The 72,089-nt window shown below is 39.0% G+C and overlaps 1 protein-coding gene and 1 long non-coding RNA gene across 2 annotated transcripts; one reads left to right on the top strand and one right to left on the bottom strand.

The window, feature by feature from the left end:
* Nucleotides 1-17,918: 17,918 nt before the first annotated feature.
* On the bottom strand, nucleotides 17,919-22,968 carry LOC309804547. The gene is made up of 3 exons (XR_014294136.1): nucleotides 22,676-22,968; nucleotides 19,468-19,559; nucleotides 17,919-18,139 (listed from the first exon to the last, which is right to left on the bottom strand). It is a non-coding gene; the product is annotated as an uncharacterized lncRNA (long non-coding RNA).
* A 385-nt stretch (nucleotides 22,969-23,353) lies between these two features.
* LOC309806934 (UDP-N-acetylglucosamine--peptide N-acetylglucosaminyltransferase 110 kDa subunit-like) lies at nucleotides 23,354-51,234 on the top strand (the record flags this gene model as incomplete). Its single annotated transcript, XM_082626021.1, has 5 exons — nucleotides 23,354-23,421; nucleotides 33,040-33,115; nucleotides 47,986-48,505; nucleotides 50,345-50,527; nucleotides 51,227-51,234. The coding sequence occupies exons 3-5, from the start codon at nucleotides 47,995-47,997 to the stop codon at nucleotides 51,232-51,234; spliced, it is 702 nt and encodes a 233-aa protein (XP_082482147.1). The 5' UTR covers nucleotides 23,354-23,421; nucleotides 33,040-33,115; nucleotides 47,986-47,994.
* Nucleotides 51,235-72,089: the final 20,855 nt, after the last annotated feature.

Raw genomic sequence — 72,089 nt, 5'->3', positions numbered from 1 at the left:
ATCTGTAAAATATGGGTAATAATAATCAAATCTAATCCAGTATCTGTAATAATGAGGTAATGCAGAGTGAACAGCCCAGAGATATATAATATTGATGTATCACTTTTCACTACCTCTCATTAAATGATTTATTTATACATATGTATACACACACACACAACACAGAGAGTGAGATAAGCCACCAACTGCTGCTACTTATGGTCTACTTCCTTAAGATTATACCATTGATCCTACTTCATCTATTAATTTTCAAAGAAGGAATTATATGTAACATTTACTAGCACTTAGCTACAAAAGAAATACAAATATGAGGAGCTTATAGAACAAGTTTTTATGTTAGTACCTATAAAATACCTGTCATATAATAGATGCTCAATAGAAATATGCTGAATGAATGAATGAGAGCTAATCATTGACATGGAGTCAGAACTTATTGTCTAATATCAGTTGTGTAACTATTAGTTCTGTAACATTTGTAAATTAATGAAGGGAACTGAAAGTCAAAACAGTTTTTGCAGATTATAGCATGAGAATTTTTATTTGTTGACTCTGCATTTATCATGAATAATACTGTGATAGCTAATTTTTATATGTCAACTTCAAAGGGGGTACCCAGATATTTAGTCAAATATTATCGTTTGTGCCTGAAAGGGTGTTTTTCCATGAGGTTAACATTTGAAATAGTAGACTAAGTAAAGCAGATTGCTTTCCTTAAAGTCGATGAGCCTCATCCAATCATTTGAAGGCCTGAATAAAATTAAAATGCTGACCTTCCTCTGAGTAAGCAGGAACTCCTCTTGCCTGACTGCCTTGGAGCAGGGACATTGTTTTTTCCTGCCTTCAACTTGAATTTCCTGGGTCTTGAGCCTCCTGGCCTTTGGACTGGACCTACACCATGGACTCTCCTGGTCTCAAGTACGACAACTGCAGATTTTGAGACTTGTCAGCCTCCATAATCACGTGAGCTAATTCCTTATTTTATATAATATACAAATATATCTTCTATTGGTTCTGTTTTTCTGGAGAATCCTAACATAATACCAACACTGACCACAAACATTTCAAAGAAACCTTCATCTTATAGTCCTATATTGATATTTTAAAAGACATTATCTTAGCACAGACCAAGTTATAAACTATAAAATTTGATTATCAATTTTTTTTTAATTTCGGGGGCTTCCCTGGTGGCACAGTGCTTAAGAAACCACCTGCCAATGCAGGGAACATCCGTTCGAGCCCTGGTCTAGGAAGATCCCACATGACACGGAGCAACTAAGCCCATGTGCCACAACTACTGAGCCGGCATGCCACAACTACTGAAGCCCAAGCACCTAGAGCCCGTGCTCCGTAACAAGAGAGGCCATCGCAATGAGACGCCCAGGCACTGCAACAAAGAGTAGCCCCCACTCGTTGCAACTAGAGAAAGCCCACATCCAACAAAGACCCAATGCAGCCAAAAATTAAAAAATAAAATAAATACATTTAAAAACTAAAATTTTAAATTTTTCTAAAAACATGATCTGCTCGGAAGTTTTTTCATTGTGTTTGTATTTAGCTTTACATTCCTCATTAAAGAAAAACTGGATGCAATGTTTTTGTTTAGATATATGTATATTTCCTTCATGGAAATTTGAGGTTCCAGTTCATGCTAGTTTACTGATTTCCCTTAAAAAAGTTAGATTTTAAACCTTAGGTTTCTCTTAGTTATAACATGTATTTTAACATTATCTTCTAACCTAGGGAGTAATGATGAGGGATAAAAAATCTGAGAAACACCATTATCACCCCTTAGTACACACAGAACCATTCAATAGTATTATTTTAATATTTGAAGAGTAAAGTTGTCCAGATAAATTATTAAATAATCTTGGGACATAAGGAGAAAATGTTCTACAAAATCAAGATTTCTTCTATTTAAATAGATTCTTCCAGTGAAGTCTACAATGGACTCTTCCAAGGACATTTTTGAAAGATTGCAATTATATTAAGACTAAACACTGGTGTTAAGCAAACATAGAATACAATTTTATCTCACTGAGAAACTGATCATGTAGTTCTTTTCCATCTCTAATGTATGATCCTATCATTAACATCAACTTATCAAATAGACATTGTTATTATTCTATTTCTTTACAGACTCAACAATTAAATGCCTCTAAAATTGCTTAGATAAGTGTACAAAGTGACAGTTGATATTTGATCTTTTGCTTCCTTCATAAACAATGATTATAGCACAGCATGAGCTTTCAAAGAGAAATAAAGGGACCCCCCCAAAAAAGTACATTAGTCAAAGTCATGGTAAAAAAACTTCAAGTGAAAACAGCTATTTTATCCAAAAACTTTAAAACCATTGAGAGCACTTAAAACAGTCCATCACTCTTTCTTGTACCTTGAGAACAGAGACCATGTCTGATTCTTCTGTGTATCTCCAGAGTCAAACACTGACACATATTTGGAATACTGTATAGAAATGGCTGTTGAATTAATTAATTATAAATACCTAGATTGGTCTTATGTCTTCCACTATAACATCCTTAACTTCTAAGAAAATATTGACTTTTTAATATCATATACATGTGATATGTATCTTATACGTATTTACTGGAGACAAGAAAGGGAGAAAAACAGTAGTTTTTTGTTTGGTTTGGTTTTGGTCTGCTTCTCCACTAGAATACAAACCTCATGGGAACAGACTTTGTCTCTCTTTGTTCCTAATATATGCCCAAATCCCATACCAGTGCCTGGGCCATATTAAGTAATCAATAAATATTTACTGAATGAATGAATGAAAGATAATTTGAGATCAATGGTACTTCCTACCACTGTGGCTCATTCCATACAACATCATTGAGGGGTTAAAAAAAATGCTTGCTGAGTGGCAGTGAAAGGACAAATGAGGCTGGAGGGGATAAATACATCCACACAGTTAAGCTCTTTCTCTAAGAATACACCTAAGCCTTTTGTTTTCTGACAAAGAAAAGAGAAGTCTGCACTTACCCGAGAGGAAGGAAATTGGTAAATCACGTGAAAGGGACTCCGAGACAGGTACTGCAGGCCCCGCGGCTTCGCCTTCACCTTGGCCTTCACACACACCACGCTGCCCACGCCGCCCTCGCAGGTGCGCCACAGCTACCACGCCGACTGCGAGGCCGCCGTCAACAGCCATTTCACCCTGGAGCTCCAGGCCTCTTTCGTGTGCCTGGCCGCGGCCTTTTACCTCGACCGCGACGACGTGGCCTGGAAGCACTTCAGCCGGTTCTTCCTGCACCACTGTGGGCCCAGGGCCTGAAGCGCCTGCAGAACCAGCGCCGGGGGGCCGCCTCAACTTCCAAGACATCAGGAAGCCAGTCAGTGACGAGTGGAAGAGCGGCCTCAAGGCCATGAAGTGCGCCTGGTTCCTGGAGAAGCTAGTGACCCGGAGCCTGCTCCACTGCACCAGCTGGCCACCAACAAGTGCGACCCCCACCTGCTCCACTTCCTGGCAACTCACTATGTCAGCCAGTAGGTGGCGCTCATCAGACAGCTGGAGGGTCGTGTCACCACCCTGAGCATGATGGGGGCCCCAGACGTCGAGCTGGCAGGGTAACTCTTTGAGAAGCTCACCCTGGGCGACAGCGACAAGAAGAACTGAGCCTGGACTGGACTTCCCCAGAGCCACGGGGTGACCAGAGCCCTGGTCACCATGCCTGCCATGCAGACGGCAAGAGTGCCCTTGCAGAAGAAGTTCACTTAAGTTTTGGTTTTGGTTTTTTTTTGGCAACAAGGGCAGGACTCTCTTTTCCTGGACTTTATCACTTAAGTTTTTTTCTTCCAGTTTTTCCATTTCTTCCAATAAAGTTATTGGTTCATAAGTAAATAAAGGTCTCTGGTTGATTCATGTGGGCAAATCTCTCATTTTTTAAGTTTTAAAACAGGTATCCAGGAGTTTCTGAACACAGCCATACCCCAACCATATGCAGCTCAGGATCTCCACAGTGGGAGGGAGAAGGTGTTCCATGGGGCCCTGGAAAACACAAAATCAGTCTTCCCCTTATAAATAATGTAAGTATATGGGGGTAGACTGGGGTGGGGTGGGGTGAGGTAGGGGTACCTGGTGAATGTGGGTGCATGTGCATAGTGAAAGTATAGAACCATAGCCTGAAAATCATGATTGCAGTTGCCTCTGGGGAACAAGTGAAGGGAATGGGATTGGGCAGGGATTAAAATAAAGAGTGTCTTCAGTTTCACCTGAAATGTTTATGTGCATTAATTATGCAAATACTAATGGTTAAGTATGAGTAGCAAGATGGGGGGTGGAGGGATTTGGAAGTCTGAATGGTGGAGTATCTCTTTGACAAGTTCACTCTGGGCAACAGTGATAATGGAAAAATGAGTGTTAGGCTGTCTTGCTCAGAAACACGGAGGTGACCTCCCATGGTCACCAATGCCTGGCATGCATGTTGTAATAACAAAACATCCACTTATATATGTTTTCTTTCTTTGTATCATATGTATATATGCATGCTTGTGTGTGTGTGTATACATATATATAATGTATAAACATATATATATATATATATATATATATATATATATATATATATATATATATATATTTTAACTCCAACAAGCAGCAGAGCTCATTTTGAAGTTCATTAGGAAGACGCCCTTTGTTGAAAAGCAGTTCGGTGATCACATTACTGGAAATGATATAGCTGCTTCCTAGACCTTTCCTGAGCCTGGCTGTATTTCTGCCCTTGGGTTTCACATATCCAACTTTGATTTAGTTTTTGTTATTTGCTACCAAGAGAACCTAAGCTAATATGTCTTATTATCAACACACTTTTACCAGCCTCCACGGTATTTACACTAGAGTAAATAGCTCTTCTAGGGTAGTAAATGACATTTTTCCCTTTATCCCTACTACAGAGTCCACTGAAAGGAAAAAGGATCAAGGGTGGAAGGGATCAAATAAGAACAATTTCCCGAATGGAAATACAGAATACTGAAGCCTGCTACCATATGCATCTCTTCTCACCTAAAAGTGTTTTCCTCATAATTTACAGAATTTTAATTCCTTAGATCAACCTTCCCAAGACTGTGTTCAGTATCAGCCAGTGCCTCAGAAACACTCACAAGTGTTCAGTGGAAAACTTGTATTAATCGAATTAGCAGGATTTTTTGTTTTGTTTTTTCAGTTTTTGTTTATTCTAGGAATTTTATGTCTGATGTAAAAAATATACATTTTGAATGTATAACGTGGGGATAAAATATTCAGTGTTTCCCAAACATTCTGATCATGGGATTCTTTTTCTACCAAATCTCACAGAACAGTATTCCAAAGAAAATAGCTTTGGAATCAATGTTAAAAGGTCCCACTGTGGGCTTCTCTGGTGGCGCAGCGGTTAAGAATCCATCTGCCAATGCAGGGGACATGGGTTTGATCCTTGGTCTGGGAAGATCCCACATGCCGCGGAGCAACTAAGCCCATGTGCCACACTACTGAGCCTGTGCTCTTGAGCCCGCAAGCCACAACTACTGAAGCCTGTGCACCTAGAGCCCATGCTCCGCAACAAGAGAAGCCAGCGAAATGAAAAGCCCATGCACCACAATGAAGAATAGCCCCCACTTGCCGCAACTAGAGAAAGCCCGCGTGCAGCAACAAAGTCCCAACGCAGCCAAAAAATAAAATAATATAAAAATAAAGTAAAAAAAAAAAATAGGGCCCTTCGTGTGTTGTTCCAGAAGCACATACCTGGTAGCTAAACCTCATTCACTTTCACTTAGAGGTCATTATGAGGAACGGGAACCTTTGCTGTGAAGGTTTCAGCACAGTAAGCTTTAGACAGTAAGTGTAATGTAATGCAGGGCCCTCACCATGACAGTGGGTAGATATCACACACATCCATTTTGTTTCCTGATAGGTAACTCCCAACACTGTATTTTTCCATCTGTTCTAATTTACATTTCTAAATGAATGGTCTCTGGGAATGATAACATTGATGTTTCTCCAGCACTTATAGCAAAGTCAAGAGAAAGTTTAAGGCTGCTAAGTAGTTTACATTCTTCACCTCCGTCTACCTATGTATTCATCTCACCAGCAGCAGAATTCTTCATTTATTTTCCAGACTAGATGGCTGCATTTTGGTCAGTAATACACCTTTTGGTCAAAAACAGTCTGTGCCTGCATCTTTTTGAAAATAAGATGACTGTTCCTCTCACCAAAGCATGCTGAAATTTCTCAGAATTCAGACATTTAACTATAAGAAAAGAAATAAGGCATACATACTACAAAACATTGTATTAATAAAGTCCAAGATTGTTAAATAAATATATAATAAGTAATGTGTTTAATGTGTAGCATGTTTTTCCTCCAGTAGAGATGATCAACATTATTCACATCATTATTTGATTTTTGAATGAGCACCTTATGGCAATGCATTCCTCTTTAGGTTCAATGCAGGACTTATCAAGTTTCTCTCCAGCCCTAAAATACATGCTGCAATTCTATAAATTGAAACTGCATTATTCCCAAACAATATAGTGGGCATGAGACGATATCAAAAATCTTGTATATTTTTAAAATTTAAATGTGTTCCCACAACAACCCTTAGGTATCAATTCTCATGACACCTCCACTGAATTTGATAAGGTGTCTATTTTATTCCCAGGCAGATTCAGCGTAATACAAAACTATTATTTTCTCAATATGAGAAATATTCTATCACATTAATACATGATTATATAAGGCTGGAAAATAAGAAGGTGATTAAAGTAAGCTTCTCAACAAGAATACTATTTCAGTCTGGCCCATCTTATTAATCACAACTTTCATTTGTCTACTGTTTGGCTGATTAATTCGATTCAACAGGCATTTACTCTTTTTTTTTTAAATAAAGGCCAATATTCTCGACTGTTTATTCTATTTTATTTTATTTTATTTATTTATTGGCTGCGTTGGGTCTTCATTGTTGCGCATGGCTTTCTCTAGTGGTGGCGAGCGGGGGCTACTCTTCGTTGCACTGTGCAGGCTTCTCATTGTGGTGGCTTCTCGTTGCAGAACAGGGGCTCTATGCATGTGGGCTTCAGTAGTTGCAGCACATGGGCCCTAGAGGGCATGGGCTTCATTAGTTGCAGCATGTGGGCTCAGTAGTTGAGGTGCACAGGCTCTAAGGTGTGTGAGCTTCAGTAATTGTGACTCACGGGCTCTAGAGCGCAGGCTCAGTAGTGTGGCGCCCAGGCTTAGCAGCTTCGCGGCATGTGGGATCTTTCCAGACCAGGGCTCAAACCCGTGTCCCTGCACTGGCAGGTGGATTCTTAACCACAGCACCACCAGGGAAGTCCCAAGCATTTATTCTTAATAAATGAGTTTGTGCTGGGGAATCAAAGTTAAATAAGACATGTACTTGGTCCAGTTAAACTAAATATATTAGCACTTTGCCAATTTTCTAAGAGGAAAATACAAGTCCAATATGAGGTTATTTTAATAAACAATTAAATCAATAGTATAGCTAGGGAGTGTTTTCATTTATTACTCTCCATTTTATCTTTATAAAGAGGTATGCTACCCAGTCGTTCAACAAACTCACAAATGGGAATGCAGCAATTTTTAATAAGTATGAGAAATAATGTAGGCCAGCTATTCTTCCTCTCTGAATGGTGGACTCTAAATGAGTCTAAAGCATCATCAAAAAAAGTAAAATAAATCAAAAACAAATGAAGCATCATCATAATGACCATCATCTGGGTAAATTATGCTGTCGAAATAACATGTTAAGGAACTTCCTCTTCCTAATAATAAGGAATGTTACCTGATGGAGAGAGAGAATTTGGGGAAGAGCAATAATACAACATGATCAACAGATTAAATTTTAGCAAACAAGGACACTCATTTGTTTACATATTTTACACTGCTGTTGCCTACAGACAGAGGAGGCACCTGAAGGTATATTTTACTAGTGTGGGTCACATAGGAGTCTTCTAAGGAACTGGTTTAAAAACATCATTCCAAAACTTGTAAAAAAAAAAAAAAGTTATTTCCACTGTAGATTTGAACCTGTAAGTAATCTATAGGTAAATGTAATCTAAAAAATATTAGGGCAGCCTTAATGGCAGTTCTTTATATAAGAAAGAAACACATACTTGCTGAAAGCTTTTACAGCATCACTAGCTTGCATCCAATAATAAAAACAGCCTACACTTTTTATTTTTACATCTTTATTGGAGTATAATTGCTTTACAATTTGGTGTTAGTTTCTGCTTTATAACAAAGTGAATCAGTTATACATATACATATGTTCCCATATCTCTTCCCTCTTGTGTCTCCCTCCCTCCCACCCTCCCTATCCCAACCCTCTAGGTGGTCCCAAAGCACCAAGCTGATCTCCCTGTGCTATGCGGCTGCTTCCCACTAGCTATCTATTTTACGTTTGGTAATGTATATATGTCCATGCCACTCTCTCACCTTGTCACAGCTTACCCTTCCCCCCTCCCCATATCCTCAAGTCCATTCTCTAGTAGGTCTGTGTCTTTATTCCTGTCTTACCCCTAGGTTCTTCATGACATTTTTTTTCTTAGATTCCATATATATGTGTTAGCATACAGTATTTGTCTTTCTCTTTCTGACTTACTTCACTCTGCATGACAGACTCTAGGTCCATCCGCCTCACTACAAATAATTCAATTTCGTTTCTTTTTATGGCTGAGTAATATTCCATTGTATATATGTGTCACATCTTCTTTATCCATTCATCCGATGATGGAAACTTAGGTTGTTTCCATCTCCTGGCTATTGTAAATAGAGCTGCAATGAACATTTAGGTACATGACTCTTTTTGAATTTATGGTTTTTGAATTATGGTTTATGGTATATGCCCAATAGTGGGATTGCTGGGTCATATGGTAGTTCTATTTGTAGTTTTTTAAGGAACCTCCATACTGTTCTCCATAGTGGCTGTACCAATTCACATTCCCACCAGCAGTGCAAGAGTGTTCCCTTTTCTCCACACCCTCTCCAGCATTTATTGTTTCTAGATTTTTTGATGATGGCCATTCTGACTGCTGTGAGATGGTATCTCATTGTAGTTTTGATTTGCATTTCTCTAATGATTAATGATGTTGAGCATTCTTTCATGTGTTTGTTGGCAGTCTGTATATCTTCTGTGGAGAAATGTCTATTTAGGTCTTCTGCTCATTTTTGGATTGGGTTGTTTGTTTTTTTGGTATTGAGCTCCATGAGCTGCTTATAAATTTTGGAGATTAATCCTCTGTCAGTTGCTTCATTTGCAAATATTTTCTCCCATTCTGAGGGTTGTCTTTTGGTCTTATTTATGGTTTCCTTTGCTGTGCAAAAGCTTTGAAGTTTCATTAGGTCCCATTTGTTTATCTTTGTTTTTATTTCCATTTCTCTAGGAGGTGGGTCAAAAAGGATCTTGCTGTGATTTATGTCATAGAGTGTTCTGCCTATGTTGTCCTCTAAGAGTTTGATAGTTTCTGGCCTTACATTTAGGTCTTTAATCCATTTTGAGCTTATTTTTCTGTATGGTGTTAGGGAGTGATCTAATCTCATACTTTTACATGCATGTACCTGTCCAGTTTTCCCAGCACCACTTATTGAAGAGACTGTCCTTTCTCCACTGTACATTCCTGCCCCCTTTATCAAAGATAAGGTGACCATATGTGTGTTGGTTTATCTCTGGGCTTCCTATTCTGTTCCATTGACCTATCTTTCTGTTTTTGTGTCAGTACAATACTGTCTTGATTACTGTAGCTTTGTAGTATAGTCTGAAGTCAGGGAGCCTGATTCCTCCAGCTCCATTTTTCGTTCTCAAGATTGATTCGGCTATTCGGGGTCTTTTGTGTTTCCATACAAATTGTGAAATTTTTGGTTCTAGTTCTGTGAAAAATGCCAGTGGTAGTTTGATAGGGATTGCATTGAATCTGTAGATAGCTTTGGGTAGTAGAGTCATTTTCACAGTGTTGATTCTTCCAATCCAAGAACATGGTATATTTCTCCATCTATTTGTATCATCTTTAATTTTTGACTCTTAATGGACATTTCGTTTGTTTTCAGTTTGTGCTAATGCAAATCATGGACAGGAATCCTGCTGTACCGGTTATTCTGGTGCATTTACACAGGGCAGGGGTGAGGGCTGCTGGCTCACAGGCTATTTATATAACTTCAGTTGATGGAGAGGGCTAAATGCTTTCCAAATTAGTTGTGTCGATTTGTACTCCAGTATAAGTAGGGTAGAAGATTCCCATAGTACTCGAGGTCTACAATACCTGATACTACCAGATTGTATGTATTTGTCCATCTCATTGGCATGTAGTTTCCTTGGTTTTGACTCACTTGTCTCTTATTACTTAATGAAGTTGTACGCTTTTCTCTGTTTACTGGCGGTTTGGATTTCCTTTTTTATGAGGTTTACATCAACTATTGTTATTTTTTATTATTATTTTTATTATTTTTATTATTTTATTATTTATTTATTTGTGGCTGTGTTGAGTCTTCGTTGTTGCATGCAGGCTTTCTCTAGTTGCGGCGAGCGGGGGCTACTCTTCATTGAGGTTGCTTCTCTTATTAGGGAGCACAGGATCTAGGCGCACGGGCTTCAGTACTTGTGGCATGTGCGCTCAGTAGTTGTGGTTCGCAGGCTCTAGAGCGCCGGGTCCGTAGTTGTGGAGCACGGGCTTCGCTGCTCCGCGGCATGTGGGATCTTTCCGGACCAGGGCTCGAACCCATGTCCCCTGCCTTGGCAGGCAGTTTCTTAACCACTGCGCCACCAGGGAGGTCCAACTATTGTTATTTTGAATTCTTCTCCATTTCCAAGTAATACTCTTACATGACTATTTTCACACTAAATTGGAGGCATTATCTGTTCACTTTCTAACTTACTAATAAGTAAGGGTTTAGTTCCTTTACACTCTTTCCTATGTCCACACTGCTCAGTAAAGTTATGTCATCATGAGTTGTTCCACTGCTCATGATCTCTTTGACTTGTAGTCATATACTTAAAAACCTACATTGTTGATCAACTAGAAACTCTCTCAACGTCACGCTTTGTAAAATGAGGACATTCATACCATCTTCCCTTTTTTCTACCTCCTGTCTACCTTCCAAACCTAGCTTTTACGTTGTCAAAGTTGAAATTTATATTCTGTTCTATGTGCAGTTAAGTCTTCTGTTATTTGAGAGTCAGTACAGAGTAAGGTTTAAGAGAACAGGCGGAGAGCCTGAACTCAAAGGCTCGATCCAACCTTAAATTAGGTACAGCCTGGGCAAGTTCCTTCCCTGACTTAGCTTCCTGTTCTCAAAAGTGGGAATGATACTAGCACCAACCTCATAAGGCTATTCAGAGAATTAAATGAGTTAATATATGCAAAACACTTAGAGCCTAATATATACTAAGTACATACCAGTATACATTTCAGTACATACCAAGTTAATACGAATACATACTAAGTATAGTTTACTTTAGTTATTTGTGTTTACATGCAAACTGACAATAAAAGCTGCAAACCAAGACAGTATTGCCATTATTACAATGAAATTAATATTGCCCACTGCAGATGTACTGTGTCTCTGTGTATAGACTACACCTCGTTCCATACTGTGCCAGCGTCACTGCCCTTGTGCAGGGTGACCACATACCCCAAGCCGCCTTGGGCTGTTCCAATTTATACCTGTTGTCCTGATGTTACAGCATTAGAGTGCCTCCTTACACTACTGAAGTGTAAGGAGTTTGGACAAGTTCCGGTTTGGACAACAAATTAGATAGGTGGTCATTACCCCTGTGTGTCACTGAAAAGGGGGACATCTATAGCATCAAGTTGAAGTGGATTCTTCCTTTCCTCACCAATACTAGGTTAAAAATCAACCATAGTTTAGTGTGCTTCAGGTTTATGTCCGTATAGCCTTTTCTCCTCTGGAGTTCAAGTCCCTTCTCCTCTTCCTCTCCCTCCTCCCTTCCAACAGTGCCTAACACCTAGTAAGTACAATATGCCTCAAGGTGTTTCTAAGCTCTCAATCACACAATCAATAGAAGCCTCTCCACTCTAGACTAGCTGCAATCTGCACTGAATCCCCTATTACCTTCCTTCTTGGTTTATTGCCTCATTTTGCTGGATTATGTCTATAAATAGCTTAAGGTGTAGCACAGGAGGTCAATTTTTCAAATTTCTTTCTGTACAAAGTATCTTCTTCAGCCTCCACTTATGACTCATAGTTTGGCTGGATACAAACCCCTAGGGTGAAAATTATGTGCCTGAAAAACTTTGGAGGTATCTTTCTAATGCCTGCCAGGATCCATGGTGCTCATGACAAGTATGATAAAGTCAGATTTTAAATTTTCTTTTTAGGTAGCCAGTATCTTTCTCTCTGGAATGGATGTATCCTCTCAGTATTTTATTCTATTTTATTTTTTCAGTATTTTAAAGTTTCACAAGGAAGGGTGCCTAGGTATGAGGCTATTCTTGCTCGTCTTGTATAACTATTTTCAATCTGAGGCCTGATGTCTACTTTCAGCTGTGGGGAATTTTGTTGCCCTTTGATAGCTTCCCTCCATTTTTTTTCTGGGTCTGGAGTTTCTAATAGTAACATGTGGGATCTCCCAGATGCAGCCTCTCTAACATATTTCTATCACATTTTCCATTGTGTCTTTCTTTTTTATACACTGAGAAATTTTTTAAATTCCTACTGAATTTATTTCAGCAACCATATTTTCATTTCCAGGAGACTTCTCTTGATTTCTGACCATTCTCTTTTTAATTAACTCCCTAGTCTTATTTTATAGTTTCTAGCTGTTTTTAAACCTCTCTCAGGATATTAATTAAGGTTTTTCCTTAAATTATCTTGTTCCCTAAATTGTCCCTGGTCCTACTAGGATATGTTTTCACTCTTTTTCCCCCTCTCTGATGTTGTAAGCTTTACTCAGCTATCAGGCAAATGACAGTTAGTTTCTATTTAAGAATGAGTGCAGAGGGCTTCCCTGGTGGCGCAGTGGTTGAGAGTCCGCCTGTCGATGCAGGGACACGGGTTCATTCCCCGGTCTGGGAGGATCCCACATGCCGCGGAGCGGCTGGGTCCGTGCGCCATGGCCGCTGAGCCTGCACATCCGGAGCCTGTGCTCCGCGACGGGAGAGGCCACAGCAGTGAGAAGCCCACGTACAGCAAAAAAAAAAAAAAAAAAAAAAAAAGAATGAGTGCAGAAAGCTCCCTGAAGTCAACGATTGATTGGCTTCTTATGCAGGAAGAAGCGGGGAGTAACTGTAACAGGATCCCCCCCAAACACAATTTTCTCGGGTGTAAAAACTCACACTAGCTGCCCTAGATCTCGTCAGTTTCACTGTTTTCAAAATGAAATCATCTCATTTCAGGAGGGTGAGGGCGGGGCTGGGTGTCCACTCCTCCAAACACAACCCTTCAATGAGCTCCCCTATTTCAGTCACACTTTTAACTAACTCCACCCTCTCTCATACATGCGCATCAAAGCACGGAGCTACTTCTGCAGGTGGGGTCAGAATCCTCCTCAGTTGCACGTGGTCCCTGTGCATATTCTAGGTGATGCTTTTCCTCTGTTCTACTGCTTCGGTTTCACACTCTTCCACCTGTCTTCCGTCTTTCCAAACTATGTTGAAATCTCTTGATTGTCGTGGGCTTATATACTTAAACACTTTGATACCATCATTTTTGTGTCTTGTCAAAATGGAGAAGAGCTAAAAGGGTTCTCATGCATTCTGAATCTGCTACTCTGTGGTCCCAGTGTTTAAACTTCTTGGTCTTCCCCAGTGTCTATCATTGCTTTTAGAAATACAATCTCCTGGTCTACTCGTGAAGGAAATGAATACACCACATCTAAAATGACAAGGAATGCAGGTTACATGCTCTAGGGTCTTGTCGTACTCTGCCATTTACTAATAAACCACTTACGTGCTACAAATTGTAGGTGCTCATTTATAAAACGAAAGGGGGTAACCCTACATGAATTAAAGATTTCTCCTGCTCTAAATCATAATTTTCTAAGTTCTTTTCTTAAAATTTCTCTATATTATCATTAATTTTCATTAAAAAAATAAAAATCGGGCTTCCCTGGTGGCACAGTGGTTGAGAGTCTGCCTGCCGATGCAGGGGACACGGGTTCGTGCCCCGGTCCAGGAGGATCCCACATGCGGTCGAGCGGCTGGGCCCATGAGCCATGGCTGCTGAGCCTGCGCGTCCGGAGCCTGTGCTCCGCAACGGGAGAGGCCACAACAATGAGAGGCCCACGTACTGCAAAAAAAAAATAAAATAAAATAAAAAAATAAAATAAAAAAATAAAATAAATATATAATAAAATAAAATCTAACTTTTTAATAAAAATAAAAAAATAAAAATCTAACTTTCTCTTTTGAAAATCAAAGAGTAATTCCCATAGTCCTACAATAATGGGATAATTAGTTCTGAAACCTGTCAAGTTTCATGTTTCATATGAAAAGAAAATCACATTAAATAATTTTTAAATTTAAATAATTAAATTTAAATAATTTTTTAGAATTAAACATGGACTTTGCAGCACAAAGACAAGGTCCCCCCAAATGGTGTTGCTTTATTTACTAGAAGTGTTCAGCTCTGCATTGAAGTTGAAATAAAATAAATATATTATTTCTGAGGTGCAAAAATTTCTTATGAAAATCAATTTTTCTTTTCTGTCCATACAAACAAAAGTATGGAATGACATTAGAGGTCAGGTTTATTTGGTAATAGAATGTAGCTTCTTGATATTTTTGATTTTAGGAAAGGAGAATATCAACATCGAAACGTTTTTCAACTTTACTTTTATTTAAAATGAGGCCATATTTTCCTCTTATAAAAAGAGAGTTCAACTAGAACTGTCAATTTTCTCATCTTAAACAAGATCACTGAATCAGCTCACTGTATTCATTCAGAACTCAATTTCCTTATCTTATGATCACTAAGGTTCTCCCTAAATCTAATATACTAAGGTTCTGAGGAAAGGAAAATATATTACTAACGACAAGTTTTGATTTTTATTTCTTAGAGTTCAAATGTCCACCATTCACCTTGGTCTAAGTTTAAGGAACCATTCAAGGGGATACAATGCAGATGAGAGGAGAAAACAGAACCCTCACACAAGCTGTGCAGTGTTGCAGTCAGGCTTCCATTTGAAAAATAATCTCCTCTATAGCTTTAAAGTGATAACTTTGTACCTGCAATGCTTCTTGTTTCAAACGGATTTTCTCTGGCTCCTCCTGAACACGTTCTGAGGAATCATCGACCTCTTCGATTTCTGAGGAGGAAGGACTCTCTACTGTCACAGTCACAGGAAATTCTGATGCACCTGAGTGTCTGAGGAAGAAGATAAGAAATCACAGAGTTGTTACACTAAAGTGCAAAGAAAGAAGACAAGATTGTAAAATAGATAACACAAGCCAGAGCCAAATATGCAAATATTAGAGGGCATTTAACAAAAGTGATCTGAGGTATCATTATTTATAAATGTCTCTCACTGCTCCTTAGTCTAAAACAGGCAATGACTAAGTAAAATTACAGGAACTTATTTTTGCTATGTTACTGTACAGACCTCTGTTGTACATGGTTAGGATTAGTAATGGGAATTTCCCATATTATTTTATTAAGTTGCACTGCTGGTGGGAATGTGAATTGGTACAGCCACTATGGAGAACAGTGTGGAGGTTCCTTAAAAAACTACAAATAGAACTACCAGATGACCCAGCAATCCCACTACTAGGCATATACCCTGAGAAAACCATAATTCAAAAAGAGACATGTACCAAAATGTTCATTGCAGCACTATTCACAATAGCCCGGAGATGGAAACAACCTAAGTGTCCATCATCGGATGAATGGATAAAGAAGATGTGGCACATATATACAATGGAATATTACTCAGCCATAAAAAGAAACGAAACTGAGCTATTTGTAATGAGGTGGATAGACCTAGAGTCTGTCATACAGAGTGAAGTAAGTCAGAAAGAGAAAGACAAATACCGTATGCTAGCACATATATATGGAATTTAAGAAAAAAAAATGTCATGAAGAACCTAGGGGTAAAACAGGAATAAAGACACAGACCTAGTTGAGAATGGACTTGACGATATGGGGAGGGGGAAGGGTAAGCTGTGACAAAGCGAAAGAGAGGCATGGACATATATACACTACCGAACGTAATGTAGATGGTAGGAAGCAGCCGCATAGCACAGGGAGATCAGCTCGGTGCTTTGTGACCGCCTGGAGGGGTGGGATAGGGAGGGTGGGAGGGAGGGAGACGCAAGAGGGAAGGGATGGGGGAACAGATGTCTATGTATGACTGATTCACTTTGTTATAAAGCAGAAACTAATCAAAAAAATAAATTAAATTAAATTAAATTAAATAATAAAAAAAGGCAAAAAAAAAACAGTCTGGAAGAAAATGTAGTTTTTCAGAGGAAAATACATCAGTAAAGGGACTGATGAATAATCAGAAAGTCAACATATCTAAGCTGTGAATAATAGACATTAGAATTTTAAAAAATAAATCACATACACATACACAACTAAAACTGACCCATCAAAAATTTCATCTTCTCACCACCCTTAAGCCAAAACTAGGACAACAGTAATACAATTCTCCCATCAAGCTTTACTGCCACTGCAATGTTGTTCAATAGGACATTTCCAAACATTTAAAAACTGACCTGGCCACAACCCCATAAAAGTCTACAGATCATAAAGAAGTGTGCTGGGATTATATAACCACACAGAAAACAATTCACTAGGACATCATTTTGACAACAAGCAGCAAACCCTGCAGCATAGGAAAACCCTAACAGGAGAACGAGGTGCACACCCCTCTCTCCGGGAACGCAAGGCCAGGACTGACACCCAAGATGCTCTTCTCTCAACCTCAGCAGTGGTGCCATTCACAGAGCAACTATGCAGTCTCCCAAGACCACTGGGAAGGAGAATCTGATACTGACAGTATTAGCTTGCCACGAGGCCATAAGCGAGGGAATGTGTGTGGCCTTGGTGAGAGAGCAGAGGTTTGGGAGATGTTGCTTTATATTGGCTTTCAGATCAGGAATTTGTACATATAGCCCGCAAACAACGTTTCTTGAAAACATGTGAACATTCTTGAGTATGACAGCTCCATGTGAGGGGTCAGAAATGGCAGTCAAGTTCGTTTCACTGGGTAACAGCTGATTTGCGGACTGGAAAACAGGCTTCCTTGTTTACAGACGTAACCACAAGGCTGCCAGTTGTGCACCAAATCCACACAACTACACAGTTGCATTGGGAGAGCGACCAAACATGTTTTACACGGATTTATTTCAGAGAGGGAAATGCTTCATGTAAGGCTCTGTCAGTTTAAAGAGCAAGAAGAATGACCATCCACCTTTCCCAATTCAAGCCCTATATATCATAAATGTGATAGCTACACACCAGCAACTGATTACATACATCACAAGCTTTGATGAATGGAAAGCCCCTAAAAAGATATCAACAAAACGAAGTTAGATCTTCATGTAAATACATCACCAGTTAAACCCAGTTAATACAACTATTTAGTATTATGTACAGTATCCATACAGAATTGTGTATAAAAATAAATAAGCTCAAAAGAAGGACCTGGAAGGCTCTGCTATGGAGAAAACTGAACAGCATTAAGCCGACTGGCTTGGTAATAACTCTCTGAATGGCTGAGAGCCCCCTTCAGTTCCTATGTTCAGGATGGTTGAGATTTCAGTCTCACTTCTTTAAATGGTGATATTAGTTGTTCTCTAATTTACTACTCTGTGTAACGAGGATGGACCTGAGATTAAGTGTCTCAGGAAGAAGATAGGAAACCACAGAGTTGTTAAACTCAAGTGCAAACATTGGGGATTCAACACTATAGTTTAGGCAACAGCAATTCACATCACTCTTTGGTCATATTCTTTCTACAAAACAAAAGCTGCACTCACATGTATGAAAAGACAAAAATTAACTGCCATCTGTATCAATATGTTAATGTGCTTCAATCACATATGTTTTCATGAAAGTTTAAACATCAAATCACCTTTAAGATCTTGACCATGTGATCTGTTCCCTGCCATGTCAGATTATACCCTGTGAAGTTTACTGTCTTAACAGTGATAGAGTTCTTTATACCTTGACAAGTAACTAAAAGGAAAACACACACACACACACACACACACACACACACAATAAGATGAAGAGCCTATACATTTGTCAATCTTGACTTATTTGCTTTTCTTGAGTCAATTGGAGGTTTATAGCCACATTCTTAAAATCATTAACTACAATCTTCCCAAACAGGTAATTGATGAACTGATGCATCCTAAAACTCGTCAGTAACAAAGTGTTATTCCAGTTTACAGCAACAGTTTAATTCTATTTAGGTACTAAAACTGAATACACTGAATACTGCAAACTTTATTCCCAACCACTCAGTAAAGTACTACATACTTTTGAGACAAAGGAAAAAAAAAGAAAAAACCTAAAAAGCATAAGACTCCTCCGATTTTCATTTCCAATGATACATGCCAATCTTGATGATCAATCAGCGATTTAAATGTCAACTATAAACCCAGTATTTTATTAGCTGCTATGCAGTATACTATACTAGAGCAATAGAAGAGAGAGGACCTCAAACTCTCTGTTCCCTCAGATTGAAAGGCAGGCTTCCTGACCCCTCCAGACCACTACTGGACACCGGGAAGGCACACTAATCTTTCAGGACCCTAATCAAGATTCACCTGCTTTGTGATTACTTCCATGACACACCCTCACCAACACCACTGAGTTTGCTGCTCCTACGGGACGTTACATATATTTCTTATTTTAACACATACCACAGTGCATCATAATTATGATTGCACATAGATGTTCTAACAATTGAAAGAGAATGATGACTTTTTTGCTCTTCATCTTGCTATTTCCCTTCCCATAATATTTCTTGAAGAGAAACCATAAAAATATAAACAAACAGAGAAAACAGAAAATATACAAAACATGTAGTTTGTGGCTTAACACAAACTTAAGTAAGATTAATTCTGACAGTATCCAGCATGACAAACTTCCATGGTACAAATGAGAATGGACCAAGGTTTGAGCAGGTACAGGAGACAATCCAGGCCTGAACACTACCAACAAAAGGTAGACAGGAAAAGGTAGACAGACATGGTGTGTAGGAAATCATGAGACCAGTCTGATGGGAAGAGACTTAAACAAGACTGAAACCCACTTTCTAAACCTTCATCCCCAACTGGACAATTCACAAGACAAAGGTGCACCAAAGAAGCCAATTATTCAATCCCTTTAATGGGGAGGAACAGTTTAAACTTTTACTGGTTTAGTTAGCCCCAAAGGCAACTATCAAATGTTGGCAGGACACAATGAAGGCTCACGTTTGTTAACATAGTTAAGTCTCTCTCTCACACAACTAGCCCACTTAGCTCCATGTTCCTTAGCGCACCCGACGCACTTACACAGCATTTATGAGCTTTACACAACTGAAAGGTCACATCTTTATTTCTTATCGCAGGAACACGACTTCTGTAAACTCTTTTTCTGTCACAACCTAAAGCAAAATTATTGTAAAATGAGTGATTAAAACCAAACATTTTATCATCATTAAAAAGTATCTAAATAAAAACAAAAGCATCTGCTCTGGGCTAAGGATTAGAAACGACTCCTGCCCTTAAAGCCTTCATTAAGGAGGAAGATGTATAAACTCAAAATTTCAATCACATGAGATAAATAAACGTAACCTTTATGCACAGAGGTTCCTATGGAGGCAAAAAGTTATATCTAAGTGACAGCTTCATGATAACCCTGAAGTACAGTCTGGAAAGATGAGGCTATGCAGAGTTGGAGTAGGAGGTGCATTAGCTGCACAGGGAACATGTGTGAAAAGACACTCAAGCCTGACTCCTGCTGGGCACTGTAAATGCTGCAGGTGGGGATGACTAAAGGCCAGGGGTCCAAGTGTGAGAAGAGACAGAAATGAAAATAGAGACGTTGGTCCAAGCAAGCCTGGGAGAGAGCATGGCTTGTATCCCACAGGTGGTGAGACCTGGGGCTACCACTAGCTGAGTAAGGATGCCTCTGCTGATTAGAAAAAGGCGCCCCACTGCTGAAGGACCGACTAGATAAAGGGAGTGATCACAAAAAGCTCCCCTTCCTCAGGGCAAAGAGCCCTATAAGGCTTGTCCGAGCACAGTTCATACTACACGCCTCCGTGCAGAGCACACGCTGGGCGGCTACTATGCACTAACTCTGTGTGGGCAAGCCATTAGCAGCATTATTTTAAGCACATCTTTTTCTGTTAGAAGATCACTTACCCCGAGTAGGCAGATGAACTTAGAGGAACTGAACCCAGGGGCCGTGAAACCACCCAGGAGTTTCTGCCATAGTCTGGGCAAAATGTAATATGGATGAAGAAGCAAATTTAGGAGGAGGCCAAAATTTACAAGATAGACCCACTGGATGCAAGACATAAAGAAAGTTCAGTGAAGGAACTCTGAAGAGAATGGGCTCTACAATAAATTTTTCTTACATTCAATGTCAAATATCAGGCAAAATTAAGTACAGTGGCCTTTAAGGTCCCTTCCAGCTCTAATTTCTTTTGATTTCTAACTTATTACTCTGGTTAAGTAAAGTCCCTTCAGAGGTACAGAACTGTTCTTATACCTGAATGGGACGCAAAGAATAATCTGACTTCTCTTCACCAGGGGATGAGTTGAACTATCCTTGCAGAAGAGATAACAGATGGTGTGAACCCCAGATCCTAGAAAAGGGCCAGGCACACGATAAGCATTCAGCTTTTCAAAATCAAATGAACAATCATTTCCTGTCCTAGATCTTTACACCCTTCCTCTGCTGGCTACTTTCTCACAGCTTATAAACATCCTCAAATATACCCACTTAAAAATCTCTCAGACCTATGATTCTTTGGATCTTCTTGTGGATAACCTAAGTCTCTACCATGCCTTCAAACACCTGTCCTCCCAAAAAGCCCAGATCTGTACCTTGGGTCCAGACCCGTCTACCAGGGCCCTCTAAAGCACTGAAGATGAAGTAAGATCCTCTCCCCACCCCCAATACCTTCCTACTGTGCTCTGTATCTCTCAGAAAGATGCAGCTGTAAACTGTCACCCACGCTTGCTGCCCTCCCTTTTCTAACTGGTCACCAGGCCCTACCCATTCTCTCTCAGATCTGCAAAACCCAGTCCCACCTTTCATAACTTCAGTGGGACCCTCAGATTACAATTCACCCTGCACCCAATCAACTGCCTCCCACATGGAGGTCCGAGTGAGCCTCTAAACCACAAGTTCATCTCACTGTTCTTTGGTGTTTCCCACAGCCTTCAGGATAAACATGCAAACTTCTGACAGGACAAACAAGGCCCCCTTCTCTTGGGCCCCACTAAGTTTCCAGTATCAACTCTCATTTCTTTCCCGAACCCTGAGTTCCAGTCCTGTACATTAGTTTTGCCATATTTTCTTATATTTCTCAAACTTCAACACACACTGCTCTCTCCTGCCACCCCAGGAGCTTCTACATATCCTTAGAAAGGATGGCACCTTCTCCAAAAATCCTACCCTGAACTTTCCCTTCCAAGATTCTGTGCTCTGCAAAGGGGAAAGATCGGGGGAAGGGATACATTAGGAGTTTGGGATTAACATAGACACACGACTCTGTATAAAACAGATAATCCACAAGGACCTACTGCACAGCACAGGGAACTCTACTCCATAGCCTGGAACAAACTGTACGGGAAAAGAATCTGAAAAGGAATGGATATATGAACAACTAAACCACTTTGCTGTACACCTGAAACTAACACATTGTACATCAACTAACCTCCAATATAAAATAATAATTAAATTTAAAAAAAGATTCTGTGCTCTGTAGCACCAGAACTCACTTCTTCCAGAGCACTGATTACTGTGCTTGTGTCTACCTGCCGCCCAGTAGAAGGGGAGATTACCTAGGGCAGAAGCATCGTCTCCAGCAGCCCTTGGTTCTGACAACTCATTCAAGTGCCAGGCTACTTTACACACATAACCTGCTTAATTAATTCTAAGAACCCACAGAAAGAGTGGTTATTAATGTCATTTTACAAGTGTGGGGATTGTAGTGCAAAAGAAACCTGCCCAGGCCACAGAGAGCATAAGCCCTGGAATTCAAACCCTAGGCTGCCTTCACACCAGTGCTCTTTCCACTATATGATACGACTACTGAAAAACAGATTTTTTTTTTTCCCGAGCCCTGTTTTAATGGAAAGGAAATCAAGCTGGGATATATCCATTTCCTAATCGCTTTGGTGTGTACCAGGCAAAGTCATTCAACAGACCAGGTAACATCTGTGCAACAATTAACGATGCTCCAAACTGTGCTAAGTGTTCTACTTTGTAGAGTCTAGAAGCATTAACACAGTGCATCCTTGTAACCGCCACAGAGACTGGGTCCTGTTAAGCCCACACTACAGATGAGAACACTGAGACCCTGAAGCCTTAAGGCACTCGGCTGGGGTCACCGAGCTGGCAGGAGTCCTAGGCCGCACGCCCCGTCTAGTGCACGCACACCCGGTCACTGGGCACTGGTTCTAGTGCCCACCCTCCACCTTGCACCATTTAAAACCCCGCTTCTCAGCGCCCACACGAGGGGTCCTGGAAGCGGGAAGTACAAACCTGTCTCGACAAGCCGTGGCTGGAAGAAGCTCTGGATACAGATCAGGGGCAGCGGGTGCTCAGGAGCGGCGCCCAGTGCACCCCGCGGAGGCGGTCGGCCTTAAGTCCAGCAGGCCCTCCTGTAGGGAAGCGTGCACGGAGGGCAGAGGCACCGAGTCCTGCAGCGCGCACAGGTCCTCAGAGCGCGGAAAGATATCGGCCACGCTGTCCCGGCGCAGCTTCACCAAGTGATCATGGCCCGAGCGCGGCCTCGGGGACGCTGGCTGCGGACACGATGCCCACACCCGCCTGGCGGCCCCGGCTCGCCTCCCGGCCCCTCGGGCGCCCACTGCCCGGCGGTTGCGGCCCCGCAGCATGCGCAGGACCGGCGTCGCAGCCAGAAGACATAGGGCCACGGGCCTCAGCTATGCCAACCCCCCCCCATGCCGCGCTCCAGAGACCCCGCAGGGCCTGGTGTTGGCGCACGCATCTACGCCCGCCACGCCGCGGGGCTGCCGTTTAAGTCAGCGGGCGGGACCGTGGGGGCGGGGCTCGAGGACGTCAGCACGCTCGCCGTGCGTCGCGTCCGCGTGCAGCCCTGTCTCCCATGGTGACGCGGCCTGAAGAGTAGGGGTTTGAGCTCTGAGACTAAGGCAGCGCGAAACGTTGGAGGTGTGGAGACTTTGGGGTTTCCAAAAAGCGTTTGCTGACTCATCCAAACAAAAGTGAGACCTGGTTGTATCAACGCATTTGAAAAGTAAACTCCCGTAAGTGTCTGTGCTCCCCCCGCCCAGGAGAGAGCGTGTATTCCGTGAGGGACACACGAAAGGCTGAGTGAACGTCTGCCTGTGGTCCCTTACCTGGTGCACGGGTGTGTGAATTTACGCGGAGAGCTCTTAATTTCTGTAGTTTCTGCTAACTTGACACGGTAGTTGGCAAATGGTGACGTGTTCCATGCATTCAGGACATGATCGTGGTTACTAATAATCACTTTGTTTTGTACTGACAACTCCACAGAGAATTTACTACTGAATATCCACTTTACAGAAGAGAAACTGAGGCGTAGGAAGTGAAGTGACCGAGTCAGAGTAAGGACTCAGACAATTGGTGTTAGTAAATGAACCCTGCAAGGAGGCCGTTAGCCTGCGGTGGCTCTAGTGATGCGGCCGCCTACGTAAAGCAACCAAAATCTAAGCCTGTCAACGCCTCAGGGTGACGCACACCGCTGAGGACAACCAGTCACAAACCACCAACTAGGCTTTAAAGCGATAGCAAGTCAGTCATTTCCTTGCTTTGCTTCTGCCCTTTGAAACTAAAAATCTCTGCAGCTCCTGTGGCTGGAGTGCTCCTCACCACTTCCACTTTGGCGGTGCCTGAATTGAATCTATTTTTGCTCACGTAAAGTCTTCTTTTAAACATGCCTCAGTTTGTCTTTTAACATTGGCCGTAGAAGTTGGATTTGTGTCCAGTTTCTAGAACAGTGATCGTCCTCTGGTCAGGCCTTAGGCGTTATGCATACAACGTTCCTCTTCTACCACCACCTTCCGGATGCCTCCACCCACTACCAGCTCCCGCGTATCAGATCCCCTAGATGTGGTCAGCAATGGCTTTCACATGCAGCGTGCTCACATTATAACATTGCAGACACCCCTCCGTCCTCCAGCCAGCGTGTGAACTGAAACATGACCATTCCTGTTGAAGAGCCTGCTGTGACCACTTTCCCAAACACAGCCACTCCCCAGCTGACCCTGGGTAACCACTCTTCTGAACTTGGTCTCCATCACTGCATGGATGTCTTTCTATTTAGGCTACATTTTTAAGTGTTCTTAAACCTCATATAGTATTCTGCTATGTTTTCTCTTCTTACTTGCTTTTTTTAGTGTTATCTTTGCTAGGTTCATCCATGCTGACGTGTAAAGATCTGTCTAGTTCATGTACTTTCCTCACTATGTAGGATTCCCATGTAGGGCAATACAATAATTTATATGTGCATTTTCCTGTTGATGGACATTTAAATTGTTTCCAATTTTCAGTATGATTTCTGTTTTAAAAAATTTTGTATACTTTTTAAAGGATACTTTACATTTACAGTTATTACAAAATACTGGCTATATTCCCTGTGTTGTACAATACATGTTTGAGCCTATCGTACACCCAGTAGTTTACATCTCTCACTTCCCCACCCCGTATTGCCCCCTTCTCCCCCTCCGCACTGGCAACCATTAGTTTGTTCTCTATATCTGTGACTCCCCTTCTTTTTGTTATATTCGGTAGATTGCTGTATTTTTTAGATTCCATAGATAGGTGATATCCTACAGTGTTTGTTTTTGTTTGACTTATTTCACTTACCACAATGCCCTCCAAGTCCATCTATGTTGCTGCAAATGGCAACATTTCTTTCTTTTTTAAGGCTGAGTAGTATGCCATTGGTTATATGTACCATATCTTCTTTATCCATTCATCACTTGATGACACTTAGGTTGCTTCCATATCTTGGTAATTGTAAATACTGATGCTCCGAACATTGGGGTGCATGTATCTTTTCAAATACATGTTTTTGAAAACACGTGTTTTTGTTCTTTTTGGATTTATACCCAGCAGTGGAGTTGCGAGGTCATACGGTAGTTCTATTTTTAGTTTTTGAGACCCCTCCATACTGTTGTCCACAGTGGCTGCACCAGTTTACATTCCTACCAACGGTGTACCAGGGTTCCGTTTTCTCTAAAAATTGTAGATTTTCTTCCTAGGGTTAATTGAGATGATAGTTGAATAATAACATGAGAGCAGGCGAAGTCTAAAGAAATTTTAGAAAAGCTGGATAGAGTAGGAGAACTTCTGTTTGCTGGCGTCTGAATGTTATAGAGACACCAAGACATGTGGGCCAAGTTCTGGAGAGAAGGGAAAAACAGACGCAAGCTTGATATTTGGTGCAGCCTTTCTCCTTGGGGCATTTGCTGATTCAAATGTTACAGCCTAGGAGCTGAAAAACCAAAGAGTTCAAAGGACTCTAACGACAGAAGCCAAACGGCAAGAACCGTTTTCCATTGATAAACAGCATTTTAACTATGTAGAAGCAGAAAATGAAAAGAAAGAACTTTGCATTACATTTAATACAAGTTTAGGGAGATCTTGGTGGTATATTAGTGAGCTTATTTGTGGAAATTCAGCCATGTACATTGTGTTGGAGAGGCACCAAGAGTTCAAGATTTCTCGCAATTTGAGGACACAGTTGCCTTAAATGTAGGCATGGTGGCATCCATTTACATAACAATGATTTGGAGGATGTTGTGTTAGTCAGCTCTTGCTGTGATAATGCTTTGGAACAAATCACCCCAAACTCAGTTACATAAACAAGAATTTATTTTTCTTGGATCTATGGGCTAGCTGCAGTGGCTCTCTTTTAGACCTCTAGATGGCTAGTTTTGCTCCGTGTTTTGGGTCAGTTTGAGGTCTGTCACACACCTCTTCGTCTGGAGCCCAACTGTGAGGCTGCAGCTCCCAGGCCCTGTCTTCTCTAAAAGTTCACTGAAACATAGGTGAGCCCAACCGCACAAGCCCATTTAAGGCCTCTTCTGCTCATTTAAGGCCATCATGTCTGCTCATACTTCAGTGACCAAAACATGTCACAGATCTAAGCTGTATTTAGAATACGTGTATTTGTTTAAAGTTGGGTGCTCTCACAGAAGAATATTGCATTTTGGACAGTGTTAGCTTAGCATTTCCATCGACATTTGCAAACGTGATAAACGTCGTGTGCACTTTTTCACCTTTGAGAACTTTTTGAAATTGTGGGACAATTTCTATGGGGAAAGAAGAAGGTACGTTTTAGAACTCAACTCTAGTTATGGCAGTGTTGGGAGAAGAATTAATGAGATAAGGTCAATACAAATGAAAGATTTGGGATTCACATATTCATAATTAACATTAGCATTCTACAGAACATTCCTGGAGAATTGTGATGCTTGCTTTATGTGATTTCTATCATAAATCATTATAATCTGACCAAGCCACTTCAGTAAAACATACATCCTACAGTACATCGCATTTTAGTTTTTCCTACCACTGCACAACTTATCATCAGGCACGAAAGGCTACATTTATACGAAATGTCCAGCAGTGGCACATCCATACACATGGCAAATATTATACATTAGTGGTTGCCAGGGGTTTGGAACAGAGGGAAATAGGGAATGAGTCCTTAAAATGGGTGTAGGTTTCCTCTTGGGGGGATGAAAATGTTTTGCAGCTGGACGATAGTGATAGTTGCACAACATTGTGACAGTACTAAATTCCACTGAATGGTACAGTGGATTGTAAAATGATCAAAATGGTGAATTTTGTGTTCTGTTCATTTTACTACAATAAAAAGGAGAAAGAATTAGGGAAAGACTTAGAGTTTGGGAAAGTAAGGTGAACTGGTCAAGAAAAAGACAGCTCTACTGTTCAGTTCTCTCTCAGCTCTCCCAGTGCATTAATCCTCAGCAAAAAGTAGCCTGAACTTGTAGGTGATAGTCATTCAACACAGTCCAGGGAAAAGTAAATAAAATAAAAGCCAACTCTTCTTCTTTAGCACATCTATGAAAGGTTAACTTCCTGCTCAGCCACATGGACATTCATGAAGACGTTTCACTTTAGGTGTCCTCTACTTCAGTACTTTACTCACAGCTCATTCACACATGTAGGCAACAGCATTCCTTAATTCGATGGACTCTGCAGTGCTGGTTGTGATCAGTCTCATGAAAAGAAAAGGGAAGGAGGAAAAAGCCTCCACATTGACTTGGTGGTCTTGACGAAATGGATGCAGAAGACAGCTTGAGTGTCAAACTGGGAACTTTTATTTTCCTTTTCCTTTGCTTTTTATCTTTTCTATCAGGTCTTCTGCCCACTTCCCACCCCCTTCTTTCAAACAGGAGAGACACTCACTAGCTGCTTTTTTGTGTTTGTGCTAAAACAACTATTGTTTTGGGTTTCTTGTTGTTCGGTGAACATTATTGTTTTTACTGCCAAATGAGCTTCGGTGGTTGATGTAGGGGGTCTCTTGGGAGCTTAACTTTTTCCAGTTTAAGTGGAAAAGCTTTTTTGTTTGAATGGGCTTTTACTGGGTGCTTCAAGGTTTGCTCTTGGCTCTTTGATGGGGGACTGGATAGCACTGTGTTTCCTTTGAGGTTCCGATAAATAAAGGATCCTATGTCCTCCTGGGCACTTTTTGTTGATTTTGCTGTGTGTCCTCTCTAATAGCCAGATGCAGATTCCAGGAAAATGACATATAAATGAATATAAGTAATCTAATATTTTTAGAATTTGCTTTGGCCATACTCCTGATCTTATTCTACTTGTAGCAGAGCATTAGTTATGTATATATTAACTATAATATACCAATATTAAATATTATATTGATATATAAATTTAATATACTAATATTTATATTAATGTGTAACAATTATGTATTATATTAATATATATTTTTGCCTAGCATATATTATATACAAAATATATGAGTAATGAAATGTATTTATATGGTTAATATGTTCATAATATTAATATGATATATCCTGTAATATTGATTATAAAACAATTATATCATAATACACAAATTATAAATATATATATTTATATATATTATAAATATATAATTATTATTATCTGATATAATACACTATAGTTAATATATTCTATATAACACAATACATAATGTATTAGTATAAGACAATTATATTATGTAATTTAAATATAATACATCTATGAAACTATATGTATTTTAATTATACATTACACATACAAGTATGTATAGCTATTTATAATTTTATTTACATAGGAATCTGTTCATCATAACAATTGGTGTAAAAATATGCAATATTTTCAATCAAATAGGCCTTAACCTCACTACCTACACATAACTACTTTTACAGTCGTGAACCCTGTCTAACTCATGCTTCCATATCTCTCAACCTGCTTTTCTACACATGCACATAGACACATATTTATACACGATATATATGTATACTACCAGTTTTCAGTTCAATGTATATAACTATATAATATATATAATTATATTCCTGTGTATGTATACAAATATAAATCAAAGGTATGTGTATAGGTATGTATTTCATACGTTTATATAACTATATCATACAAATAATGTATGTGTATATAAATACATGACTATATACATACATACACAGAAATATACTTATTTAAACAAAAGGGACCTAAATAAACATAGTTCTCTAAGAATAAAACTAGTTATGTCTCACTGTTTCAATAACAGTTTAGAGTTTTCTACTGTATGTGCTTCTATAATTGTTATGAACAATTCTCATTTGTTGAATGTTAAGTTGTTTTAATTTTTTGCCACCATTAATGAAGCTCTAAAGAATACGGTGGGCAAGATTACTTGAAAAACTCTCCTAAAGGAAAAGGGTTAGGTATGCTAGGTTAAATGTACACAACTTATTTTTAAGTGCGTGGTTGATTCTTGAAGTATGCAGTAGAAATTTCCAGGACCCATGAAAGAAGGGTGGTACATGTGTGAGAGTTATAGCTATATTAGGAGTGGATTGAAGATCTTGATAGCTTAGAACAGAAGCTGGAAATCCTGTTTTTATGGAGCCAAGTGGCAAATATTTTAGGCTTTGTAGACCAAAGAGGCAAAATTGAGGATATTATTTAGGTACTTAGGTAACCATTTAAAACGTTACCAGTTAAAATGTGTAAATTATTCATAGCTCATAGGCCATAAAAATAGGCATCTGTCTGGATGCCTTGGTTTAATGACACACCTGACATAGAGACTTGTTTTTAAATGGCCATGACCACATGAGAGGCAGGAGGTAAGACTCCATCCCTACTAGATGGGAAGTTAGAACTAAACCTATCTATCCCTAGCTTCACCTTCAATGAAAGGGTGTGCCAGGAGAAAAAATATCTGCTGGCAAAGGAAGACTAAGACCCAATTCTCTTGGCCTCTGCTCTGGGTAGGAGACAGGTAGGAAATCTTGAGAATTCTGAACCCCAGATCTGTGTTCCCAGTGTTTGGGTTGCAAATTTATGTGCGGTCTTGCAAACAGAAGCTAAGAAATTAACTTAAAATGCTCCCAAATCGGTGGTATTCCAAACACAAAACTAAACCCTTTCTGGAGAGGTAGACCTTCAACACAGGCCTATAGCATTCCCACAGATAAAGTTTAGCTAAACGTGGGCTCATGATCTAAATTTACACAATAATGAAGAAATCAGCTAGAAGTGAAGAGAATCAGCAAAAAGCAATCAATACCAGAATTAGATTCCCAAGGCCATCCATCAGATGTTGGACTAATCAGGTGCAAGGCAGAAAATATACATAAAACTAGAACTGAAACAAGGAACAAGGATGTTTTAAAAGACTGGGTAGGATCTTTAAAACATTTTTCAAGTACATGTCATTGATAAAGCTAAAAACTCGAAGGTCGTGTAATACAGCAGATTAATCATGGAGAAGAGTGAATTTATGCTGTTTTTAAAAATATGGCAGATCAGATTTTCTGCCTAATTATATAAGTAGATTTATCTTTAAAAAATACACATTATTTTAAAGACTTATTGGCTGTAAAATAAGTTAAGGGTATTTCAAAGGGCTTCTCTCCAAAGAAAAGTGAGAAGTAGCAAAACACAGAAAGTCGAGGGTAACAAATGTCAATATATACACTGCGATAGGGTGAACTAAGCCTTAGGCTAGCAACAATGTGGACGAGCTGACCCTTAGATACTTACAACTAAGCTGGAATCTTCAAAAAGTTCAACTATTTATAACTAAAAAGATTTCTTAAAATTAATAATCAAGTGTTTTAATTGATATCAGAAGAGTAAAACAATAAACCCTGAGAACATAGAAAAATAGATAATAAATACATGAGCAGAACTTAATAAAACAGAAAAAAGTATAAAATTGAGGTGATTTAGTAAGTCAAAAGAATATTCTTTGAAAAGATTTAAAAAACACACTTTGATTAAGCAAAACAAAAACATAAGTAAATAATATACAGAAAGAATCAGGACAATGTTATAGCAGAGAGTACAAACAGAGAATATATAAAATGCCAGTAAATTTGAACTTTTCTGTAAAGTGGACAATTTCCTAGCTCCTAAAGTTTACCAAAACTGACACAAGAGGAAATCTATAGCTGGAGTTCTTTCACCAGTAAAGGAATTATGTCAATAGTTTACAATCTTTCACCAAGAAAATACCAGACCCAGCCAGATCATTTGGGAGGTCAATTCTATCGAACTTCTATTAAACAGATAACATTAATATTAACAAAGAAAAACTTCTAGAGAAAGCGAAGGAAGAATGCTCCTTTATTCATCTTATGAAGTCTATATAATCCTAATACTGAAAATAGATTAGGACTGTAAGGAAAAAGAAATTTACAGGTCAAATTTACTTGTAAATATAAAAGCAAAAATTTTAAACTATGATATTAGCTACCCAAGTTCACTAGAGTAAGAAAAAGCATGAGCAAGTTAGGTCATCCAATGAATGAAAAGGTAGTTTAAAGTCAAGAATATATATCAATAGATTGAAATTACCACATTTTATTTCTTTCATCTGTCTCTTTAAAAAATTGATAAGTACTTATATTGATCTCTCTTGTACTAGGCACTGTGCTAAGTCACTTACATATTTACTCCTTTAAACCTTCTATCATCCCTGTGGGAAAGTTCTATTTTGCTTCCATTTTGTAGCTAAGACTCTAACCCCCAGGAAAGTGAAGCAACATTTGTAAGTTTTTGTGGATGGTCAGTGATGGGACCAGTACAGGAACATCCAAAGTCTGTGCTCGGGAACAGTGCCACATGTTCACACTCACATTACAGATGAAAGGAAAGGAACCATGCACTTACCATATAGATTAAATCTCACATTACAGGTTAAAGGAAAGGAACCATGCACTTACCATATAGATTAAATCTCACATTACAGGTTAAAGGAAAGGAACCATGCACTTACATTATAGATTAATACCCCCATAACAGGTTAAAGGAAAAAGAAACATGTGCTTCTCTCAAAAGTTGTTAACAAAGCATATCCATTTCTTAATATATTTCCCAATTTCTTTTGCTTGTTTTCTGACCTTTGTAGTGCATTTTGCCATGAGGCAAATTTTATTTCTTATATAATTAAATGTATCCTTTTTTCTTTGTATCTTAGAAAGGTATTCCTCATGAATACTTTATTTCATGTCTCCCAGGTTTCTGATACTTTTACAGTTTCATTATTTTTTTAACTTTTAGCTAGTTGCTGTATCTAGAATTTAGTAATGATAGCCATATTTTCCCACTTTTGTTGAATAATTTTTGCTACTGATCCAAAATGTGAATTTTATTTTAATCTCAATTCCCTTATGCTCTTGCATTTAATTTTAAGATGCTTCCTGTTCCACTGGTTGTTTTGTCTATCTAAAACAAAATGCTACCTTAATTATAATGTAATTATAATGTAATAAATGTAATTAGTAAACATAATATGAAATATGATAAATAGCATATATAAAATAACAAAATATAATTTACCATATAACAAGGTCCAAGGAGAGCCAAACTATACAATCACTTGAAATAGCCCCCAAAAGATAGTTTATAAAATTCAATATTCATTTGTAATTTAAAAGAAAGAGTAAAATAGGGATTGATGAATGCTTCCAAAATAAGAAGAAATTATATGTCTAAAAGAGAAAGAGGTAAATGATAAACTTTAGTAACACTGGCAATAAACGCAGGACAAGATGTGGATGCCTGATATAATGTTAAAGAAAAAGTATTATGTAACATTGTTTTTGCAGCACTGATGAGTTCAGTGAAAAGAGAATCTCATAGAAATGAGTATCTCGTTCTTCTTAATGTCTGTACACTTGTCCATTGCACGAACATAACAGGTTATTTAGCCAATATGTTACTGATCTGCATCTGGATTTCTAGGTTTTCGTGGAATTTTATTATGCACAATTGTTTCAAACACTAGGACTTCCTCTCATGTTTATATCTTTTGAAAGAAACAATATCTCCACAGATGATTTATCTGTGCTGGCTGCTAGCTGACTTTGGGTACTTCTCAGTTCTTCCCTTTACCTTCCTTGTCAATATGAAAATGGAAGGCAAGAAGGTCTCCTGTTCAGACTGTAAAGATAGATCCTGGTGATAAAGTCTTGGTGGTAAAGGCTAAAAGTATCAACCCAGAACAAACGTTTTTCCAGCTGTAACTATGTGTGATTCCCTTGGCTTGATTCCGTAGAGGATGTAAGACAACACTGTAGAATCTGCGTCAAAGTGCTTCCAGTAGGATGGGCTAAGTCAAGTATGGTGGCATATGTAATTCAAGACAAAATATAATGTCTCCTTTTCTCTCCTAGCAAAACTTGGTGGAGTGAATGTAGAAGTCACTGTATGCTTTGAATTAAAGGAACACAATAAATCTTGTTTTGGAAGGTAAGTATTCTGGTCTCTTTGTGGAGATGAATTGGAAATTGTCTAGAAGAAGGAAAATGAGGTTAACCAAAGTTAAACTCATAAATAATTGAGCATTAATTAAATAACTGTGGTCTATGTTTGTCTTTGATCATAATTTCTCCCAATTTATAGACCTCTTTGATACTTGATGAATCCTTGTCAAAGATGCACTTAACAATGATTATTACTTGTGTATTAGGCTTTGCCTGGGCCCTGAAGAAACTACCCTAAATTACCAGCTATGATTGTCACTTGATTTCCTCACAGAGAACAATCAGAACTCCTTGTCTTAAGTGGCTTGGAATGTGAAACTAGTTAGTCTCTTAGATATTGTTAGAGGACCCTAGAGAGCCCATTGGTGAAAGTTTGGAAAACATTGGGCTTCTTAAAATTGATTCTTGTAGTGCTTTAGGAAAGATCACTGAACCAAAAGGATAATGGTGTTTCTGGTTCTGTTGTTAGCATTCTCCATAGAAACATTGCTGAAGCTTCTGGACTCAATTTCCTTCCCTATGTGTGAATGTCACTGAAAATATCCAACTCCATTCTATCCCCATATAACTTCAGAAACTAAGCAAAATGAGGACTCAAAATTCATTTCAAATAATGAAATGAATATATAACGTAGAATGGAACTGGAAAAATACCTGGTTTAAATTCTGGAAAGTACCAACTATACAATTCTGGATAAGTTGCTTACTCTTGCTTAGTCTAATTTAATGCCCATCTCACAGGATGTTATGATGATTAGTTTAATATCTTTGTATAACACACAGTGTTATGCAATTTCTTCTTGTTTTTCTTGAGTAAATTCATATCCTTAAGCAACTCACTGTAAACAATAGTTACTTACTTGCTTAAATTACTCTTATCTTCTATTATCACCTGAACTGTGTCCTGCTCAAGTTAATATGTGGAAGTCTTAACCCCCAATACCTCGTAATCTGACTGTATTTGGAGATAAGGCCCTTAAATAGGTAACTGAGATCAAATGAGGTCAAATGGGTGGGCTCTAATTCAGTATGACTGGTGTCCTTATAAAAAGAAAATATTAGGACACAGACATGAACAGAGAGAAGACCATGTGAAGACAAAAGGAAAACATGGCATCTACAAACCAAGAAGAGATACCTCAGAAGAAATCAATCCTGTTGACGCCTTATCTCAGATTTCTAGCCTCTACCCCCGTGAGTGAGTAAATTTCTGTTGTTTAACCTCCTCAGTCTCTGGTCCTTTGTCATGGCAGCTCTAGGAAACGAATACAACTTTTTATGGCCTCCTTGTCTCAAGTTGAAAGCTCAATATTTGGCATCACAGCTAAGAAACAAAAATATCATCTACATTCCTTGTTGTAGTCTTTCTTCCCCATTCTCATTGCTAGTAATTTTCATATTTGGGTCTGTTTTCTGTATCTTGTAAACAGAGCGTTACGCTCATTTCTAGTCTTACTGCTAATATACAATAAATGTGCAGATACCGAATAGATTTTGGAGAAGTGCAACATATAGTTGGTACATGTGTGAAATGTGTGTATTCATATATTTTATACTTTTTCTCTATTTTCTTCCTTTGGTGTGAGCTAAGATTCTCTGCTTTTGTGACTAGCGCTCCTGAATACTAATCCCTGGATTTAATTCACCAAAAATTGTCAAAAATAATAATAATCTGGGGAAAGAGAGAGTGATAGAGGGAGAAGAACAAACAATCAGGCAAGGGCAGTACTGTGAATTATTAGGGTCTTATTAATAACATTATGTTAGTCTAGAGGAAATGACCGTAAGTATCATCAGTGAGCCCAGTTGGTCTTTACTGACTGCTAGACACATCCCTGAGTTCTGTTCTTAGTCTCCAACTGTATGATGACTACTGTCTGGAAGTATTATCTGAACAACTAAAGTCACTTAATGGAAAAGGAATATGTCTTTAGAGAAGCAACAATAATTTTTCTATCTGATTAAAAAGCAATGTTGACTGTCTGGAAACCTCAGTCATATTTGTAAGCAGAAAAGCATTGGCTATTAAAAGTGGATGATGTAAAGAGATGAGCAGAAACTTTGGTGATAGGTATACCTGGATTTAATTCTCAATTCTACCACTTGGCAGCTGGATGGCCTTAGGCAAGTTTCATACCTCCCTGAAATTCACTTAATTCAGCCTGTAAAATGGCATAATATCTTATTATAGCATCCTTTTAGGAATTTTAAATCAGTTATTGAAATAAAAGTACACACTATATAGACAAGTATGGATTCCTCAATAGGTGTTGGACCTTTCATTTCTCCAGTATCCCACCCCCATGAAATAAAGAAAAATACTTTTTTAAAATTTATGAATATTTCATTGTTCTAAAGTTAAAGCCATAAAAATAAAAATAATCAAATGGCCTACTATCATACCATTAGAAGAACAAAAAAATAGGTGTTCATGAGAGTTCCAAATTAGAATACAAGTTTTCATTAGGCACCTGTTTATGTATGCTATTCTGCTCTTTACAATAAATAATTAAATTTAAAAGACTTATTTCCTCACTTTTAAGACTTTATTAGTTTACAAATTACATATCGACCTATGCTAAAGTTTATACCGACCCATGCTAATGAATTCAGTACAGAAAACAAAAAACACTGCACTCAAGCAAACTACATATATATATATATATATATATATCTATATATATATCTATATATAGATATATATATTACTTAAATGCATTTATATCCTACCGTGTCTCATAAAGCATTGTGGTAACTCACCGGAATACAGACAATCAAATATAACTGCAAAAGCACTTAATATAAACAGGGCCAAGGATACATAGACAGAAGATGAAGAAAAGATGAGGGAAATGTGAACAGGAGGAAGTGTAGTTAATCGAGTTGTATGTTTTGACCTTAATATTCTCTGTGTGGGGACTTCCCTGGTGGCACAGTGGTTGGGAATCCGCCTGCCAGTGCAGGGGACATGGGTTCGAGCCCTGGTCCGGGAAGATCCCACATGCCGTGGAGCAACTAAGCCCGTGTGCCACAACTACTGAGCCTGTGCTCTAGGGCCCGTGTGCCACATCTACTGAGCCTGTGCTCTAGGGCCCATGAGCCACAACTACTGAAGCCCATGTGCCACAACTACTGAAGCCCATGTGCCACAACTACTGAAGCCCCAGCGCCTAGAGCCCGTGCTCCACAACAAGAGATGCCACAGCAATGAGGAGCCCGCACACCACAACGAAGAGTAGCCCCTGCTCGCCCCAACTAGAGACAGCCTGTGTGCAGCAACAAAGACCCAACACAGCCAAAAATAAATAATAAATTTATTTTTAAAAAAAGATTCTCTGTGGATAAAACAACATGTAAATGATTGGTTACAAAGCCACATTATTTGAAGATGCCAGACTGCACATTAACAGTCTGACACAAAAGGACAGCACAGGAAAACTATTCAAAGGTAAAGATTTTTAAATCTTTGCAGTTTGATCCTTTTAGAGCAAGTATAATGAGCTCGACACACATTTCAACACTCAACATTTTAATCACATGTTCAAAGTATGTCTCAGAGTCATTGGAAATAGCTGTTGTCTCCGTCCCTGATATCCAAAACTGATCTGTGATGTGTAAAACTCAGGAGGTATTGATATCCACTTTTTGGCATCTGAACAGGAAACAAAGTTGTTTTGCAGTGATAATAAAGAATGAAGTAAATGCAAAAGGTTACAAAAGACAAAGTACTGAGGGAATGTATTAACAAAACGAGTCAAACTAAATTCTGGTGAACTGGGGCCTACGATTGTACACACTCCATGGAAATACCCCAGCCTAAATACTGGCATAGGAGGAAGGGTACTGCGAAGCCCATCACAGTATAATCCTTTAAAATGTCCCTTTCAAGGTTGGCTCCACTCAACACTGAGTATAGGAAATCTTCCCATCAGGCAGAAACACTGGCTGCCCAATGATTGACCAAGAAATTAACACACTAATGAATAAATGATGCTAATTTATTTCTATCCCTGACAACGGAAAACAGCACACACTCTGTGTCAATGGTATGTCCTCTTTCCCACTTTTCTAAATGGTAAATTATGTTTTTCCCTTCATTGCTTTATATCATGTGTGACAGGCATGATGGGAAATGGTTATCAATGGTTCTGTTATTGATTTCTACCTTCATTTCACTGTGGCTAAACAAGATACTTTGTATGATTTCAATTTCTTAAAAATGTATTGGTACTTGTATTGTGGCCTAACATATGGTCTTTCCTGGAGAATGTTCCATGTGTACTTGAGAAAAATGTGTATTCTGCTGTTGTTGAGTGGAGTGATCTATATATGGCTGTTAGGTTTAGTTGATTAAATGTGTTATTCAGTCCCCCTACCTCTCTACTGATCTTCTGTCTAGATGTGTTTTCCATTATTGAAAGCAAGGTATTGATCTCCACCTATTATTTTAGAACTATCTATTTCTTCCTTCAATTCTGTCAATGTTTGCTTCACATATTTGGGGGTTGTTTGGTACATATATGTTTATAGTTGTTATATCTTCTTGATAGATTGAACTTGTTATCAACATATAGTGGCCTCCTTTTCCTCTTGTGATAGTTTTTGATTTAAAGTTTATTTTGTGTGATAGTAACATAGACATCCCAGATCTATCTTCCTTCCTTCCTTCCTTCCTTCCTTCCTTCCTTCCTTCCTTCCTTTCTTTTTCTGTCTCTCTTTCCTTCTTTTTTGTTACTATTTGCATGGGATATTTTATTCTATGCTTTAACTTTCAAGCAACTTGTGTCTTTTGAAATCAAGTGAGTTTTTTGCGGACAGCATATACTTGGATTATGGTTGTTTTGAAAGTCCATTCTGCCAATGTTTATCTTTTTATTGGAGAGCTTAATCCACTTACTTTTTCAAAAATTACTGATGAGGAAGAACTTAATTCTGTCTGTTTCCTGCTTGTTTTCTGTATGTCTTATGCATTTTTTGCCCCTCATTTACTCCATTACTGACTTCTGTGCTTAGCCGATTTTCTTGTGGTGAACTCTTGATTCCCTTTTCATTTCTTTTTGCATATAGTCTATTGATATTTTCTTTGTGGTTCTCAAGAAGATTACATTTACCATTCTAAAGTTAAAACAATATAATTTCAATTGAAACCAACTTCAGTAGCACACAGAAACTCTGTTCCTCTACAGTTCCATTCCTCCTCTTTACATTATTGTTGTCACAAATTACACCTTTATACTTTGTGAGCCCAATAACATGGATTTATGATTATTTTATGCATTTGTTTTTTCAATCATGTAAGAAATAAAAAGTAGAGTTACAAGCCAATAACACAATACTGGCTTTAGTATTTGCCCATGTATTTATCTTTACTGGAGATTTCTATTTTATACAGCTTCGAGTTGCTGTCTAGTGTCCTTTCATTTCAACCTGAAGGTTCAATTTAGCATTTCTCCTAGGGCAGTGGTAGGAAGTTGTAAAACAAACGCCCTCAGCCTTTGTTCATCTGGGAATGCGTTAATTTCTCCCTAAGTTTTGAAACCAGTTTGGGCAAATGTAGAATTCTTGGTGGACAGATTTTTTCTTTCAGCACTTTAAAAATGTCTGGCCTCTTGCTTCCGTGGTTTCATATAGGAAATTAGCTCTAATCTTTCTGAGGATCCCTGCTTTGTAACAAATTTCTTTTTTCTTTCTCCTTTGGGAGAAAAGATTCTTTCTGTGTCTTTTGGCTTCTGAGAGTACTGTTTCTTGCTGTGGGGTTCTTTGAGTTTCTCTTAGTCCTGAAATCAGCCAAAGATTTATAGCAACCAAACACATACTGAACCAGGGAAGAGGCAATTTGAAAATGGCAGGAAAGCTTTGTGGCATTTTTACTTGCCCTTGCCCCATCCACTGTTAGTGTAGTGATGTTCTTAAAGTGGTGGAGTCTTAATGCAGTGATAGTCTTAAAGTAGCAGCAGACCGTTCCTAGTATGGGACCCTCAATCCTGCTTCAGGAGGGAGCAGAAGAGACCGTACTGTCAGATTATTATGTGTATCTGTTCTAACCTGTCTGGGAGCTACCTGAAGGACTGACACAAGATGCTTATCTCTGCCTTAGCTAACTTGGAACACAGTCTGGAAAAGCAGCGGTCATTGCTCAAAAAAAGTGCAAGGTGAACTAACAAAGCACAGATGGCTGGGGCAGAAGACTGTGCATTGAAATACAATAGACCACAGAAGATGCAGGAGCCAAAGTTGGGGGAGATTCTTTGGGAAATTAGAACCTACCAAAAGTACACATGTGTCCAGAGAAATTAAGAAAGCCACATGCATACCCAAGATAAGATGCATGTTCTGAAAACACCAGAGGAGTCTCTAAGCTTTGACCATGGGCTGAGCCCTGAACTCAATGCCGGTCAGCTAAATGTTGAAGGAGTGATCCAGCAATCTACACAATGGGCAGAGGTGTGTGATTTTGAGTATGCATGTGGATGTGCTTGTGTATATTTGTTTTTGTTTGTTTTAGGTGCAGGAATTCAAGGAAATCTCTGTCAAAACATTAGCTAAACATGAACTAAAGGAACAGAGACTTCAGTGCGTACATACAATAAGGAAAACAGTCATTGCAAAAATAGTTTGGAAAGGTCCCTAAACAAACAGACTACTATAGCCTTCAACAATCAAAAGCCCAGAAAACCCTGGGCAAGTGGGAGAATCTGATTTCCATAGATACCACATTATAATATTTGAAAGACAAATTTTCAACCAAAAAAATCACAAGGTATACAAAGACATGGAAAAGTATGGTCCATTTAAGAAAACAAATTAATTGATGAAACCGTCCCTAAGGAAGCCCAGACATTTCTCCATTGCATATTCTTGCCTCCTTTGTCATAGATTCATTGACCATAAGTGCATGGGTTTCTTTCTGGGCTGTCTATTCTGTTCCAGTAATCGATGTTTTGTGCCAGTACCATACTCTTTTGATTACTGTAGGTTTGTAGCACAGTCTGAAGCCAGGGAGCATGATTCCTCCAGTTGTGTTCTTCTTTCTCAAGACTGTTTTAACTATTCAGGATCTTTTGTGTTTCCATACAAGCTTTAAAATTATTTGTTCTAGGTCTGTGGAAAATGCCCTTGATGTGTTGATACAGACTGCATTGAATCCGTAGATTTCCTTGGGTATGATGGTCATTTTAACAATATTAATTCTTCCAATCCGTGACCATGGTATATCTTTCCAGCTGTTTGTGTCATCTTTAATTTCTTGTATCAGTGTCGTATAGTTCCCTGGGTACAGGTCTTTTACCTCCTTAGGCAGATTGATTCTTATGTATTTTATTCTTTTTTACGTGATTGTAAATGGGATTGTTTCCTTAATTTCTCTTTCTGATAGTTCACTGTTAGTGTATAGAAATACAATAGATTTCTATATATAAATTTTGTATCCTGCAAATTTACCAAGTTCATTTTTGAGCTCTAATAACTTTTTGATGGTGTCTTCCAGATTTTCTATGTATCATGCCATCTGCAAACAGTGACAGTTTTACTTTTTCCTTTCCATTTTGGAGTCCTTTTATTTATTTACTTTTTCTTGTCTGATTGCTGTGGCTAGGACTTCCAAAACTACCTTCAATAAAAGTGGTGAGAGTGGGCATCCTTGTCTTGTTCTGGATCTTAGGGGAAATGCTTTCAGCTTTTCACCACTGAGTATGTTAGCTATGGGCTTTTCATATATGGCCTTTATTATGTTGAGGTATGTTCCCTCTATGCCCACTTTCTGGAGAGTTTTTACCATGAATGGATATTGAATTTTTTTCAAAAGCTTTTTCTGCATCTCTTGAGATGATCATATGGTTTTTAGTGTTCAATTTGTTACTGTGATGATGAGAGACCTAAGACAGCTACAGAGGCTAAGTGACCTTTCCTTCCCTGAATGGGTAGGTATCCTTGTTCTGCCTTCTAATTGAGTTAGTATCTGAGTAAAGAACTGCCAGGTGTCATTTAGTTCACAATACACTGCTGTGGCAATATAGAAATGAATTTGCCTAAATCCTTTGGCTTTTCTAAATTATAGTAAATGAATATACTGAATGAATACTTCAACTTAAGGAAATGTTCTTAAAAATATATTAATGTAGGCACTTCAGTGGAGAATTGAAAGCAAAACAAATAACTCAGGTAAAGGGTTGAAATTAAGGTACACTCAGTTGTATCCAGTTTCCTTTTGTAAATCTCTCTTTTTAATTAGAGTGGACAGTCACTGGAGAATATCTGACTTGGGGCTAAGGAAATCTAAGCCTTCTTGGCCACACTGTATTCTCTTATGTCGTTTAATAAAGACACCAGTTGGGTTGCTGAAAAAGTAGTGGGAAAAATCAATCCCTCACATCCAAAGGGCGGCTCTTGAAAATATGTGGATTGTTGTAGTCATTTTGCTCTTCTGGCCTCAGAAGTTCTAATCTTAACCTTAGCCCCTCATGCAGAGAGACTTTTTAAACCAATTCGCACATTACTCATTATGTGACTGTTGAATAAGAGAAACCCAGCTCTTTTCCTGTGCTTTCAACCAGTTATCTTCTTCAAAAATTTGTTTGGATTGTTATACCTTAATCTTGCCTGGCAAGGGCTTATGGGAAGGTTCTTATTGTTTGAAAGTTTGGTGCCAGTATCTGCAAAGAAAGAAGAAAGTAAAGAAGGAAAGGTGTGTTTATCAAACATCCCAATAGTGAAGGTGTGTGAAAGCAACTTTTGAAAAAGTGAATCTGTCAGAGTTTAGCCGTATTATTACATTTTATTTTATTCATTGAAAATAAATAATTATCAATGAATCCTTTCTAGATTTTCTAGTTTCCCAAAGTTCCCTGTATTCACATTCTAAGCTGAAAAATGGTATTTTAAGTCACTGCTCTCCACCTTATATTATTTATAATCACTCCTCATGACCTCTTCCGTCAAAGAAACGTGATCCTGAGAAGTGTCCTTTGTTTGTCTTTGTGGAATAAGTGATGGGGATGCATCCTGGAGACCTGTGAGATGTTTAAATTGTGGCCTAATGAAACTAGGATGGAGAGTTCTGGAAAGATCTGGAAAGATGGCTGGTAGAGTGTGGCCAGATGTGGGAGAAGAGAGACGTACAGAGAGAGGGAGAGGAAATTTTCAGAGGGAGAAAATTAAACAAATAATTCAATAAGTTTTGTTGTGTGGTGTGGGATGCAAGCCTTTCTCTCCCCCTTTCCTTCACAATCTCTTTGTTAAAGACTGTGTTTTTCATTAGTTTTACTAAGATAGGATTTGCCATTTTCTTTGGATACTGAGAATGGACCCATGGAAACAGTTACATTTGGGTTATCTCTGACTATCTTTAATGAAGAACATAAATATCGGCCACACTATCTATGCACATGCTATCACCATGCCTTTTTTGTTCTCTGTTCATATATCTAAGTCCTCTTCTTTGAGGTCAATCTCAAATCTCATCTGAAATGTACATTTATTGATAGATTCAACCCATAATGAACTGTCCCTTCTTTGTCCTCCTTATGCTCTGATTATCTATAAAAACTCATTTTTGAACTTAGAAACTGTCCAATATGATATATTAGTTATTTCATCAGCATCTGTTATATCCTCAACACAGTTATAAGCTTTTGTGGGGCTGGGATCATACATTCTGTAATTTTTCTCAGTACTTGCACTTACTTTGATAAAAAGTGCATTCATTCATCTAAACATCATTTATTGAGTGTTAATTAAATGTCTCAAGTCAGTAAATATTGTTGGAATAAATGCATGCATGAATGAGGGAGTATGCAATAGGTAGCCTAATGTACCGCCCAATGTGAAAAAACCAAAAACATAAACACAAAAGCAAGCCAAACAGTGGACCAGGACTTTCTGTAAAATATCCTGCTTTTTGTTGGATGAGGCCATGAAAATCAAGATGCTCCTGAAACGTCTTAAGAGCTGACCAAGAATAGTAAACAATTGAAATTCTCTCAGGCTTATTCAACCCTATCACTGGACACATTTATACCTCTCAGGAATGTTATTAAAAGAAGAGATTAATAAACCTTTTATAGATGAGTTGATAAATCTCTAAATATTTAAATCTTCATTTCCTCCTAGGTTTCTCTATTTTGGGTTTCCAAAAGATTTCAGTAAACCACAGGATAATTAAAAATTTAGACATTATCTTTCTTACCTTCATGTTTTTTTATGGCAAACACCGTTTTATTTTCTCCATAGTGCCGCCCAATTTCCACCAGTACAGTTCTTAAGTGAATTTTGCTCTGGATGGTGGGATATATAAGATGTAAATTAATTGTTTGTATATGTTTTAGAATTCTTCAAAAGGGCCTGGCCATGGAAATGCATTGAATATTACTTAAATAAGTAAAGTAACTTCCTCAGAATTATTATTCTATTCTGGTTAGGATACTCTCTGCTCTGGTTTGTTAAAATTTCCCTCTAGAGTGGTTTTAATTTTGTTTCTGATAGGGTCCTAGGATTTATTGCCACACCCATCCTGCATCTTTCTTTGAATTACTCTCCTTGCAGTTTCTGATTCCTACAGGGCCTTACAGGTTAGTGACAAGCTGGCCATCACAACTCTGGGAAGGACAGGCCTACTTTTCAGAGGTGTTGATGTTTTCTGTACCTGAAGGTTTTCAAGAGATATCAATCTTCCTCACCACCTCCCTTGGCCCTCTTAATGGACTAAGCAGTTCCTCATGAAATTTCTGTAGGATATCTGTACTAACTTCTCAATATTGTTCCATCCTGAGTCTAAATTCCCTGCCTCAAGGTAATGTTAGATTTCTAGCTCCAGCCCCTATTTACATAAGGCCTATACTAAGGAACGGAACCCATACACATCAGTCTGCTCTTATTTCTCTGGATTTAATTTCTCTGTTACTTTCTGAAACATGCAGGTGTTCCTTTCTTTCTTTTAATCTCAGCTATGTGCTTTTAACTTTTTCAAAATTGACCCAGAATTTACATGTGTCTCCAGTAAGAGTACATTAAATTGAGCTTAGTCTGCTCTTCTACTGGCATATTTGAGATCCAAATAATTTGCTACTTAACTGGATTCAGTTACCTGTATTTGCAGGCACCTAAAACTCACCATGTTCCAAATTTCCCCCTTTATTGTTAGTAATTTTCTTGGGAATCTGGATAACATTAGACGGAATAAAGTTAGTGAGTGGCCCAGGAATGCCTGAAATTTTGTTTGTCAGAGTGGCCAGGGAAAGTTAAGCAAAGAAGACAACCAAATGAAAAACAGAATCACATTATTATGGCTGAGACAAGATTCCATGCCGAGCTCTCTGTGGAGCTGGGTTGGGTCATAACTTATGCCAGAGCTCTAGGAGGGGTTGACACCATCTCATGCCAAGCTCTCAGTTCTGGGCTAATGTCATCTCTGGTCCACTCTTTGGAGTGGAAACTTTGGAGGAATGGCCAATGTGTTCCACGGTGTAGGAAGAGGGAAATTGTGAATGTTACTTTCTAAATTGTGGAGGAACTAACCACTGTAAATGTGCCTTGAACTATGGTGTTTAATTTGACCAGTCAGATCAATGGCTTTCCCCTTGAATGAAATGCTGCTACGTATATGAGCGGAAAAACAAAACTGGTGTAAGGAATAGATAGTTAGTGGGAAGCAGCCGCATAGCACAGGGAGATCAGCTCTGTGCTTTGTGACCACCTAGAGGGGTGAGATAGGGAGGGTGGGAGGGAGGGAGATCAAAGAGGGAAGAGATATGGGGACATATGTATATGTATAACTGAGTTACTTTGTTATAAAGCAGAAACTAACACACCATTGTAAAGCAATTATACTCCAATAAAGATGTTTAAAAAAAAAACTAGTATAAGGAGATGGAGAGACTGGGAGTCTTATTTTCCCAGCAATTAACTTTTCCTCGACCATGACCTTCCCTTTGAGTCTCCTAGACCTTGGGGATGATCGCAACCCCTTGGGTTGGGTGTTGGCAACCCCACCTTCACTAGAACCTCTATAGTTAACTTTGATTTTTCCCACTCCGTCTATCCATGCCATGTATGCAGTCAGACATTTGATCTTGGACTTTTACTGACAAAATATCCTTGAATATAACCATTTCTTTTCACTCCCACTGCTACTGCTTTTGTCACTGCCTTAACTAGGGCTTTATCTTTAAGTCCTTTATATAAATATATAAATAAAATATACAAATAAATAAAATATAATATTAATTCTGATGATTTTAAAGTCTTTTCTTGATAAAGACTTTTCCTGATAAAGATACACAATATCTTATATAAATATTTTTGTATTATCTGTTCCTTTCTTAGAATTTTAGTCATATGATTCTATCTCTTGGTATGTCTAGAACTTTTTGATTGAATGCTGACTATTTTATTTGGCTTTTTAAATTTTTAAAATTTTTAAATTTTTCTCAGTGGAAATGTTTTGCTTCAAAATATTTTACTCTACCTGGAAGTAGAAAATCTTCAAATTACAATTTTTTAAATGCTTTCAAATATCAATACTATAGGTGTCACAAAATCTAGAAAAATGACATTTGAAAATTAACTACTGCCAGATGTGTCTCTATAAAACTTTTTCCCCACTCTTGTAGCTATATATTCTTTAACTGCCTCCTCATATGACAGTTTATGTGTTTTAGAAATAAAATTTTAAGAAATAAACTTTGTAGTTTATAGACATAGATTTCTTTTAACATGGTTGATTAGAGGTTGCTTTTAGTTATTAATAGTTTAGAAAAGTTTATTTCAGCGTCACAATTTATTATTGATAATGTCACATTAATTTTCATTGTTAACTTTGAGAAAACCTCTATGGATTACTTCCTCATAAATATTTACTATTATAAATGCATTACTGATTTCAGTACTGCTATAGGATTGTGCATTACAGGAATTCTGATAAAATACTCATTCACACCATTCCATTACACATATTATTGATGAGGTATATTCTTTTATTTATTTATTTATTTATTTATTTATTTATGACTGTGTTGTGTCTTTGTTGCTGTGCGCAGGCTTTCTCTAGTTGCAGCGACTGGGGGATACTCTTTGTTGCGGTGTGCAGGCTCCTTATTGCGGTGGCTTCTCTTGTTGCAGAGCACGGGCTCTAGGCATGCAAGCTTCAGTAGTTGTGGCTCGCAGGCTCAGTAGTTGTGGCTCACGGGCTCTAGAGCGCAGGCTCCATAGTTGTGGCACACGGTCTTAGTTGCTCCATGGCATGTGGGATCTTCCCGGACCAGGGCTCGAACCCGTGTCCCCTGCATTGGCAGGTGGCTTCCTAACCACTGTGCCATCAGGGAAGCCCCTGGAGTATATTGTTTTTTTGTTTTGTTTGTTTGTTTTTGCAGTATCCTGGCCTCTCACTGTTGTGACCTCTCCCCGTTGAGGGGCACAGGCTCCGGACATGCAGGATCAGTGGCCATGGCTCACGGGCCTAGCCACTACGCGGCATTTGGGATCTTCCCGGACCGAGGCACGAACCCGTGTCCCCTGCATCGACAGGCAGACTCTCAACCACTGCACCACCCGGGAAGCCCTGGAGTATATTCTTGACAGAAGGAAATTTCCGTTTTGACTAAGCATTGAAGAAAACTGAATCTTTGACTTATCTTTCACATGCCTGATGATTGAAATAATTTTCCACAGAATAACTTCTGGTTTTATACTTTTCAGTTCTTTTTTTCTTCTTCAAATGCACATGCTTTGAGAGCTGTGAAGTGCAAGACATGGCTATATTGTAAGGTGGTTTTTGTCCTTACGCTTCTGTGTCTTGTGCTAGTTAAGTCAGTAGAGTAGTCAGTAAGAGTACTGGAAGTTATTCCTGTAATGGGATATTATATAGTCAATTACATATGGTGGTGTCTGAAAATCACATAATAGCCTCACTTAAAACATCTCCTTAGCCAGATTTCAAAAAAGCCTGTGACCAATCCAATATGATCCAACATAGCGGACTATGATAGAAGGAAAATTGGCAAAGAAATAGACGCTGGTCTTACCTGATGGAAGTTAAAATATCTCACTTTTGACAATTTTGCAAAGACCTATAATTACATGAACTAATTTCTAGGGTTCTTCGTAGGACCTAAAAAGGAACCCATAGAGTTGTGGAACAACAATAGAAGCTACTGTGATGAGAAGCCCCGGCACCACAACAAAGAGTAGCCCCCGCTCGCCGCAACTAGAGAAAGCCTGCACGCAGCACTGAAGACCCAATACAGCCAAAATAAAAATAAATAAATAAAAATAAATAAATTTATCTTTTAAAAAGTAATACTCAGGTTTGAGTCATGAGAAATTTGATGAGGAGAAATTAGCTAATGTTTTCAGAACTTTGAAAATATCAAACTCAGTCTCTTAAGATTTTAGCATTATATACAACATCGGTTACTTATTAGTGGTTTGGGAAGGCCAATTTAAAATTTTCTCATCTTACTGTATTGAAATTCATGGCCCTAATGTTTTCCACGTTGACTATATGAATGATGAAGAAAAGTCAATCATGTGTTTCATTTCCAACTGGACAGAAAACAATATTTTAGAAAGTGTTTGGACTACTGACTTTTGATTTCTTCTAAGGCAAATGGATAGGTAATTTTTATTCCCTGATTAGGAGGAAAATGGTGGAAGAGGGCAGGGTTAAGAATTAAGATTTCAAGAGCATGAGAGGTAGATGGCCAACCAGAGTTCCTAAGGTTCGGTGCCTGTAACTGTTGCCGCCGCTTAAGCCTGCCAAAGCAGTGGTATGGCTGCTGGGCTCGTGTTTGCTACCTCTAGAAACATTCTTGCCAGTAGTGGCGGCAGCGGGACTCAATTACCCCCTTTTTTCACTCTCTCCAGAAGCTCCAGATGGCGTCTTCCGTGGGCAACGTGGCCGACAGTACAGAACCAATGAAACGTATGCTTTCCTTCCAAGGGTTAGCTGAGTTGGCACATCGAGAATATCAGGCAGGAGATTTTGAGACAGCTGAGAGACACTGCATGCAGCTCTGGAGACAAGAGCCAGGCAATACTGGTGTACTTTTATTACTTTCATCTATACACTTCCAGTGTCGAAGGCTGGACAGATCTGCCCACTTTAGTACTCTGGCAATTAAACAGAACCCTCTTCTGGCAGAAGCCTATTCGAATTTGGGGAATGTGTACAAGGAAAGAGGGCAGTTGCAGGAAGCAACTGAGCATTACCGGCATGCATTGCGTCTCAAACCAGATTTCATCGATGGTTATATTAACCTGGCAGCCGCATTGGTAGCAGCAGGCGACGTGGAAGGGGCAATACAAGCTTACGTCTCTGCTCTTCAGTACAATCCTTATTTGTACTGTGTTCACAGTGACCTGTGGAACCTGCTCAAAGCCCTGGGTGGCTTAGAAGAAGCCAAGGCATGTTATTTGAAAGTAATTGAGACGCAACCGAACTTTGCAGTAGCTTGGAGTAATCTTGGCTGTGTTTTCAATGCACAAGGGGAGATTTGGCTTGCAATTCATCACTTTGAAAAGGCTGTCACCCTTGACCCCAATTTTCTGGATGCTTATATCAATTTAGGAAATGTCTTCAATGAGGCACAGATTTTTGACAGAGCTGTGGCAGCTTACCTTCATGCCCTAAGCTTGAGTCCAAATCATGCAGTGGTACATGGCAACCTGGCTTGTGTATACTATGAGCAAGGCCTGATGGATCTGGCAGTAGACACCTACAGGGGAGCTATTGAATTGCAACCACATTTCTCTGATGCTTACTGCAACCTAGGAAACGCTCTCAAAGAGAAGGGCAGTGTTGCTGAAGCAGAAGATTGTTATCATACAGCTCTCCGGCTGTGTCCCACCCATGCAGACCCTCTGAATAACCTAGCCAATATCAAAGGAGAACAGGGAAACAGTGAAGAGGCAGTTCGCTTGTATCGTAAAGCATTAGAGCTCTGCCCAGACTTTGCTGATGCCCATTCAAATTTAGCAAGTGTATTGAAGCAGCAGGGAAAACTGCACGAAGCTCTGATGCATTATAAGGAGGCTATTCGAATCAGTCCTACTTTTGCTGATGCCTACTGCAATATGGGAAACACCCTACGGGAGATGCAAGATGTTCAGGGAGCCTTGCAGTGTTATACTCGTGCCGTTCAGATCAGCCCTGAATTTGCGGATGCCCACAGCAATCTGGCTTCCATTCACCACGATTCAGGGAATATTCCAGAAGCAATTGCATCTTATCGCACTGTTCTGAAGCTTCAACCTGACTTTCCTGACGCTTATTGTAATTTGGCTCATTGCCTGCAGGTTGTCTGTGATTGGACAGACTATGATGAGCGAATGAAGAAGTTGGTCAGCATTGTGGCTGACCACTTGGAGAGGAATAGGTTGCCTTCTGTGCAGCCTCATCATAGTATGCTCTATCCTCTTTCTCATGGCTTCAGGAAGGCTATTGCTGAGAGGCATGGGAACCTCTGCTTGGCTAATATAAGTGTCCTTCATAAACCACCGTTTGAACATCCAAAAGACTTGAAGCTCAGTGATGGTCGACTGCGTGTAGGATACGTGAGTTCTGACTTTGGGAATCATCCTACTTCTCATCTTATGCAGTCTATTCCAGGCATGCACAATCCTGATAAATTTGAGATATTCTGTTATGCCCTGAGCCCACATGATGGCACAAACTTCCGAGGGAAGGTGATGGCAGAAGCAGGTCATTTCATTGATCTTTCTCAGATTCCATGCAATGGGAAAGCAGCTGATCACATCCATCAAGATGGTATACACATCCTTGTAAATATGAATGGTTATACCAGGGGTGCTCGAAATGAACTCTTTGCTCTCAGGCCAGCTCCTATTCAGGCAATGTGGCTGGGGTACCCTGGGACTAGTGGCACACTTTTCATGGATTATATCATCACTGATCAGGAAACTTCACCTGCTGAAGTTGCTGAGCAGTATTCTGAGAAACTGGCTTATATGCCCTATACTTTCTTTATTGGTGATCATGCTAATATGTTCCCTCAGCTGAAGAAAAAAGCCGTCATCGATTTTAAGTCCAATGGGCACATTTATGACAATCGGATTGTGCTGAATGGCATCGACCTCCAAGCATTTCTTGATAGTCTATCAGATGTGCAAATAGTCAAGATGAAATGTCCTGATGGAGAAGACAACGCAGACAGCAGTAATACAACTCTTAATATGTCTGTCATTCCTATGAATGCTGTTGCAGAAGCGGTTATTGAAATGATTAACAGAGGACAAATTCAGATTACAATTAATGGATTCAGTATTAGCAATGGGCTGGCAACTACCCTGATCAACAATAAGGCTGCCACTGGAGAGGAGGTTCCCTGTACCATTATTGTAACCACACGTTCTCAGTACGGGTTACCGGAAGATGCCATTGTGTACTGTAACTTTAATCAGTTATACAAAATTGACCCATCTACTTTGCAGATGTGGGCAAATATTCTGAAGCGTGTTCCCAATAGTGTACTGTGGCTGTTGCGTTTTCCAGCAGCAGGAGAAGCTAATATTCAACAGTACGCACAAAATATGGGCCTTCCCCCGAACCGTATCATTTTTTCCCCTGTTGCTCCTAAAGAGGAACATGTTCGGAGAGGCCAGCTGGCTGATGTCTGCTTGGACACTCCACTCTGTAATGGACACACCACAGGGATGGACGTCCTTTGGGCCGGGACCCCCATGGTGACTATGCCAGGAGAGACTCTTGCTTCCCGAGTTGCAGCTTCCCAGCTCACTTGTTTAGGCTGTCTTGAGCTGATTGCTAAAAATAGGCAAGAATATGAAGAGATGGCTGTGAAACTGGGAACTGATGTAGAATACCTGAAGAAAATTCGTGGCAAAGTCTGGAAGCAGAGAACATCTAGCCCTCTGTTCAACACCAAACAATACACGATGGAACTAGAGCGGCTCTATCTACAGATGTGGGAGCATTATGCAGCTGGCAACAAACCTGATCACATGATTAAGCCTGTTGAAGTCACTGAGTCAGCCTAAATAATGACTGTGTGCCCAGGAGAATTACCCCTGTAGCTGAGCCTCAACCTTCTGGGGGAAAGGGAACTACTTTTTCAATATCATGTTGCAGATGGGTGACGCACAATGATAACAAATAGCACAGCCAGACTTGCTTCCTGCATGATCATGACAGGGAGAGACACAAGAGATGGGAAACTGCTGTTCCACAAGGAGATTCCATCGAATTTTGCCGCAGCCAGGTGTCTGGAAGGTCTGGAAGGTAAGTCTGGAAGGTCTGATCTCCCTTGGTCTTCCAGGGGATGGATGGTTAGTGTGGAAAGGAGATGGAGATTGCCCAGCCGTTTTGTGATTATCATGGATGGATTGAGTCTTCTGAATTAATTTTTTTCGTTCTATTTTGGGTATTGGAGCTTTTAAAAATGTTTGGTTTCAGGTATTTTTATTCATGTGAAGTGTATATGATTCTCTTGAGATCAGGTGTTAAGCTGATATATTCCTTGTTTTAGTTTCTGAACTCTACAGATAAATGGGGACTTTGCTGGTGTAGTCTTTTTATAGGTTTTATAAACCGCTTGAGCCTGTATCAGTCATTTTAGTGTCTGACATAACGTTTGGAACTCTCAGTGCTTTGTTGGTTTGTAGATGATGGCTTCAATTCTTTTTCTGGTCCGTTTCCTTCTTCCCTTCCCCCCACTTTAAAAATCCTCCTGTAACTTGGCTAACAAAAAACCAAGTCTGATTCAAAACCTCCCAGAGTGTTTCTCTTAAACACATCATCTGGTGCCAAATGAAGATTCTTAGGAGTGCTTATTAATTATGAAGGGCACAGTTGTGGTACTGTCACTGATGATAAAAATAATGGATTTTTGGCCTACAGTTTTGTCCTATTTCACCAGTGTTTTACTGTTGACTGCCCCTCTATGCTGCTTCCAAAAGTGATAGTGTGTGATAAGATGTTTACTTTCATTTCTAAAGTTTGTTTTTTTTAGGTGAGTCCTGTTCTTCCTTTTTCTTTCAGCAGAAATGAAATTCCAGGTAAGTATAAGTATTCAAATATTTGATCAGTAATTCACAGTTATCTCCAGTACATTAAATAACTTTCATCAAAAAACATGTTATAGGTAAAAAGCTCTGAAGGACCAGCTATGTATATGATAATTATGTTTCAGGCCTTCTAGGGTATTATATGTAATAACTTGTCTTCTGGTCGTGGTCTTGAAGTCTTTATGGATTCAGCCTCAGTAGTAGCGAACTGCACTGCTACTTGGTTTGGAGTACAAATTAGACTTTAACCCTCCTGGAGGTTGAGTTTTTGGTATTGAAAACCATAGGAATGAAATTATTGAATTTCAACAAAGGATTGAGGGCTTGAGGCTTAAACAAGCCAACATATGTGTGGGAAGCAGTCAGCCTTGAGAGCACCTTCGGACATGCCGCTGCTCGAAGGGACTGTCCCTACTTGTTCCCCTCCTTGTTCCATTCCATGGGAGATAAATCACCAGGGCCCAGAAATCAGAAAGAAAGTAAAATGAGACAAGCAAAGCTGTCTCCCCCCTGCACATGCAGGTTACTTTGGATGATTCTGGGTTTATGGGTTTTCTCCCAGGGAAGTTAACCTTGAGCCGAGACAGTCATTAGATAATGTAAACCACCGTCTGGCAACCTTCCCTTTTCTAGTCTATATAATCTGCACCTGTAGCATAATAAAACTTACCTTGCAACCATCAGTTGTCTTGGTCCTTCGGACCCCATTCGTTGGTGCTACTTCAGTTCCTTACCCCGTCCCTTCTGACCCTGGGCGGTGAAATCCTCTTTCTGAGGCTGGTCCATGGCAAGTGGCGCCCGAACAGGGGCCTGAAGCGTGAAGGCAATTAAAAGGAAAAGAAAGTGCAGGTAAGAGAACCCTTATGCAAAATATGTGTGGCCACGAGTAAAAGTGAAACTAATAGAGGCATAAGGCAACAGTCAGAAGTAAAATAATATGGGGCAAAAGGGCTCAAAGGAGTGTGAATTATTTGCTCAGGTTTTACTTTCCATGCTTATAGCTCGGGGTAATAAAGTTTCTACCTCACAGTTGACTGAATTTTTGCAGCATATCCATGATGTATCTCCCTGGTTTCCTGATGGCGGCTCTGTGACACAGAAATCTGGCAGAAAGTTGGAGAAGATTTAAAAAATTATTATGAGTCTCGAGGGCCTACTCATACTGCTGTTGTTACATTTAGTTTGTGGAATCTGATAAAATATGTTTAGGGTCTTCTCACGATAGTGTTGATATGAATGTAAAGTCAGAAAAACATAAGCCTCTGACAGAAGACAAGACTGTATTATCAGCTACTGTGTCGCCACTTCCTAAACCGAAAGAGCTAATTAATTTAAATATTTCAGATGAAGAGGAACATTTTGACTTAACCGATGAGGCTTTTAAACATAAAAGAGAGTGAAAAAAAGACATAAAAGAGAGAATCATCCTGAGGATGATCTTCTAATGGCTATGATAGATAAGTCGGTGAAAAAGCTGCAAATTAGTAAGGACTGTCTTCCTCAAAAATCTACATCTGTAAAAATGCTCAGTCTCTTGCAACGTGCTGTATAAGCAGCAATAAAACGAGGAGAAGATCCTATTTTCTGTTGTCCTGTCATAGAAAGACCTAATCCTAATAATCCTCAACAGGCTATTAGGGAGCATCAGGCTCTTCCTTTTAAAGTTTTGAAAGATTTAAAATCTGCTTGTGCTCAGTATGGGCCCACTGCTCCTTTTACTACTGCTATGGTTGACACTATTGCAGGAGAAGCTCTTTCCCCCGCTGATTGGAAGTCTATTGCACGAGCTTGTTTAAATGGTGGAGATTATTTAATATGGAAGTTTGATTTTTGTGAACGGGCTGCTGAACAAGCAGAAAAGAATGCTACCCATGATATTCCAGTGGATTATCATATGCTGATTGGGGAAGGACCATATATTTCTTTACAAGATCAATTAACTTATACCTTTGTTGCTTATCCTCAAATAAATCATTTGGCATTACAAGGCTGGAGGAAATTACCTTCTACACACAAAACTGAGGATCTTTCAAAAATGAGACAGGGACCTGATGAACCATATGCTGATTTTGTAGATAGATTGTTACAGGCGGTGGGGAGACTCATTGTGGATGGACTCACTGGTACAATTGTAGTTAAGCAACTTGCTTTTGAAAACGCTAATAATGCATGTCAGGCTGCGATTCGACCTTGGAGAAAACGGGGAACACTGGAGGATTATATTCGCCTTTGTGCAGACGTTGGGCCTGCTTATATACAGGGTGCTGCTGTGGCTGCAGCATTAACTAAAGCGGGGTTTAAAAACAATCAAAAGAGAACAAAGACTAGTTTTCAATGCGGAAAGGCAGGTCATTTTGCTGGAGAATGTGGATCTTTTCATTGTAAACCTGCTCCTTCCTTCCCTACTCAAAAACCTCCAGATGGTCAGAAAATCCCTGGTTTATGCCCTAAATGCAATAGGGGAAAACGTTGGGCACGAGATTGTCGCTCAGTGGCCCACAGGGATGGGACACCACTGTCGGGAAACTCCTCCCGGGGCCTTCCCCGGCCCCAACAAATAATAGGGGCAACGTCTGTGTATCCTCCTCAAACTATCAATCAGACATTAACCAAAAACAAAAACATACAATATCTTCGCTCTCCAGAGCAACAGCAGGAAGCACAGGACTGGACCTCAGTACCTCCGCCCGATATGTATTAGCTCCTGAAATGGGTCCTCAGGCCCTCTCTATGGGCATCTATGGACCTTTACCCAAGGGTTTGACTGGACTATTATTGGGAAGAAGTAGTGTCGCCATGAAGGGTTTAACTATTATGCCAGGACTCATAGACTCTGACTACGAAGGAGAAATAAAAATCATGGCACAAACTATTAAAAATATAATAACGATTTCTCCTGGTGATAAAATTGCACAATTGCTACTTTTGCCCTTTGTACCTCGTGGACAAATTTTACAACATCAAAAGAGAGAAACAAAGGCTTTTGGATCATCTAGTGCTGCCTACTGGATTCAGAAGATAGGGAAAGAACGTCCAGAAATGAAATGAACCATTAATGGAAAGGTTTTTTCAGGTTTGTTAGACACTGGAGCTGATGTCTCTGTTATGACGCAGATGTACTGGCCTAAACATTGGCCCGTTAGTCCTATTATTACAGAACTTCAAGGAATAGGACAGAGTTCTTCTCCTATGCAAAGTAGTCAGTTATTATTATGGCAATATAGTGAGGGCCATTCAGGATACTTCCAGCCTTATGTTTTGCCTGGGCTGCCTTTAAACCTCTTGGGCCAAGATATATTAAAAGAAATGGGAGTATTACTTTATAGTCCAAATTCTCAAGTCTCTAATATGGTGTTGGATCAAGGATTTCTTCCCACAAAAAGGGCTGGGAACAAATCAAAAAGTAACTGTCTATCCTATTGATGTGAAAATAAAAAGTGATAGACAAGGTTTGGGTTTTTCTTAGGGGCCTTGGATTCTCCTCCACTCACTGCTGATCCAATTACTTGGCTGAGTGATGACCCTGTATGGGTGGACCAATGGCCCCTCACAAAGGAGAAATTAGAAGCTGCAGAACAATTAGTACTGGAACAATTAGGGCATTTAGAAATTTCCAATAGTCCTTGGAATACTCCTATTTTTATGATCAAGAAAAAGTCTGGAAAATATAGGTTATTACAGGGTCTAAGAGCTGTTAATAAAACTATGCTAATAATGGGAGCTCTTCAACTAGGCTTACCCTCTCCAACAGCCATACCACACAATTATCATCTTTTAGTTATAGATTTAAAGATTGTTTTTTCACTATTCCTTTGTTTCCTGAAGACAGAAAACATTTTGCTTTTAGCTTGCCTTCCTTAAATTTTAAGGAACCCATGAGGAGATTTCAATGGAAAGTATTGCCTCAGGGCATGGCAAATAGTCCTACATATGCCAAATATATGTGGCTCAGGCCTTAACTCCTGTGAGAAAAAGGTTTCCAACGTTATATTCATACATTATATGGATGATATACTTTGAGCCACTGATAATATTTCTTGATTAGAGACTGCTTCTCAATTTTTACAACAATCCTTACAATCATTTGGCTTGGTCATTGCCTCAGAAAAAATTCAAAGACAATGTCCATTTTTCTATTTGGGAAAATATATTGATAACTCTACCATTAGGCCTCAAAAACTGCAAATTCGAGTTGATAATTTAAAAACATTAAATGATTTTCAAAAATTACTTGGAGATATTAATTGGCTAAGGCCTTCCTTAGAACTTACTACTGCTCAGTTAGAGCCTTTATTTGATATTCTTAAAGGTGACTCAGATCCTTCTACTTCACGATCTATGACTCCAGAGGATTTCAAGCTTTACAAATAGTTAATAGAGCTATCAGCTCTGCACAATTAACTCGAATACATACTCACCTGCCAATTTCTTTAGTTGTTTGTCCAACACCTCATGTGCCTACTGCCATCTTATGGCAAACTGTTGGAATTATTGAATGGATTCATATGAAAACTACATCCTCTAAAGTTATTAACCCTTATTATGAACTTATTATTAAGTTAATAATGCAAGGTAGAACTAGATGCTTACAACTTATAGGTACAGAACCTTCTCAAATTATTATCCCTTATTCAGTTAGTCAACAAAATTGGCTTTTTCAACATAGTAATGAATGGGGTCTTGTTCTTGCAGGACTTTCAGGTACCTTGGAATGCCATTAGCCTGCTGATAAATTGATCCAATTCAGCAAACTTAACTCTTATATCTTTCCTTCTATAATTAGGCAACAGCCTATGCCTCATGTACCTTTGGTTTTTACAGATGGTTCTTCTTCAGGAGTGGCTACTGTAATCATTGACGACGGAACAGAACGCATTAAACAAACTTCCTTGACTTCAGCTCAACGTGTTGAACTGTATGCTGTCATTATGGCTTTTAAACATTTGCCTTCTATATCTTTTAATTTGTTTTCTGATAGTAAATATCTTATTAGCTTATTATTCCTTCTGGAGACTGCGACCAGAGGATATACTAATGACCCTGAATTATCATCCTCTTTTCGTTTGCTTCAACAGGTTATTCGTTCCCACGATGGTCCTGTTGCAGCTCTGCATATCCGTGCTCATTCTAACTTGTCTGGTCCATTGTCTAAAATGAATGCGACTGCAGATGTTTTAACTCGATCTAAACGTGATCTTTATCCTGTGCATTTTCCTCCCAAAAATAAAGTTAAAGTTACTCTTCCTCCTCAATCTCTTTTCCCTAAAGCAGGACATATCCCAATTTACTGTCCTCCTCCTTTCCCGTTCGTCATGCTGTCAAGAATGGCTAAGGTATTGCATTCATTATCTTCATACTGTTGATACTCATGGTCCATGTCCTGGACACCCTCATATTATGGTAAGTTATGATCAAACTGCTTCACGAGCAGCACAACAATCGCATGCTTTACACCATCAGTCGGCGGCTACATTACGCAAACAATTTTCCCTTCCTCGTGAAGCCGCCCGACAAACTGTTAAGCGATGCCCACAATGCTTACCTCACCTTCCTGTTCCACATTATGGTGTTAATCCTCGTGGATTATTACCTAGTCTTTTATGGCAAATGGATGTTACTCATATCCCGTCTTTTGGGAAATTACAGTTTGTTCATGTCACTATTGATACTTATTCTGGTTTCCTCTGTGCTACAGCACAGACCTGAGAAGCTACTAAACATGTTATCACTCATTTATTACACTGTTTTGCTTTCATGAACCTTCCCAAAATTATTAAAACAGATAATGGGCCCACTTAACACTAGTGTTGCTTTTGCAACATTTTGTAATTCATTACAAATTACCAATATTACAGGCATTCCATGTAACCCTCAAGGACAAGGTATTATACAATGTGCAAATAGATCTTTAAAGCTAACTATTGAAAAAATAAAAATGGGGGAGTTATATAGAACAACACTACATAACCTTATAAATCATGCTCTGTTTATTTTAAATTTTCTCACTGTTGACAGGGGAAAGGTTGGTGGCTGAGCCAAGATTGGCCTTTCAATATCTGGAGGTCCTCGGGAAAGATCCGCTAACCAGCACTTGGCGTGGTCCTGATCCTGTGTTGATTTGGGGACGTGGTCACGTGTGTATATTTCCCAGATCAGCTCCTGGACCTCTCTGGCTTCCTGAGCACTTGCTTAGTCAAGCAAATCGATGGCTCACCACAGCTCACAACTAGTTCAGAAGATGAAGAAGCCCTGCATCTCTCCCGAAAATTTGACAGTGTTGATTCAGAAAAAGAAGAAGAGGAGACCACTTGCCAGGACGACTCAAAGGAGTGATGTTCCAACTTGGGGACAAATTAAACAATTGATTTCACGAGCTCAAGAGTTAGTGAAACAACAGAATAATCCTGTTACACCTGTGACTTTATTTTTGGCTATGTTGGCAACCATTTCGTGTGTTCCCTCTGTTAATGCAGCAACTTACTGGGCCTATGTACCTGATCCTCCACTATTACAACCCATATCTTGGTCTGCAGCAGAGTTTCCTGTATTTTACAATGATACTGTTTATGGGCCTCTTATTGGGAATATAAAACAAATCAATATGTCTGTAAATTATACTAACTGGTTTAGTACCTATCCTGTCTGTCTTAGCCCATTGAATCTGGAAACTGGATGTGTAAAGGCTATTAGTTATGAGCATACAGATGTTTATGAGGGAACGGATCAGTCAATTAGTTTGTCAGGCTCTCCAGGCATCCTTCGTTTTACAGGAACCAACATTACTCTTACATGCCCGGCTACCAGCCGACGAGAGGATCTTAAGGATACCATCATTTGCTATAAAAATGGGCAACCTATTAATATTAGAGGTCGAATCTCATATGCCTCACCACTTAGGGATTCCGCTATTACTATAGCCAAGGTTACAGGTGAAGATTCAGGAAATTATTTGTGTATGAAGCGTTTACTTGGAGGACAAGGGATACTTATGGCTGGACATATGGTTACTATTCTTAAGAGAAAATCAAAAAATCAATTTCCTCCTTTTATGACCATTAACTTTCCTGGATCCAATTTTGAATGTTGCAATGCATCTTGGAATAATAACCAAATATGGTGTACTATAGATTATACCAAGGGGTAAATTCTTATCTCTTCTATTCCCGTCATAGATAGGTTTATCGCATTTCAAAAGAACTGGGATATATGGAAACTAGCTCTAACTTATTCCAATGCACCTGTTATAACTTGTGTTGCTCCTCCGTATACACTTTTGATTGGTTCTATTAACATTGGTAATTCTTCCAAAGGAGGATATAATACTAGCTGTGTTCATTGTATTTTTACAGTTGTATGTTCCCTTCTGCAGGAACACAATCTGTGCTTATACTAAAGTAACCCATATATGTTATGGTGCCTGTACATCTGAGAGAACCTTGGTATGAAGATACTGGAGTACAGGCATGGGTGGAACTCTCTAAAGCCTTGCAGAGAAGGAGACGCTTTATTGGGTGGCTAATAGTAAGTTTACTTGCCTTGGCTGCTCTGTCTGCTATCGCGGCTACTGCCCGTCTTGCTCTTTCACAGAGTATTAATCATGCTCACTTTGCTAATCAATTATCTCAAAATACCAGTCTTGCTTTATCTTTACAAAGTCACATAGATTTACAGATGAATAACAAGTTAGATGAATTTAAAAACGCAATTTGGGGGATTGGAGATCAGATGGCAGCATTAAAATTGAGGATGCGTTTAGCTTGTCGTGAAAAGTATACATGGATTTGTGTTACTCCTTACAAGTACAATGACTGTATTTGGAAATGGGAAAAAGTAAAAATGCATCTGCTGAGTGTTTGGTCAGATAATAATATTAGTCTTGATCTTAAGAAATTAAATGCTGAAATTCAGGATATACAAAATGCACATCTTGATGATATTTTGCAAGAAGATGTAATTAAAACTTTACTGGACCATTTAAAGTAGTTAAACCCTCAGTCGTGGATTACTGGAGGGATGTCAGGATTTATTACCCTGGCCATAATTTGCCTATTATTGATAATAATCTTCTCATGTCTGTTTCGTATCCTCATGCAACAATATACTACTCTCGGCACTACGCTTCATGGAATTATTTTGCAGCAAAAATTAAAAAATAAACAAGGGGGAACTGAGGGAAACAGTCAGCCTTGAGATCAGGCTACGGACATGCCAGGCATGCCGCCGCTGCTCAAAGGGACTGTCCCTACTTGTTCCCCTCCTTGTTCCATTCCATGGGAGATAAATCACCAGGGCCCAGAAATCAGAAAGAATGTAAAATGAGACAAGCAAAGCTGTCTCCCCCCTGCACATGCAGGTTACTTTGGATGATTCTGGGTTTATGGGTTTTCTCCCAGGGAAGTTAACCTTGAGCTGAGACAGTCTATAGATAATGTAAACCACCGTCTGGCAACCTTCCATTTCTAGTCTATATAATCTGCAACCGTAGCATAATGAAACTTGCCTTGCAACCATCAGTTGTCTTGGTCCTTCTGACCCCATTCGTCGGTGCTACTTCAGTTCCTTACCCCGTCCCTTCTGACCCTGGGCGGTGAAATCCTCTTTCTCTGGCTGGTCCGCGGCACATCTGAATAGATGTTTCTGTCTTGCTGTCCTGCACACGTGCCGTCTAGTGACAGATATTTTGTCTGCTCGTAGTGTTGTACATTATGTCTTTCCAAAGCGCTGAGGCAGTGCACCTATTCTGTAGTTGCAGCTGATGCCTGAATGTATCCTAGCTGACAAATTATTGATTAATAAGAACTTGAATTTCTAAAGATTAGTACTGTTAACCAAAATCTGAGCAAGGAGTCTCAAATGTAATTCTTAGCCAGAATTACATGTTAATGAACCATTTAACAGTGTAAATCAAGGAACATCAGTGTAGGGATTTCTTTTCATTTATTTTTTACCTGTTTGAAATATCAGTTAAAGGTTGGCAGCTTGGTTGCAGACGAACGGTCGTTTGAAGTTCACCAAACTACTTAATGTGGAATAGGATAACAGACTTCCAACGCCCTCAAGGCTGTGACCTTGCAGCCATTTTACACAGCACATCATCATCCTATAGGGATGAACCTTTCCCTGGCCTGAAAAGTAGCCACTCTGTTGAAGCTTTGCTTATTGTAACAGGCTTTTGTTTCCAGGTTACATGTCTGTGGAAGACTTAATTCTGAATAGAGATATAGATATTACTGGAAACTAATTGTTTTTCTATTATACTCTGCTTTATCAAAAAAGTAAAACATTTAAATTGTGCTACAAAAATTCAGATGTTGTCTTGCAATCTTTAAACAATAAATGAATGATTTGCCCTTAAAAAAATGAATTAAGCAGTTAAGCTGTTGGTCCCACATCAGACAAATCATCCTTATACCTCCTGTCAATATTGTTAACAGAGACTGTTATTTTATGAATCCTTATGATCCCGTGATTCTTTCTTTCACGTTTCAGGGCACAGCAGGTGAGAGAGTGGATTTGTTAAACTGGGTGGGTTTATCCTTCTTTTATGCGTTCATTCAATTTTATGTTCATTTACTTACTATACACATATGGCAATAGAAGCTGCTAAAGCAATCATCGCTATTCTGCAAAACAACAAGGCACAGAAGCAGATGTCTTATTTCCGAGATTTCTCCCCCCAGGATTATTGTGATTAAAGATACTTTCCTGCAAGTTCCTGGAGAGGACAAGGGGCTACTCGCTGGAGGTTTTTTAATGACTTGGAGAAAGGCTCAAATATGCCCCCATTATGGTAATCCACCCCAGGGGCAAACCACACAAGAATATTATGAATTTATTTTATTTTTCTATCCTTGCAAACGTAATACTCAGCTCATTAGAATATGAAAACTATACTGTCAAATTTCAGAATTACGTGGATGAAGAAAATCACCAAAGTGGCATCATATCATGTGTGTTATAGTTGTATTGACTATATTGACTATATTAACTATGTTGTGTTAACAATGTATTGTATAACTCTATATTGAAAAGGCAAAATGCTGTACCTTATTTCAGAGAAAATAATTATGTTGGCAAACCCCAAATTGTACATTGTAGACGGGTCCTAGGAAAAGAAGGTTTAATTCATAGTGGACAAGAGGTTAGCTTCTGTTTTCAGCCATGTGCTATTTCAAGAATTAAACATCATGAATAATACAGGATATAAGAGGAATAGTCTAAAGACGGAAAAGCACATTTTGATCAGGAAAGAGAATTTAAGGCTTAAGTCTTTATTTTTTTTTAAGGAAAACTGCCTTATTACTATGAGATAAGAAAATTGCTTCCTTCTTTTCTTCCTTGCTTTCTTCTTCTTCTTCTTTTCTTTAACCTTTTTTACTTTGGATATTTGGATATTTGACCTCTAAGCTGAGATGACTGGAAATGCCTCCTCTGGGCACTAAATGCTGACATCTCCTGATAAGAGGGAAGCTGCAAAGTAGAAGAATTGAAGGTCAGTATGTTGATATTGGTCTCAAGCACATTGATGTACATTTGTGTATTGGGGAAGGGGAGTGAAGCTTGAGAGTGGGCCAGTGGGGAGGGGTAAATATTTTGTGATGCTGTCTACCTATGGGCTTATAAAGTTTACAGCTGCATTAGGAGGACAAGCATTACCATTCGCATGAAAACTAGGGCAGACGTCAGTTGCAAAAGCTTCTAGCCATACACATAGGGAAATACGTAAATGATACACCTTATTGCATTCACCCATTCACCCTCCCCTGTTCATGCTAATTGGAAATTTCTATCCATTTCAGAGAAGTAACAACTATCAATCATTTTCCCTGGCACGAATCTTCCAGGAGGAAGAAAATGGAACACACCTAGCAGCAGAGCTCACGCACTAGCCCATGTGTCTTAGATTTAATATCTGATCACTAGCTGGATTGAAGCCAAGAGGTGGTTCACAAAGTTGCTGCATATTAGAATCACCTGGGGAACTCTGAGACCTCCCCATGCCCAGGCTCCTCCCTAGACCTACTGAATCAAAATCTCTGGGGCTGGGACCCAGACACCAAAGTTTCTCTTAAAAGCTCTTTAGGGGAAGGGATATGGGAATAGATGTATATGTATAACTGATTCAGTTTGTCATAAAGCAGAAACTAACTTAAAAAAATATTTAATACTAAAAAAAAAAAATGCTCTTTAGGTAATTCATACGAGCAGCAAAGCTTGAGAACCAGCCCAATAACGGGAACAAACGTATTTCACACAGATAAAGTGGGGCAATTCATATGTTAAATGAACATGAATATATATATATATATATATATATATATATATATATATATATATATATATATATATATATATTCTTTTTTCTCTTTATTCTGTTTGTGTTTCAAATAGGCTTTTTTTTTTTCCTTCTGCAAAAAGCGTTATTGTTTCCATTTGGTCCAAGTCTTGGGAGAGGGCTCCAGGGCGGTTACAAAGATGCCTAGTGGCTGCAGAGCTGGGCTTCAGGCAGAAGCTCTGACGCCAGAGGGGCTCCTCAGAGGCCGCTGGACTTCAGAGACTCCTGTTTGTGCTTGAGCGTGAGCCTTTTGAAAAGATACTCGCCCAGCACAGCCTGCGGACCAGCCAGCCTGCGGAGGTTGGTCAGGTGGTTGCCCATCTTCTTGATGAGTTTCAGCTGCTCCTCCAGGAAGCGGCTCTCCAGGAAGTCACAGAGGTGGGAGTCTGCGCGGGCAGGACGCAGGGCGCGCAGATCCGATAGTGCCTGGTTCAGGTTCTTCTCCCTAAGAATGGCGGCTTGCACAGTGTCCTGGGTTTTACCCGACTCATCCTGAGAAGGCTTCCGCGCATCCTGGAAGAGGGCGCGGCCGCAGCACTTGTTTTGCATTTTCAAGAGTCGCTGGGCGCCCTCACACTTCTCTTCAGCCAGTTGGCGAAAAATGTGGCCCCTATTGTCCAGAGTCCCACTGTTGCTGTGGAAATAGAAGCTTAGAGAGAGGTAAGTGTCCACAGATGCATGTTGAACAGGCGGTGGATGGCGGCCTCCACCTCGATGGAATAATTCTGACGAACCTGGGAACTCGTGGTTGATCAGTGATAAGGAGCTAAGCTCCAAAAACGGTGTTGGCCTGTCCTGGAGGCTGAGGATAGCTGAGTGGCTGATTCCAAAGGTTGCGACAGGAAGAAATGTTGGAGGGTGGTCGGGGGCTGGAGCAAGGAGCGTCCCTGGGTCTGTTCATTCCAAACACTGTTGAAGCAAAAGACAGATCTGCAGGACTGCCGAGTGCACTGCCTCAAATAGGCTTTGATATAAATGAACAAGAAATCCAAGCAAGGACAAAACTTACCCTTCCCCCCACCAAAATAGCTGGTGATACTAGAATCTAGATCTGGGAAGGGATTCTTCCATTACTTTAACATTCCAAGCCACTAGAGCAGTGGTTCTCAAAGTATGGTCACCTTGTAACCAAGCAGTACCCTATGGGGCCTTCCTAGGACAGACCCATCCCCCATAGCCTCTGCTGTAGTTCCTCTCTGAAGTACTCAGATAATAGTATCTCAGGCATATTTCTTGAGTTTTCAGATGCTAAAAACCACCACCCAATGGAAGAAATTAACTCTTTGATGATCATGAGCACACAGCCCCCAGACCTTCTGGCACCTAAGGATGGATAATGTTACCTGCCCTGTGGCCTCAACATCAGCCAGTCAGATGATTGTGCACGAGCTGATCACATTCCCTGGGACGTCCCTCCCTCACGTGGCCTTTAAAAATGCTTTGCTGAAATCCTTTGGAGATTTCAGGGTTTTTGGAACACGGGCCACCCCTCTCCTTGCTCGATCCTGCAATAAACCTTTCTCTGCTCCAGACTGCAACCTTTCGGTTTGTTTGGCCTCACTGTGCTTCAGACACACGAACGTGCATTCGGTAACAACCTGACCAGCTTTACCAGCGTCCCCTGATAATGTGTCAGGTATTCAAGTTTTAGGGCCCTGTCCCAGCCCTATGGAATCAGCAGCTCTAGTGGGGCTCAGTGATCTCTGTTATAACTGGCCCTCCAGATGATTTTTATTCACCTTAAAGTTTGAAAATATCTGCATTGTCAGCTGCCAAAGCGTCCACCAGCAGGTGAAGGGGAGAGACGCCTGGAAAAGATAGGGAGTAGCCAAGGCAAGTACAGCAGCATTTGCCGTGGTGGTAATGGAGAATGCCTTTTCTCCACTGGTTGGCACAGACTAGTGTCTGGGGGAAGTGGCAGGGTTATTTAGGATGCTTTACATTTCAATGTAGAGTGACCTCTGTCCTGGTTTGCCAGGGACTTCCCCTGTGTGAGCACTTAAAATCTCATCCTGGCAAACCCCTTAGCCCTGGATTTGAAAAACTTAGGAAATAACATGAAATTTAGGGGAAACATGATCTAGGTTTTGGGCAAGTCACAAGTGCTAATTAAAGCTAAGCAAGTATGGACAACATCTAGCCTTCTTTACCCCTTTGCAGGAAGGTAAATCTGATTGGGTGAAAGAACTTATTGTTAAGAAATCTTTGTAGAAACATCCCCTTCTGCTTAGTCTGCTGGTTCTCACTTCTGGCTAGACAGTGGCATCGTCTGAGGAGATTTAAAATGATTTTATTGGTTTAGGATGGCCAACTGTTGGTGTGAGGGTTTTTAAAAAGTGCTTCAGATGATTCTAATGTGCAGCCAAATTTAGGTGCCACTGCTTAAGCTTTTGAACCGCTGCTACATATTTTCACCTCATCTTCCTATGAGAATATCCAACTGTAGTTGTTTTTTTTTCTTTTTCTTTTTTTAACTGTCTTATTATAAGATTTACTGTCTTAAATAAGATTGAATGTACAGAAAATCCTGCTAGTCCATCTGGCATAGCTGGATCCTTAGAATAATATCGTTAAGATATATACCATTTAAGTATTGTGATTGGCCTTTTTAAAATTAACATATGCATTGAATTAGTACCATCTGTTTTGAAGTTGTCATGTTGGGTAGCTATACCTCTAATCTGCTGCCATTGCTAAATATCTGGACACCTCTTATTAGGAATTGCTTTTAAACATCTTTCGGGGTTAAAACCAAGATTGCTGTATTATTTGTACTGGGACCACAAAAACCTCACAAAGATCCCCCGCTGTACTTTCTACCCCCATCTCTAACCCTTGGCAACTTCTACTCTGTTCTCCATCTCCACAGTTTTGTTATTTTAAGAATAATATGTAAATATCATCATGAATTACTTAATCTTCGGAGATTGGCTTTTTAAAATTTTTCCCTCGGCATCATTCCCTTGAAGTTCATTTCAATTTTTGCATATATTAATCATTGGTTCCTTTTTGTTGCTCGGTAGTATTCTATCATAAGATTTTATCACAATTTGTTTCAACATTCATCCATTGAAAGACATTTGGGTAGTGGCCAGTTTTTGGCTGTTATAAATAAAACTGCTATGAACATTTATGTGTAAGTTTCTGTGGGAACTTAATTAAGTTTTTGTTTCTTTTGGATAAATGCTCAAGAGTACAATTACTGTGTTGTAGGGTGAATCTACTTTTAGGATTAAAAGAGACTGTCAAGCTGTTTCTCAGAGTGGCTAAACCATTTTATTTTCCCACCAGTGATGTGATATCATTTTTCTATGTACTCACCAGCATTTGATGTTGTCACTATACTTTAATTTTAGTTATTCTCTGATATCTCATTATGGTCTTAATTTGCATTTCCCTAATGGCTAATGATGTTGAGCATCTTTTCATGTGCTTCTTTGCCATGTGTATATTCTCTTCCATGAAATGTCTGTTCCTGTCTTTTGCCTATTTTCTAGTTGGGTTTTTTTAAGTTGTTTGGAGAATTCTTTGTATATTATAGATAGAAGTCATTTGTCTCATGTGGGATTTTCAAATATGTTTTCCCACTGTGTAATTTGAGTTTTCATCCACTTAAAATGATCTTCTATGAAGCATTTTTAACTCATTTTGATGAGATCCAATTTATCAATTTTTGCTTTTATTGATCATACTTTCGGTGTCAAGTCTAAGAATTATTCACGTAGTTCTAGATGCCAAAGATTTTCTCCTATTTTTTTTTCTAAAAATGTCCTGCTTTTACATTTAAGATTATAATCCACTTTGACTTAATTTTTGTGTAAGGTGTGGAGGTTTAGGTTAAGGTTCATTTTTTGGTTGTTTGTTTTTGTCGAGGGATGTCCAACTGTTTCAGTACCATTTTTTGAAAAGTCTATTCTTCCTTGATAGCTTTCACACTGCTGTCAAAAACAAGTTAAATGTATTTATGTCAGTCTATTTCTGGGTTCTCTATTCCATTCCATTGATCTGTGTATGTAACCTCCATCATTACTGCAAAATCTTGAAATGGGGTAGATTAATTCCTCCCATTTTAATCTTCCTTTACAAATTGTTTTAGCTATTCTTCAGCCTCTTCTTACCATATAAATCTTAGAATAAGCTTGTCTATATCCACAAAAACCTTGAGGGCATTTTAAGAGTAACTCTGTTAAGCCTCTTAACTTGGGGAGAATTGACATCTTTATTATGTTGTGTTTTCTAATCCATGAACAAGGTATGTCTCACGATTTGTTTGGGACTTTTAAATTTTTCTTCATCAGCATTTTGTAATTTTCAGTATAGAGGACCTATAAATGTCTTATTGGGCTATATTTAAGTATTTATTTAGGTCAGTTGTAAATGGAATCACATATTTTTATTTAAGCTTCTACACATTTGTTATTAATATATAATTTGATAAAACTGTGTTGATTTGTACTCTAAAACATTTACAAACTAATATTATTTCTCAAGCTTTTTGTGGATTCCTTGGTATTTTCTCCGTTTAGATTATCATCTCCTCTTCAGATACCGTTTTACTTTTCCTTATTTAATATAATAGTATATATTACTATTCAACATTCAGTAGGATATATTCCTTGCGTCTCCCTACCTCCCACCCTCCCTATCCCACCCCTTCAAGCAGTCACAAAGCACCGATCTGATCTCCCTGTGCTATGCGGCTGCTTCCCACTAGCTATCTACCTTACGTTTGGTACTGTATATATGTCCATGCCTCTCTCTCGCTTTGTCACAGCTTACCCTTTCCCCTCCCCATATTCTCAAGTCCATTCTCAAGTAGGCCTGTGTCTTTATTCCTGTTTTACCCCTAGGTTCTTCATGACATATTTTTTCTTAGATTCCATATATATGTGTTAGCATACGGTATTTGTCTTTCTCTTTCTGACTTACTTCACTCTGTATGACAGACTCTCTAGGTCTATCCACCTCATTACAAATAGCTCAATTTTGTTTCTTTTTATGGCTGAGTAATATGTCATTGTATATATGTGCCAAATCATGAATGGGATTGGATTTTGTCAAATGCTTTCTCTGCATTAATGGATAGGATCACATGACTTTTCCCCCTTAATCTATTGGATATGGTGGATTACATTGTTTGATTTTCAAATATTTAACCAACTTTGCATAACTGGAATAAATACCACTTGGTCATGATATATTATTCTTTTTATATATTTCTGGATCTAATTTGCTAATATCTGGCTGAAGATTTTTACAGGCAATTTCATAAAACATATTGGTCTATAGTCTTCTTCTTTTTATACTATTCCTGTCTAGTTTTGGTATCAAGGTAATACTGGCTTCATAAAATTAATTAGGAACTGTTCCCTCTACTTCTATTTCTTATCAAATCATGTAAAATTGGTTTTAATTCTTTAAGTCTTGGGTAAAAGTGAAACATCTAAGCCTGAATATTTCTTTTGGGAGTTTTTATATGAAAAATCAGTGTTTCTAATGGTTACAGGAAAATTGAGATTATCTATTTCATCTTGGCTGAGTTTGGTAGTTTTGGGTGTAGAAGAATTGGCCCATTTCATCTACATTTTTGAATTTATAGTGTAGATTGTTCATAATAACTTGTCCCTTATTAACCTGCAGGATATGTCATGGTATCCCTGGTTGCATATCTGATATCTGTGATTTGTGCCATCTCTGTTTTTACCTTTATCAGTCTTGCTAGATCTTTATTGATTAAATTGTTTATTTCCAAGAACCAGCCTTTTGTTTCATTGATTTCCCCCCCCATTTTCCTGTTTTCAGTTTCATGGATTTCTGTTTCATCTTTATTATTTCCTTCTTTCTGCTTGTTTAGTGTTTTTTCCTCTTCCTTTTTTACTATTGTAATATAGAAAATTAGATTATTGCTTTGAAATATTTTATTTCCCAATTTAGTTCTATAAACTTCCCTTTTAGCATTACTTTCAATTCATTCCACAAACTTTGATCTGTTATATCTCCATTTTCTTTTATTCTATGCATTAAAAATTTTTTCCTTGACACTGTCTTTTTTACCCATGAGTTATTTGGAATTGTGATGTTTAGTTTTCATGTGATTGAAGATTCTCCTGTTGTCTTTCTGTTATTGATTTCTAGTCTGATTGCATTATGGCTAGAGAACATACTCTCTATGATTTTAATTCTTTTAAATCTGCTAATGTTTTTTTTATCACCCAGTATATGGTATATGAGTGAATGTTCCACGGACACTTGAATACGTATTCTGCTCTTATTGAGTGTGTTCTTTAAATGTCAGTTATGTCCTGTTGATTGATGATGTTTTCAGTTCTTCCATATCCTTGCTGATTTTTCTGTCTGATAGTTCTATAAATTGTTGTGTTGAAGTCTCAAATAATAATTGTGGATTTAAAATTTTCTCCTTTTACTACCTTTTTCAGTGTTTGCTTCATGTATTTTGAAGTTCTGTTGTTTGGTGCACACACATTTAGTATCACTAGGTCATCTAGGTGGATTATTCCTGTTATCTTTATGTAATGACCCTGTTTGCCCCTAATAATTTCCTTTGCTCTGAAATCTACTTTATCTGATATTAATTTATCCATTCCTGCTTTTTCTGATTAATGTTCACATGATATATCATTTTCATCCTTTTACTCTGAACTACCTATATCATGATGTTTAAAGTAAGCTTCTTCTAGACAGTATATACTTGGATCATGCTTGTGATTTTTTAATCTACTCTTCCAATCTCTGTCTTTGACTTGGTTACTTAGATCATTTACAGTTAATGTAATTATTGCTATGTTAAAGATTAGGTCTACCATTTTATTTTTTGTTTTGTCTTTTACCTTAGTTTCTCAATCTTGTGTTTCTCTTATTTTGCCTTCTTGTGGGTTACTTAAACATTTTTAATAAGCCCATTTTAATTTATTTATTTATAATCATTTGTGTATACTGTGTGTATAGTTTTCTTAGTGGTTGCTTTTGGCATTACAGTATACATATGTAACTTATCATAGTCTACTGGAATCAGTGTTTTATTACTTCAAGTGAAGTTTCAAAATTTTACTTCCATTTAGGTCTCTTAATATTCCCCAGTTTTAAAGTATGATTTTCTGTAGTATTTCCTTTCTCTACATTGAGAACCACATTCGATGGTGTCATAATTTTTGCTTTGACCATCATATAGTATTTAAGGAACTCATGAGACTAATGATAGTCTCTTATATTTACCCCATTTGTTTTCACCCATTCCATTGTTCCCCTTTTCTTTCTGAAGTTCCCAGTGTTCTGTTTTTGTTTTTTTATGTTTTCATAACTGTAGGTGATATCTGGTCTTTCCAGTGCCATTGGATATGAGTTTCAGGAAACCCTGAGCCTGGCTCACTTAATGCTGCTGAGTTGGAGGGTTTGTATATGTGGGGCCTGTTGGCTCAGCAGATGCTAGCCGATTACACTAATGTTGATGGGACTAGTGCCACAGGAGGATGGGTTCCCATTCAGGCTATGCTGCTGCTACAGTAGAACAAGTCCCCCTCTACTCCAAATGTGGGGCAATGACCTGCTGCTGTCACTGCTTTGTATTAGGCTGCTTTTCCTCAGGTGTGTGATGGGATCCCATGGAAGCTGCTGCTGTTGCTGTCAATCACAATGTTAAATTCATTTCAGAAATACTTAAGTATAAATGTATAGCCTGGCTCTTGTAGAACGTCCGTATTTGTTTTTTATTGCTTTCATACAAATTACCACAAATTTAGTGACTCAAAACAAGGTAAATTTATTACCTTACAAGTCTGACATTGGTCTCAATTGAGTAAAGTAAAAGTGTTGGCAGGATCGACAGACGAATGGATAAAGATGTGGCACAGGGATTCCCTGGTGGTGCAGTGGTTGGGAGTCCGCCTGCTGATGCAGGGGACACGGGTCATGCCCCGCTCCAGGAAGATACCACATGCTGCGGGGTGGCTGAGCCCATAATCCATGGCTGCTGAGCCGGCGCATCCGGAGCCTGTACTCCACAACGGGAGAGGCCGCAACAGTGAGAAGCCCACTTACCACAAAAAAGAAAAAAATGTGGCCCATATATACAATGGAATATTACTCAGCCATAAAAAGAAATGAAATTGAGTTTTTTGTAGTGAGGTGGATTGACCTAGAGACTGTCATACAGAGTGAAGTAAGTCAGAAAGGGAAAAACAAATACCATATGCTAACACATATATATGGAATATAAAAAAAAAAGAAAAAATGGTTATGAAGAACCTAGGGGCAGGGCAGGAATAAAGATGCAGCCATAGAGAGTGGACTTGAGGACACAGGGAGGGGGAAGGGTTATCTGGGATGAAGTGAGAGAGTGGCATGGACATATATACACTACCAAATGTAAAATAGATAGCTAGTGGGAAGCAGCCACAAAGCACAGGGAGATCAGCTCTATGCTTTGTGTCCACCTAGAGGGGTGAGATAGGGAAGGGAGGGTGGTAGGGAGATGCAAGAGGGAGAGGATGTGGAGATATATGTATATGTATAGCTGATTGACTTTGTTATGAAGCAGAAACTAACACACCGTTGTAAAGCAATTATACTCCAATAT

This window comes from Mesoplodon mirus (genome assembly GCF_964341445.2).
Source record: "Mesoplodon mirus genome assembly, chromosome: 1".
Classification (NCBI taxonomy): Eukaryota; Metazoa; Chordata; class Mammalia; order Artiodactyla; family Ziphiidae; genus Mesoplodon; species Mesoplodon mirus.
The sequence above is the reverse complement of the archived record's forward strand: the minus strand, read 5'-3'. Positions and strand labels throughout refer to the sequence as shown.